Source organism: Malania oleifera, chromosome 2 (genome assembly GCF_029873635.1).
Source record: "Malania oleifera isolate guangnan ecotype guangnan chromosome 2, ASM2987363v1, whole genome shotgun sequence".
Classification (NCBI taxonomy): domain Eukaryota; kingdom Viridiplantae; phylum Streptophyta; class Magnoliopsida; order Santalales; family Ximeniaceae; genus Malania; species Malania oleifera.
This window is the reverse complement of record NC_080418.1, coordinates 100,529,023-100,601,111: the sequence shown is the minus strand read 5'-3', so window position 1 is coordinate 100,601,111 and position 72,089 is coordinate 100,529,023. Positions and strand designations below refer to the sequence as shown.

The 72,089-nt window shown below is 36.5% G+C and overlaps 1 protein-coding gene across 4 annotated transcripts; it reads left to right on the top strand.

Moving 5' to 3' along the window:
- The first annotated feature begins 13,273 nt into the window (after positions 1 to 13,273).
- LOC131149593 (pentatricopeptide repeat-containing protein At5g65560-like) lies at positions 13,274 to 42,999 on the top strand. Of its 4 annotated transcripts, XM_058100178.1 has the most exons (5): positions 13,280 to 15,684; positions 15,771 to 16,540; positions 16,669 to 16,749; positions 42,309 to 42,375; positions 42,582 to 42,999. In XM_058100178.1, the coding sequence occupies exons 1-2, from the start codon at positions 13,501 to 13,503 to the stop codon at positions 15,786 to 15,788; spliced, it is 2,202 nt and encodes a 733-aa protein (XP_057956161.1). In that variant the 5' UTR covers positions 13,280 to 13,500; the 3' UTR covers positions 15,789 to 16,540; positions 16,669 to 16,749; positions 42,309 to 42,375; positions 42,582 to 42,999. The 4 variants fall into 4 exon arrangements, with proteins under 4 accessions (XP_057956158.1, XP_057956161.1, XP_057956160.1 ...); XM_058100175.1 differs by having other exon boundaries at positions 13,274 to 16,540; XM_058100177.1 differs by having other exon boundaries at positions 13,280 to 15,885; positions 16,064 to 16,540; positions 42,309 to 42,999.
- The last annotated feature ends 29,090 nt before the right edge of the window (positions 43,000 to 72,089 follow it).

Sequence of the window (72,089 nt, the reverse complement as noted above, 5' to 3'; positions counted from 1 at the left end):
ATCGTTATTATAGACTGATCATGCTAAGTAACCTTTTGTGCTCCAACCCGACAGGTTGCCGTAAGCGGGGAAATCATTAATTGTCCACAACACTGCAACATGCATCTGAAAGGTTGTCTTGCTTTCCACATCAAATGTCTCCACTCTTTTTTCCCATAGTTCTATCAACTCATAAATTAATGGACGTAGGTACACATTAATATCATTACCAGGTGGCCTCGGCCCGGGAATAAATAGCGACATATAAATGAAGGGCTCTTTCATACATCGTCATGGCGGCATATTGTATGACATCATCATAACTGGTCACATGCTATACGGGTTGTTTATGTTACTAAAAGGATTGAACCCATCTAAAGTGAGGTCAATTCTGATGTTGTGAGGATCACTAGCAAACCACGGATGCATTTTATGAAAATCAGCTCAAGCTTCGGAGTCCGTTGGATGGCTAAGGGTGTTTCCATCTTGAAGACGTTTCTCTTGATGCCATCTTATATCGACAACAGTCTTTCTGCACATGTACAATGTAGTCGCGAGATTAATGGAAAATATCGTAAAACTTTTTGGGGGATCTTTTTACCCTTCTTCTGATTAGTTGTATACCTTGGTTCGCCACATTCTGGGCACTCGTTCACATCTTCATGTTCACCATAAAAGAGTGCACAATCATATTTACACACATGTATTAGAGTGTAACCGAGACCCAATTCACATAGGTATGTCTTCACCTCATAAAAAGACTTTGGAAGTGTTTTACCATCAGGTAGTGTCACCTTAATGAGGCTTAAATGCATGTTGAATGCACTCTGACATAACCCATACATTGTCCTTGCATGAAGCAACTTTATCAGAAACTTTAATTTTGAGAACTTTTTACAATTTGGATATAGGGGCACTCGTGCATTCCTCGTGAGATTAGAAAATGGTTTACTGAGTCGATTCAACGTACTATGAATGCAAGGTATGGTACCTGCTGAAGTAGATTCATCACCAATACGCGACACAAACATCGCCCATGTCCATTGCAATCCCCCTTTGCATGTCACCAAACATTTTGATTAACCCTTCCAAATGTGTATCACCGCCTACTATATTTGCCCTCTCATCTTCACCATCATCATTATCGCTCTAAACTGTGTAATCATCACCGTGGAACACCCATCTTGTGTACCTTTTTTTCATTCCAAAGTCTAATAAATGTGAATGGACCAAATCAGTGTGTTTGAATGTTATGTTTTGGCATTTCTTGCAAGGACACCTTATTCTATTGGCTTTGTCTGCACGACGATGCATAAACTCTATGAAATCATGTATCCCTTTCACGTATTCTGGAAAAAACCTATCCCGAGCATTCATCCAACTCTTATCCATGTTCGTTGATTACCCTATAACATGTTCAAGTAAATGGTGTTGATTACATTCTCGTAATGTTTGTGATGCATGCATCGTGAATCCTATAATTGACAACCTTCCATCTAAAGGGTGTGGATCCTATCCCATTCAGGAATGTTGCATTTACATTGTGATCAATTACTCAAATTCTTTCATCGTAGTCATTATAAATTTTGGCAGCATCTCCCCATGGCTCTCCAAGTATGCGAGATGGGGGAAGTGATTATGTTTCTAGTTTTCCATCACTAATAAATTGTCAAGACACCCCACTATGCACCCAAAGAACACAAGTAGAGACGCGCTCGAAATATATAATGACACTTGACAAAGCGTGAACGATGACAACAACATAAATACAACTTCCTGAACTGTCCATGATGGAAAATCCAAGAATGGTTGAAATACAAACATTACTAATCGTAAGTGAAACATATAATTAACATGTTGAATTGATTATTAGTCAACATAGTATGACTAATAATCAATTGAATTTTAATAATTGTTTTGTCTCACATGTACGATAAGACATGAATATGTAGTAACTATTCTTGAATGGGTCTAAACTTCAATGAACACAAGAAATGACAATAATTAATTTGACAGTTTACTTCATTTGGCATTTAGTTCTTGGCCTTTCACTGTATTTTATACATTATTGTTCCAAAGATTTTCTAACCGTGCACGATCTCAAATGAATGCATAAAAAGGATAAAAAAAAATGAACACTTATCTGCCTACCTTATCTGTGTAAGTAACATCCACATAAATTTCAAAAATAGCTAGAAAAATGTAATGATATTGTGAAACACGAAATACAGGTAGAAACCAAAAGCTCCACATATTTTCATTAATTTCAAAGGCAATACAATGTAGATAGACACATCAAAGCACACGTACAAACATTCAAAAGCATGGTAAAACAGAATACAATAAAAAAGAAATAAAATAAAAGCAAAGGGTGCATGAGCACAGTACATAAGCAAAAGAGAAAGCGCATAAAAAGATCCCAAACATCTAGTCCATCCTAATCAGAGTCAGAATGAGAATCAGAACTGCACGAGCAACAAGATGAGGCTATTGCTCTAGCGGCGTCTCGGTCCCGTGCCATTTCCTCCAAAAGACGACGCAATTTAAGGGTAAGAGGGGAGGGTGGTGGTTCCCTGTATGGGCATGGCCTGAGGGCTTGAGGCAGCAAATGGTCAGTAATGTCTACCGGAGGTGGATTGTTGTAATCATACGACATGGTCGGCCTAATCGTACGAAACATCACCAGATGAGCGAGCATGTCCTTAGTTAGCCCTAGGGTAACATTGGAGGACTGCTCTCTAATGGGTGGCGCATCGGAACGTGCCGGGGGCAACTACACATCCTTAAGAGTCACCCTTGGTGCTCTCGTCTCATCCGAAATCCTTTCGTGCTCACTTAGTACAACTCAATCCCTAGAAGAAGACTCTCCCCTTGGCGGGTCTTGAATCCTCTGCCGCTTTGAGGCTACCCGAGGATTCCTTCACACAGGCATTGGCCAGTAAAAAGGAAACCCTACGATTTATGTTCAAAACAAAATTTTTTCAGAGGGGCATACTTAATATTGGATTCTCTTGATATTTATTTATTTATTTTTATAATCAAAGACAATAGCATAAATATGTGCTCATAGATTAGTAATCATGTATTAGCTTTAAGTAATAATAAAATTTATAAATTTAAAAAATTTTAATTGTTATAGTATATCAAAATTAAAAAATATTTAAGTTTTGACAGCCTGAAGTTTTAATGGATAATGAAAGCATGTGTGAATGTATATCCTTCAATAAAAAATATACACTAAAACACATAATTAATAACATTTTAATTTTACTTATCCTTGGAATTTAGTTTTTCTTAATTTTGAATCATATTAGAACAATTTTTTTATTTCAAATGGTATTCGATATTGAGAGAAAATTAGTGACAAATAAAAATAAAAGACTGTCTAGGATGGAAACGCAATCAATGTTAACCAAGAGACTGCTGCCCCTTTATTCTCATTAATAGTTGGATGATTGATGCAATGTAAAGGGACAAAATTTCAATATGAATTAAATTTTGTAATGGAAATTTTAATACTACATTAAAAAATAAAATTAAAATAAAGAAAATAATAAACTAAAAACCTGCATTGGGTTCAACTAAGTAGACAATTGCACTTTCCACAAACCCCACAATTATTTTCTTTTCCTAAACATTTCCAGCAACCAAATAGGCAACAACACATCAAATGATTGCAGATTTGAAACAAATAGCAGATATTAAACCAACCACTTTAACCTAAAAGCCTGATTGGAAAAGCAGATGGCGGGCAAAAATACTTGGTAAGATACGAAGAAGGGATGATCGATAGCATCCAACAATGAAGTCTTGGAATAAATATCTCCAAAAGTCCACTTTGTTCGGCCGAGGGGCGACAGCGAGGCAAGGGGCTTTGTTCGGCCGAGGGGCGACGACGAGGTGAGGGGCGAGGGTAAAGCGAGGGGTGACAGCTACATGCGACAGGGCTAGATGAGGTGAGGGGCTTTGTTCGGCCGAGGGGCAACGACGAAGTGAGGGACGACGACTACGGACGACGGCAATGGGTTGTGACGACGAGAGGAGGATGGGGAGGGGAGGCAAGAAAAAGAGGAGAGGAGGGAAAATGGGGGAAGCTAGGGGAAACCCGGAGGGGTAAGAAAAGGACTAGTAGTGACGAATCCTCCAAACCGTCACTACTACTCTACTAATAGTGACGAATACCAAAAATCGTCACTACTAGCTTTAAAAAAAATTGTTTATTTTATTAAAAGAAAAAAGTAGTAGTGACGAATCTTTAAATTTGTCACTAATACTCTGAATTAAATTTTTTATTTTTATTTTAAATAAAAAATGTATTAGTGACAGTTCTCAAATCTGTTACTAATAAGGGTCTAATAGTGACGAATCCTTAAATTCGTCACTAATACTCTAAAATAAATTTATTTTATTTTATTTAAATTAAAGAGGTATTAGTGACGGTTCCCAAATCCATCACTAATAATGGCCTAATAGTGACGGATCTTTAAATTTGTCACTAATACTCTGAAATAATTTTTTAAAATAAAATAAGTATTAATGACGGTTCTCAAATCCGTCACTAATAAGGGTCTAATAGTGACGAATACTCTGAAATAAATTTATTTTATTTTATTTTAAATTAAAGAGGTATTAGTGACCGTTCTCAAATCCGTCACTAATAAGAGTCTAATAGTGACAAATTCTTAAATTCGTCACTAATACTCTGAAATAAATTTATTTTATTTTTTAAAAATTAAAGAAGTATTAGTGACAGTTCCCAAATGTGTCACTAATAATGGTCTAATAGTGACGAATCTTTAAATTCGTCACTAATACTCTGAAATAAATTTTTTTTATTTTTTATTTAAATAAAAGAAGTATTAGTGACGGTTCCCAAATCCGTCACTAATAAGTGGCTAATAGTGACGAATCTTCAAATTCGTCACTAATACTTTGAAATAATTTTTTTAAAATAGTAGTAGTGATGATTATTTAATCATCATTAATAAGAGTCTTTTAGTAACAAATTTAATTCATCACTAATATTGCAGAAGTTGTCGCTAATATTTTTTCGAGATAATTTCTGCGCAAAAAATGTTTTCCCACGTTTTTTTCCAGGTGGTGGTGTCCGATCGTCGATTCGGCTGAAGATTTAAGAGAAATTGAGGAGAGAGAGAGAGAGAGAGAGAGAGAGAGAGAGAGAGAGAGAGAGAGAGAGAGTTTACCCTATCCCTAGGAGTGGTGCCTACGATGCCCTAATCACGAATTCACTTTGGTTAAAAAGTTGGTGGCCGAGAATTGAACCTAGTGGTCTTTTCCGTTCTTCAATCGATCGAGAATTGGGTAAGAAATTGAGGAGATAGAGAGAGTGGTTAAGGAAACAGAAAGAGAGAGAGAGAGAGCGTGATGAGAGAGAGAGAGCTGAAATTAGTTCTGTGGGGGGTGCTCCAATTGAAAATTTCAATTAAATCTTCCTGAAGGAAGATTCATATATATATATATATATATATATATATATATATATATAGACGCGCGCACACACACACACACACACACATATATATATATATATGTATATATAGACATATCTATTATATGATTCATTTAATTAATTCAATTTAATAAGAATTAATTAATTAATTTTTTCTAGGATCATTCCACTAATTTTGTATAACTATTTTTTGGGTTATTATAAATGGTGTACAAAAATTGCCAAAAAATCAAAAACGACATCAAAATTGGACCGAAATCACAATCAGTTTATCTTCTTGGTATTCGATTTCGGTTTCGATTTGGGATGAATCTTCCAAACCGTCACTACTACTCTACTAACAGTGACGAATACCAAAAATCGTCACTACTAGCTTTAAAATTTTTTTGTTTATTTTATTAAAAGAAAATAACTAGTAGTGACGAATCTTTAAATTTGTCACTAATACTTTGAAATTAAATTTTTTATTTTTTATTTTAATAAAAGAGGTATTAGTGACGGTTCTCAAATCTATTACTAATAAGGGTCTAATAGTGATGAGTCCTTAAATTCATCATTGATACTTTGAAATAATTTTATTTAAATTAAAGATGTATTAGTGACGGTTCTCAAATCTATTACTAATAATGGTCTAATAGTGACAAATATTTAAATTCGTCACTAATATTCTGAAATATTTTTTAAAAAATTTTTTTAAAATAAAAGAAGTATCAGTGACGGATTTGAGAACAGTCACTAATAAGGGTCTAATAGTGACGAATACTTAAATTTATCACTAATACTCTGAAATAAATTTATTTTATTTTATTTTAAATTAAAGAGATATTAGTACGATTCTCAAATCCTTCACTAATAAGGGTCTAATAGTGACAAATCCTTAAATTCGTCACTAATATTCTGAAATAAAATTATTTTATTTTTTTAAAATTAAAGAAGTATTAGTGACGGTTCCTAAATCCGTCACTAATAATGGTCTAATAATGACGAATCTTCAAATTCGTCACTAGTACTCTGAAATAAATTTTTTTATTTTTTATTTAAATAAAAGAAGTATTAGTGACGGTTCCCAAATCTGTCACTAATACTCTGAAATAAAATTTTTTTAAAATAGTAGTAGGGACGGTTATTTAATCGTTATTAATAAGAGTCTTTTAGTGACAGATTTAATTCGTCACTAATATTGCAGAAGTCATCGCTAATATTTTTCGTGGTTAATTTATGTGCAAAAAATATTTTCCCCACGATTTTTTCCTAGTGGTGGTGTCTGATCGTCGATTCGGTTGAAGATTTGGGAGAAATTGAGGAGAGAGAGAGAGAGAGAGAGTTTACCCTATCCTAGGAGTGGTGCCTACCATGCCCTAATCATGAATTCACTTTGATTAAAATATTGGTGGCTGAGAATGGAACCTAGTGATATTTTTCATTATTCAATCAATCGAGAATTAAGGAAGAAATTGAGGAGATAGAGAGAGTGGTTGAGGAGACAAAAAGAGAAAGAGAGCATGAGGAGAGAGAGAGATAGCTGAAATTGATTCTGTGGGGGGTACTCCAATTAAAAATTTCAAATGAATCTTCTTTCAGGAAGATTCACACACACACACACACACACATATTACTTTTATCCTTATATATATATATAGACATATCTATCATATCATTCATTTAATTAATTATATATAATAAGAATTAATTAATTAATATTTTTTATTTTTTTTAGGATCATTCCACTAATTTTGTATAACTATTTTTGGGGTTGTTACAAATAGTGTACAAAAATTGCTAAAAAATCGAAAACCACATCGAAATCGGACCGAAATCACAATCAGTTTGGCTTTTTGGTATTCGATTTCGGTTTCGATTTGGGACGAATCTTCCAAACCGTCACTACTACTCTACTAATAGTGATGAATACCAAAAATCATCACTACTAGCTTTAAAAAAAATTATTTATTTTATTAAAAGAAAATAACTAGTAGTGACGAATCTTTAAATTTGTAACTAATACTCTAAAATTATTATTTTTATTTATTTTTAAATAAAAGAGGTATTAGTGACGATTCTCAAATATGTTAATAATAAGGGTCTAATAGTGATGAATCATTAAATTTGTCCCTAATACTCTAAAATAATTTTATTTTATTTTATTTAAATTAAAGAGGTATTAGTGACGGTTCCCAAATTCGTCACTAATAATGACCTAATAGTGACGAATCTTTAAATTCGTCATTAATACTCTGAAATAATTTTTTTTTAAATAAAAGAAGTAGTAGTGACGGTTCTCAAATACGTCACTAATAAGGGTCTAATAATGACAAATACTTAAATTCGTCACTAATACTCTGAAATAAATTTATTTTATTTTTTTAAAATTAAAGAGGTATTAATGACGGTTCTCAAATCCATCACTAATAAGGGTCTAATAGTGACAAATCCTTAAATTCGTCACTAATACTCTGAAATAAATTTATTTTATTTATTTAAAATTAAAGAGGTATTAGTGACGTTTCCCAAATCCGTCACTAATAATGGTCTAATAATGACAAATCCTTAATTCATCACTAATACTTTGAAATAAATTTTTTTTTATTTTTTATTTAAATAAAAAAAATATTAGTGACGGTTCCCAAATTCGTCCTTAATAAGTGGCTAATAGTGACAAATCTTCAATTTCGTCACTAGTACTCTGAAATATTTTTTTTTAAATTTTTTAAAAATAGTTGTAGTGATGGTTATTTAATCGTCATTAATAAAAGTCTTTTAATGACACATTTAATTCGTCGCTAATATTGCAGAAGTCGTCACTAATATTTTTCCGGGATAATTTTTGCGCAAAAAATATTTTCCTATGATTTTTTCCTAGTGGTGTCTAATCGTCGATTCGGCTGAAAATTTGAGAAAAATTAAGGGGGGAGAGAGAGAGAGAGAGAGAGAGAGAGAGAGAGAGAGAGAGAGAGAGTTTACTCTATCCTAGGAGTGGTGCCTACCATGCCCTAATCACGAATTCACTTTGGTTAAAAAGTTGGTGGCCGAGAATGAAACCTAGTGGTATTTTCTGTTCTTCAATCGATCAAGAATGGGGGAAGAAATTGAGGAGATAAAGAGAGTGGTTGAGGAAAGAGAGAGAGAGAGAGAGAGAGAGAGAGAGCTGAAATTGGTTCTGTGGGGTGTACTCCAATTGAAAATTTCAATTGAATCTTCCTTCGGGGAGATTCACACACACACATTACTTTTATCCTTATATATAGACATATCTATCATATTATTCATTTAATTAATTCAATTTAATAAAAATTAATTAATTAATTAATAATTTTTTTTTATCATTCCACTAATTTTGTATAACTATTTTTGGGGTTGTTATAAATGGTGTACAAAAATTGCTAAAAAATCGAGAACCACATTGAAATTGGACCAAAATCACAACCAATTTGGCTTTTTGGTATTCGATTTTGGTTTTGATTTGGGATTTCCAAAAATTTCGATTTTACTTTTGGTATTAGTTTTATGGATCTAATCAAATCAAAAACTGAAAAGTCGATTTAAATATTAATTATATATATAAATTAATTAATAATTATATATATATATGTGTGTGTGTGTGTGTGTGTGTGTGTGTGTGAACATGTTATTGGTTCACCATCCCAAGTGTAATAGGGTGTGACACACTGGAATATTAACCCATATTAATTATGGAAAAAAACTAGTTTGTCTTCTATTGTGCAAAGTGCTAAATACCAATACGCAGCAGAAACCACAAATCGAATCGGATTGTTGTAATGCAACAACCAATGATGAATAATACATAAACAAATCAATCACAAAGAGAATAAGAGAAAGCAAATAATCAAAGATACAAAAATTTACATGGTTTGACAATGTGCCTACGTCCACAGGACTAAGCAGCTGATTTTTACTATCAATTGTCAAAAAGCATACATCAAGGGTTACAAATATTGTTTATATGCTAACCCTATGCATACATAAGACTTAAAAACTATCTAAAATACTCATGTAGTAAATCTCAAAGGAAAATCATACAAATCCCCCAATCTACTGATTTTCTCGATTCAAAATATGTGTTTAGCGTCGAACAATACTATCGATGGTTTAATACCAAGGCTAATTCTTGCAGACTGAAACCATTGATGGTTATCTCCCGAGGGTGAGCCATTGATCATACCGTCGACCAAGCAATCGACAATTTCTTGCTGCAACCCATATTCCTTGTTCTTTACTTCACCATGCTTTCCCAGTGCATGCATTCCACTCAATATGAGCCACATATACGACATCTTATTTCTCACTTCTCATTCTCAAATCTCAATTACAATTACATATTTAGCTATTGGCCTTACAAGGTTTAAAATCTTATTTTGATGATAACAAATTCAAGTATGTGAATACAAGGTCAAGTGCTCACAAAGATCATTAAAAACTTATACTCCAAATAAAGATGATCAAATGAAGCTTAAAAAATATTAAGGTATGGATTCAAAGATGATTTAATAAAGCTTGAAGATCATGAGAGCATGAATATTAAAAAAAAATTAATAAAAACTTAAAGTATATTGAAACTTGAATACAAGATGGAGTCAAAGAAATACAAGCATGAAGACTTAAGTGCTTAGAATGTCAAAGTTTTAAGAAGTCTTTATGTAAGTACTTTAAACAATTTTAATATGGATACATGAAACTCTTAAGTTAATTTATTGAACCTAGATACCTTTTAAAAAACTTGGAAAATATTTTTATAAGGTCAAATGTTATTTCAAAAAGATTAAAATTATTTTTGGAATGAAAAGCACTAAAACGGGATCTTTCAAATTTTATTATTTTTTCTATATCCGCATTTATGTACATTTTTAACTATCAAATACTCCTTATCTTAAAAAGTGTTCAACATAAAAGTTGTGGGATTTTCTCTTAGCTTTTTGTTGATACCTAGAACGTCTAATTTGGAATTGTATAAAAGAAGTTATGACCAAAATACTGAAGGGGGGTTGAAGCTATCAAACGACTGAAGTTTAATCTTAGAAGACTGAAAAATTTCCTCAGAATTTTTGGATGAATTTTTGAAGAGGCAGTGTATCCTTAGTAGACTGAACCATGTTAGCCCAGTCGACTAACCCTGTTTCCAGTTAGTTTTTCAGTGTTTTAAAGAACTTCAAAAGACTAAACCTGATACTTCAGTCTACTGAACACTGTTACCGGTTATAATTTTTAAATGTTTTAAAGTTCAAACTTAAGTTTTTTGTGCCTCAAATTTCTATAAACTTGGGAAACACTCCAAGTCACTTGGGGAACACGAAATAGACTTGATTTCTCATCTATAAATAACCCCCCAAGGCTAAGGATTAAATATACTTAGAAAATACAACAATCAAACTTTTTTGCTCTCAAATCTCCCAATTCTCTCAAAGGTCTCTTGTGTAATCAATTTCTAAATTTCACTACTGAGATTTTGCTAATTTAAAGACCACGGTTCTTGTGTTCTTAACTGAGTTTTACAATTAAGAAAGAACCCTGGTGATATCTTCTTGAGCTTCATCTTTCCATATTGTGATTTTGTTTGAAGTGTATAGATTTCAGTTGTACTAATCTACTATTTTGGATAGTGACTTTGTACACCAGTATTTGTTTCTTATTTTGTAGACGGTTCAGGTTCTTGAATCGTTGTGCCAAGCATGGGGTATCGCTTTGAAAGGCGTTGCTTTAGCCTATTGTAGGAGTGACTGAACGTGGGGTATCGCTTGGAGAAGGGACTCCACCCTAATTGAAGGAGGGATTGTAAAGGTTTGCTCCGCCTGGAAAGGAGTGCTATAGTAGAAACCTTGAGTGGTACTGGCCTAAGGCGAGGACGTAGGCTGGGTATAAGCCGAACCTCGTAAAAAATCTCAGTCTCACTCTCTTCTCTACTCTCATTTAATTTCTTGTTTGTATTAACTGCGTGGTTGGATTTTAATTCTTGATCATATATACTACGTGGATTGAAAATTAAATAACCTAAGGTTTAATTTGTTTTTGGGATTGCGGAAATCGAAAGGGAGTGTATTGGTTGATTAATATAAATTGCGAAAACCTCAAAGGGAGTACGTTGATTAGTTAACACCCAAGACAAATTAACAAAAAGTTTATTTAAAGTTTGAGTTGTGGTTTGTATTAAGGAAACACAATCCATTTATACAGGGCTTGAATCAAATTCATATACACAGGGCTACAAACAAACTCTACTTTGAAATCTTGTAAAAGCTGAAAATTGCAAAAGTACTACATATCATATCTTGATTGAGATATTGTGGTTGAATGGTTTAATATTTGTTTAATTGACATTGTTGAGAATTATTGGGTTGTGTTGATATTTAAGTTGTGGTTAATCTAACTAAGCATTAAAAGTTAAAACAAACTTATGTGTTAACTAAATTAACAAAAGGTTGCAAATTTGTAATGAATTAAAAGAAAATTTAATAACCCAATTCACCCCCCTCTTGGGACTACACTTTAACTTTTATTAGCCATTTAGGGTTTCTTCGACATTGCTTCTGCCTGCTCACCCATTGTGGCACCACCTTGCTGTAAGACCTTAAGCCCTAGCCCTACAACCCTCGTCGGCATAGTAGGCTAGCAACCTCAACTGCCTCCTCCCCAACTACACCGAGGAACCGACACACCGTGCCCTATATTGCTAAGCAAAAGACCTAAGGGGGAAGGGGGCTTCGTAAGGTATTACAGTTATTTACACAACGACGCATTCGCCAAACACATCATCATTGATCTCCTCAGCACTTTAACCGTTTGCCTTCTTCTATTGATCTACAAACACTACACTTGACCCGATGTTTTGGGCTAGCTCCATGGGACTTCACTGGTTTGATTCGATGATTTGGGTTTGAAATTTAAATGGTTCGCTCGGAGGTTTCTCAAGCTCTCTTGGCTTTATTGGAGTTATCAAGTTAGTTTGAATGTGAAAATGGATTTGTTTGATTTTTTGGTTGCTAATAAAATGTGGGAGACCAAAACAATCATTAAATATTAAAAAAAAAATCGATTAAAAATCAAAAAACGTAATCGCCCAATTTTTCAGTTCTCCATAGGAATAGCATGTTTGGTTGATTCAGTTTTAGTTCCCTTAAAATAAAAATTGTAGTTTTGGACTCGATTTTTGGTTTTTGCCATAATCGAACTGAAGTGAACCGATTTCACCCCTAGTTAGATAACTAAGAAATAACATGTACAAAAAAGTAAGTGTCGAATGTGAATGCTACGGTGGATGAGCGCTATAACATTAAAAGATCAATTGAGCAACGAACATAAAAATAATAAATTAGACATAACACGGGTCGAAAGTAGATAAGAGAGAAACGAGTTGGATGGTTTAGACATTTGAAACATATACACATTAAATTAGACATAACACGGGTCGAAAGTAGATAAGAGAGAAACGAGTTCGATGGTTTAGACATTTGAAACCCATGCCTAGTAAAATAGTTACAAGAATGAGTGTGTTAGTTTTGGTATTCAAAAATATTAGAGTTGACTTAAATAACTTAGAATGAGGAATGAGGTAGTAAGGAGAGATTTAACAATTCTTAAATTAAAGGAGAAAAATACTCTCTCAAGTGAATGAGCTAGTAAAAGATAATTCATATAACTAAAACCAGGCTAAAAATTATTATTATTATTATAGATTTTGATACACTATAATATCAAATTCAGCTATGAGATATTTAATAGTATCAAGTACCGACTTACGGTCGAGTTGGGGCTCGACTGGAATGGGCGAACGCAGCATGGAACACAAATACGCAATTGCTACCATGACTCGGAGTTTCAAACCTCAAATGAAACGGCTCTTAAGGGGTCGTCAGCTAGACTGTTAGGCCATTGGATCGTTCCCCTACGTTTCTTCTGCTCTCTAAACTGAGCCCGTGGCCTTCCAATGGCCGCGTTCCCCACCAGGGCAAGGCCCCTTGGCCTCAGCCATTGAAGTTTCCCTTTTTCCTTATCCGTGAACCACAGCGTCTTCTCCAACTCATGATCTCTCATCGCTCGAAATGGTAAAGCCCCTCACAAACTTGTCTCTCATTCACCTTCAACAGCACCCTTCTTTACTGGGTTGTCGCCGTTTTCTCAGATTTTCATCAGCATCTAACGCGTCTTTCTATCCTCAATCTTCGCCCCAAAACTTGGTCCTCAAGGTCTGTGACCTCTTGTACAAGCATCAATGGCAACGAAGCCCGGAACTAAACCATTTGAGCCCTCAGCTCAAGCCCCAAGACGTGGCGAAGATTCTTGAAGTCCACAAGGATACGGACTCGGCCTTGCAATTTTTTTACTGGGTTTCTAAGAAACCTTTTTACAAACACAACTTCAATTGTTTTGTCTCGATGTTAAATAGGCTCGTTCATGAAAAAAAATTCGCACCGGCAGATCATGTCAGGATTCTGATGATAAAAGCTTGTCGAAATGAGGGGGATCTTACCCGGGCAGTCAACTACTTGAACGATGTGCGTTTGAAAGGTCTCGAGTTCAGTTTGTATACATTTAACACGCTGTTGATTCAATTAGGTAAGTTTGAGATGCTTGGGGCAGCTCGGACTGCGTATACTCAGATGCTGAATAGTGGCATTAAACCCAGTCTTCTGACATTCAATACTATAATTAATATACTATGTAAAAAGGGGATGGTTCAAGAGGCTGAGATGGTTTTAAGTAGTATTTTACAGTATGATTTGAATCCAGATGTGTTTACATATACGTCATTGATTCTTGGGCATTGTAGGAATAGGAAATTAGATGCGGCATTTGGGGTTTTTGATCAGATGGTGAGGCAGGGCTGTGATCCAAATTCTGTGACATATTCTACTCTTATTAATGGTCTTTGCAATGAAGGTAGGGTGGACGAGGCTTTGGACATGTTTAGCGAAATGATTGATAGAGGAATTGAACCTACAATATACACATACACCATCCCAATTGCTTCACTATGCGGGATTGGCCGCCTGAAAGAGGCAATGGATCTCCTGGGTAATATGAAGAAGAGGGGTTGTTGTCCAAATGTTCAGACATATACAGCTCTCATCAGTGGCTTGTCTCGATCAGATAAATTTGAGGTTGCAATGGGTTTATACCACAAAATGTTGGGGGATGGTTTGGTTCCAAATACAGTAACATACAATGCCTTGATATATGAATTGTGTTTGCGTAGAAGATTCAGCTCTGCTTTTATGATTTTCAATTGGATGGAAAAACATGGTAGTTTTCCGAATACTCAAACCTACAATGAAATCATAAGGGGATTGTGCTTAATGGGTGATATTGAGAAAGCCATGGTTCTTTTCAATAAAATGCTGAGGGTAGGTCCCTGTCCGACTGTTATAACTTATAACACACTCATTTATGGATATCTCAGACTGGGAAATCTGAATAATGCTATGAGATTGTTGGCTTTGATGAAGGATAATGGATCCAAACCAGATGAATGGACTTATGCTGAACTTATTTCTGGGTTTTGCAAGGCAGGAAAGTTGGATTCTGCTTCTACTCTTTTCCATGAAATGTCCGAACAGGGTTTAAGTCCTAATACCGTTAGTTATACTGCTTTGATTGATGGTCATTGTAAGGAGGGGAAGGTAAACATTGGATTGTCATTACTTGAAAGGATGGATAAAAATGGTTGCCATCCAAGTATTGAGGCTTACAATGCCGTTATTAATTGTTTTTCCAAAGCAAATAGGTTTTCTGAAGCTGAAAAACTATGTAATAAGATGGCGGAGCAAGGATTGCTGGCAAATGTCATCACCTACACGACTTTGATTGACGGGCTTTGTAGGAATGGTGGGACTCATCTTGCATTCAAGATATTCCATGAAATGGGAAAAAAAGATTGTCTGCCTAATTTGTTTACTTATAGTTCTCTCATTTATGGTTTATGCCAAGAAGGCAAAGCTGATGAAGCAGAAATATTACTGGGGGAAATGGAGGAGAAAGGTTTGGCTCCTGATGAGGTGACATTTACCTCACTAATTGATGGTTTTGTTATGCTGGGTAGGCTAGACAGTGCATTTTCGCTTCTTCAGCGAATGATTGATGTGGGTTGTAAGCCCAACTACAGAACTTACAGGGTGTTGGTAAAAGGATTGGAAAGAGAGCATCAGGTGCTTGAAGAAAAAGTTGTGGTCCAACATGATGTGGCTTATAGTTGCAGTTCTGATGAAAAGGACATCAGCTTTGAAATGGTATGCAATCTCTTAGTCAGAATGTCTGATACTGGTTGTGAAGCCACTCTTGACACCTATAGCACTCTAATATCTGGTTTGTGCAGAGAAGGCAGGACTTATGAGGCAGATAGGTTGCTTAAAATCATGGAAGAGAAAGGCTTGTGTCCTAATGAAGAGATCTCTTATTGTCTATTAATTGCTTATTGTAAGAATTTGAAGGTAGATACTGCTCTTGAAATTTTCAACTCAGTGGTAAATAGAGGCTTCCAGCCTCGCTTATTTATTTATAGAGCACTTATTTGTGCTCTCAGCAAAACTAATCATGTGGAAGAAGCTCAAGCTTTGTTTGAGTTCCTGCTTGAAAAACAAAACAATGCTGATGAAATTGTTTGGACAGTCCTGGTAGATGGATTGTTGAAGGAGGAGAAATTAGATCTATGCATGAAGCTTCTTCACATTATGGAGTCTAGGAATCGTTCTCTCACCTTCCAGACCTATGTTATCTTGGCCCGGGAGCTATCCAATGTTGGAAAGTATGTTGAAACGTACCCATTGGCTGATAAATTGAGAGCTTTGATGGATGTTTCATGAGTTGAAGAAATCGTTCTCTCACCTTCCAGACCGATGTTATCTTGGCCCGGGAGCTATCCAATGTTGGAAAATATGTTGAAATGTACCCATTGGCTGATAAATTGAGAGCTTTGATGGATGTTTCATGAGTTGAAGTTTTGTCTATTGTATCATAGCACACAGAATGATGTGTTATACCCAGAAAGACAGATCATTGAGTACTGATTGAAACAACAATTTTCCAGCCTGAGGTGCAAATGAATTTTTCCAGCTGTAAGCACCTCAAAACTCCATCAAATAAATGGTAAGCAGGTGTTGCTTTTACATCTTATCTCTACTTCTTATTATCTTTAAATTTATTTCTTTATTACTTTTTAATTTTTATTTTCCACTGAAAAGAAGCTTATCTCTTTTGTGGTATTCTGTCAAAAGGTACACTGACTGTTCCTGAAGCAAAAAATCAGTAAGCAAAGAAACTTTTGGTTTAATAGTGGAAGGAAACGATCTTTTTAGGTATGGATTGAAAGACTCTTATGTATATGAAGCAACAACTGAAGTTAAACTTTTGGTTGGTTTTGTGCTTAAAACTTTAGATGATAAAAAATCTGTTATGTGCAGTTGTTGTTTATTCTGGTAGAACATAGAAATTGAAATACTATTTAAGGAGTTGATGTAGCTGAACCTTCCTATTTTCTTCCTAGCGTCTATGATCTAAATTTTAGGGGTTATATCATTCCTGGGATGATGTCCTTATCTACCTTATTGCTTGATTTTTTCACTTTGCGTTGGTTACATATGTTTTTATTTTTGATTTTGGTAAGGAAAATTGTGAGGTTACGCAGGTAAATTGAGGAGCTTTATAGTCAAAATTATGGGTCCCTTGATATTCTTAACCTAGCCTGTTAACAAACAGATAGCATGCTTTGGCTTTTAGTAAAAATATATGTGGTTTAGGAATCACTGATTGCTGAAAATAATTTGGAAGTCAGTGGTTAGTATTAATATATCAGGAAGGATGCAGAAAAATTGAAGCATGTACAGGAGTGGAAAAGTAACTCATGTTAGGAAAAGGCTAGTGATAAGGTGGGGAATTCATATAATATTCAGCATAATATGATTTTTTTTTTCATGAAATTTGCAAATGATTGTGAATTTAAGGTAGAAGTTTGAGTCAGTTAATAAACACACAAGAACCTAAAAGGCGTAGTAGGGTATCTGAGGCCTAGGTGCAGGGGCCAGCCTAAGGAAGATGAGGAACACATTTGTTAAAAATCTGTATAAAATGCTTATATATTAAATTTTAAATTTGTTTAAAAATGCTTACATAACAATTATTTTGAATTTGTAAACATATCCTTAGTGATATTTAGAGAAAACATACATGTGAAGGCTGCTACTCATAGGTCTAACAGCCTAGGGAAGGTACAATCAATTTAGTCAATACACTATATGTAGTAGTTGATTCATCTGAAAACACGTTCTTCATTTAGAATGTAATTTTATGCTCTTGGCTTGAAATAAATTGATGTATGTTATGGTTTTGAGATGTCTGAAAATTTTTTGGATCAGGTTAGAATAAGCTAGTATATGGTTGACCGTATACAAACTTTGCCAATGTTAGAAACCAGTACATTAAAATTTGACTCAGGCATTTAAAAACCATTTTAAATTTATTTTTCTTCCTAATACTACAATTTCTAATAATTTTAAAGGTAATTTGATTTTCTAAAGACTTAATTTTGGAGTTATCTCCCCAAACCTGAAATTGGAAGGGTTAAAATCTCTAAAAAATTTCCAATTTCATTCTTGAAGAGGAGAATTGATTATTATTCTTTGGGAAATGTATCTTTTACTAATTTTATTAAATTCAACTTTGGGGGTTGGTGGATTGGGGGCATTCCTTTTGGTAGATGGGCTGGCTGCACATAGGGGGAAAAGATCAAGCCCAACCCAACGGCAAGCTCAGACACACTAGTTGATGGAGGGTCTATACGCAATCCTTTCTCTTGTTCTGGGTGAGCTGGAAGTCACCTGACGTCTTACAGAGGAAGACAATCCATGGAAGTGAGGTCGTGTTTCTCCTTGGGTCTCAACTCATTCAGGATTGATGGATGTAATCATGACTCCATTGAGTTAGTTGGCAGAGGTTCTAGCAATCACTGAGGCAGGGTTGATCGCTTCCTTAGTGTCAGCAATTGCCAAGATGAAGACGAGTGTGCTCCTAGAGAAAGGCACTGGTTTGTTTTTGACATTCCACTAATCCAGAAGGAGTTGTGATGGTGCTCATGGAGGAGACCCCAGTTAATATCTAGAGAGGGATGGATTTGGAGGCTGGATTGAGGGCATAGTCAGACATGAAGAAGCATTCCAGTGGAGGTGTTGCGTACTCAGCAGGAGGGTGTTGAAATCAGAAGCAATGTACGAGGAGGAGAATGATCTGATATGTCAAGAGATTCATGAATATGAGAATAAATACTTGCATACGCCTCCTTTGCAGGTTTGGCAGATTCAGAGGTCTTTGCTGATAAAGAGAGCTTTTTGGATGATTTTACTGTGGAGATCTCTGGCTGATAATGGAAATGTGATGCTAAAGCAAGGGGCTTGACAACTGGGTGCAGGTACTCAGTAGCTCTTTTCTACCCAAACACCATAGTACAAAATTTACTAGGGATCTCGACAGATTTAGAAAATCTCGTGGCTGAGGAAACTTTAGCTGGTGGTATACTTTTGGGTAGTTCTTCGAATTACTCTGTGTTATGGTACCTCTGTCGATTGATTGTTGTGCTCCTAACTCTGCACATGTACTTGACAAATGAGATTATTAACTCTGACAAAGGCCTTCTGCTATGCTTGTTGATGTTTTAAATAAAATGGATGAATATTTGCTCCACCAAAGAGTGGAGAGGTCCTTAAGAATGACATTGACCTTAGATTCCCTTGGGGGATGAAAATAGCCGAGGCTCACAGGAAATGCGAGATAAAATGGGGTGTAAATTAGTTAATCCTTTAGGTCAGGATTTGAATGTTGGAGTCACTCCTAGGACCTATGTGCAGAAAAAGAAGAGAGGGAAAGATATTGCAAAAAATGGCTTCTACTATCTATTATTTATTTATTTATATTTTTGGGAGGTGGGAAGGGAAGATTAGGCAACGGTCCTTAAGAATGACATTGACCTTAGATTCCCTTGGGGAATGAAAATAGCTGAGGCTCACAGGAAATGCGAGATAAAATGGGGTGTAAATTAGTTAATCCTTTAGGTCAGGATTTGAATGTTGGAGTCACTCCTAGGACCTATGTGCAGAAAGAGAAGAGAGGGAAAGATATTGCAAAAAATGGCTTCTACTATCTATTATTTATTTATTTATATTTTTGGGAGGTGGGAAGGGAAGATTAGGCAATGGTAAAGTTGTTGCTGTATGACCTGGAACTCATGAGTTTGAGGCGTGGAAATAGCCTCTTGCAATGCATGGTAAGGCTGCGCATTATAGACCCATCGTGGTCCACCCCTTCCTCAGACCACGCATATGCAAGAGCTTTGTGCACCGGGCTGCCCTTATTATTATTATTATTTTTTGTGGGGAAGGGGGGGGGGGGGGAGGGAAGAGAGGTAGAGTTAGTTAGCTGCTAGGATGAAGTTGAATTGGAAATGGAATAATGTTAGGGAATTGCAGAACATGGTTATGCGTTGTAAGATTATAGAAATTGCAAGTAAGAAGTCCCTAGATGTTATGTTACAAGAGCTAAGTTAGAGGTGACGGATGGTTTTTTTTTTTTTTTTGATCGGTAAATTATAAATAATATTGATCAAAATGGATATGTATAGTAACTCTAGGCATACCCAGGAGAAGGGAAGCGAAAGCTCCAATCAAACACAACATAAATAAATACAAAAAAAGCCTGGGCATACCCAGGGGCACCACGGCCAAAGAAGCTAAACAAGCTAGATCAGACCATGTAAAACAATTACAATCGACAAAAACAAGCAAAATTCTGACCCTGTAAAACAATGAACATCAGATCGGGCGACCAAAAGGAACCCAGTCAACCAAACTCAAACACTAAGCGTTCTGGTGAATGACAGTAAATGCAAATCAGGCCTCAAAATGTCTCGGATCCCATTCTATCGAGAACAGGGAGAATCTGTTATAAACTTCTCTATACGTGTGCTTTTGAATCGCTTTGAACATGGCTTGAGGATTGATGATCTTGCTTTCAAACTTTTTCTTGTTTTTGAAATGCCAAATGAAATAAACAGTGGCTGCCAAGGCAATTCTCTTAGCCGCTGCCTGTATTCTAGTTCCTTTTGTCTCTTTGCAAAGCCATTTTACAGCAGCTTTCTATACAAATCAGGCCTCAAAATGTCTCGGATCCCACTCAATCGAGAACAGGGAGAATCTGTTATAAACTTCTCTATACGTGTGCTTTTGAATCACTTTGAACATGGCTTGAGGATTGATGATCTTGTTTTCAAACTTTTTCTTGTTTCTGAAATGCCAAATGAAATAAACAGTGGCTGCCAAGGCAATTCTCTTAGCCACTGCCTGTATTCCAGTTCCTTTTGTCTCTTTGCAAAGCCATTTTACAGCAGCTTTCAAGGTTGACATGTGTCTATTCAAACCAACCCACTTTCAAACCATTCTCCTGACCTCTGTAGTGAATCTGCACTTGAAAAACAAATGCTCCAGAGTCTCAATCTCAGATCTGCACATCACACAGTCATGGTCAACACCATCCCCTTGCAGTTTATCATTTGTAAACAGTTTCCCTTCAATACCCAGCCAGAGGACAAAAGCATGTTTAGGAGTGGCACCACTCTTCCTACCTCCTTATGCCAGGTGACCTTGCGGCCCTTGTTACGCCAAAATCTGTAAATCTGAGAGGAGTTAACCTGATCTTCCTGCATCCATAAACCCAGCAGTTTGTCTGCAGCCATCTGGTCCCCTCTGTCCTGTAGAATCAAGTTCTTGATCTCATAGATCTTCTTCAATAGTGGAGAGTCCTCATGTTTAGGAAAAGCTTCCCAAATGTTGCCTCCTTTCAGGTAGACCTGACGAACCCACTTTGCCCATTGTGTATCCTTTTTACTATGAATATTCCACAGTGCCCTAGTAAGTAGAGCTCTGTTCCAAGCAGAAAGATCAACTGCACCCAGCCCACCTTCATCCTTGGGCATGCAGACCTCTCTTTTCTTGTTAGAAGTAGTTACGGTTTTTGCTCTAAGGATTCGGTTTGGTTAGCATCTACTGTTTTCTTGGGGGCATTTTGATTATTTTGGACACTAGAAATTTGGATGTTTTGATAGGATCCTTTTCACCATCTGTTAATTTAGATACTAAGATTAGGGAGCAGTGGTGGTTTACCTCGATGTATGAACTGAATTGTTCTTGGTTGTGAGGTGTTCTATGGGATGAGTTAGCTGCAGTTTATGGTTTGTGTTTTCCTAATTGGTGTATAGGAAGAGATGTTAATGTTTTTAGATTCACTAATGAGAAATTGGGATGTTTTGATTTGTTTATAAAGGATTGTGATTTGACGGGTGTTCTTCTTTCTAATTTTTGATTTACCTTGTTTGCTTCTGGAAATAGGCCACTAGCTACTTGGATTGATTTGTTTGCTATGCATTTGCAGCTTAACTAAAGAAGCGCTCTTCCTAGAGCAATATTTTATCATTTCCTTTTAATATTTGAACGTAATTAACCTTGTGAAGTGGGGCCCAACTCCATTTAGACTTGAGAATATGTGGTTGACACATTTTTATTTTTGAAGGTTGGTTAGAGATTAGTAGGGTGAGTGTTATGTGGAAGGTTGGGAGGGTTCTTGTTTTATGAGGGGGTTGAAGTTTATGAAAGAAAACCCCAAAATATGGGAATGTGGAGGTTTTTCTTTTCTTTTTCTTTGGGGTGTAGTCAAGAAAAAGAACTCTACAAGAGTTAGGTGTGTGATATATTACTGGAGAGGGTGCCTCTCTTAGAAGAAGTAGCTAGTAGAAGAGTTCGGTTGTCTAATGAGTTTGAGCAAGTTCTTTTGAGAGAAAAGGAGAGTTGGAGGAAGTCTTGGATGAATTGGGTTATGGATGGGGATTGTAATACAAAACTCTTTCATAGGTTGGAGAGTCATAGGATGAGAAGGAATTTTATAAAAGACCTAGAGGACAATTGGTTTGGTTATTAAGGATCTTTGATTGCATTGTAGGTATGATTACGAGTTTTATATGTACCTGTTTTCAAAGGAGGATAAGGTAAGGGCTATGATTGAGAGTTTGGATTAGTGGCCTATTATAGATTGAGTGGAGTAGCTAGAGAGGCTTTTGAAGAAGGGAACTGTTGGGATTTTTTAAAGGATGACATTTTTAGAAAATTTTCATCTTTTCTTAATAATGGATGGTCAGTTTGAGTATTAACCAACTTTCATTATCCTAGTGCCTATTTAGGAGTGTGCTTAATAGGATATATTTAAACTTGCTAAAACTAGAGAAAGGAAGAACAAGGACTTAGGAAATGTAAAATGTATAAAAAGTGAGGATGATATTGTCTTGGTTAAGGATGAAGATATTAAAGAAAGATGGCGAAGTTACTTTAGTAAGTTGTTTAACGAAAACCAAATAGAAGGCTTAAATTTAGAATTGTCAAATGAGGAAAAGACTAAAAATATAAGATTTATTCGAAAAATTAGAGTTAACGAAGTTAAGTTTGCACTAAAAAAGATGAAAAATGGGAAAGCTATGGGACCAGATAACATCCCAATTGAAGTTTGGAAATGCTTGGGTGATAACGGAATTATATGGTTAACTAATTTATTTAATACAATTATAAAAACTAAGAAAATGTCAGATGAATGGAGGAAAAGCACTTTAATACCTATATACAAAAATAAAGGAGATATTCAAAATTGTAATAACTATCGTGGAATTAAACTTATGAGTCATACGATGAAACTATGGGAAAGAGTAGTTGAACAAAGATTAAGGTTAGAAACGAAGATCTCAAAAAATCAATTTGGTTTTATGCCTGGGAGATCTACCACAGACGTTATTTATCTTTTAAGAAGATTAATGGAAAAGTTTAGGGAAAAGAAGAGGGACTTGCATATGATATTTATTGACCTTGAGAAAGCATATGATAGGATACCTAGGGAAGTTCTATGGTGGGTTTTAGTAAAAAAGGGTGTATGTTGTAGGTATACCGATGTCATTAAGGATATGTATGAAGGAGTAATGACTAGTGTAAAGACTATAGATGGAGAACCTAGAGAATTTCCAATTACCATAGGTGTACATCAAGGATCTGCTTTGAGTCTTTATCTTTTTGCTTTAGTGATGGACCAATTGACTAAGAGTATTCAAAAAGAGGTTCTATGGTGTATGTTGTTTGTAGATGATATTGTATTAATTGACGAAACTAGGGATGGAGTAGAGGCTGAGTTAGAATTATGAAGAGAAGTTTTGGAATCTAGAGACTTTAAGATAAGTAGAAATAAAACAGAATATATGAAATGTAATTTTAGTAATGATAGGAGGAATATTGGAGACAAAGTTAAACTTGATGATGAAGAAATAAATAGCACTTGTAGATTTCGATACCTTGGATCTATTATGCAAGTTGAAGGAGAAATTGAAGATGATGTAATGCATAGAGTTAAAGCAGGGTAAAATGGAGAAGTTCTTCAAGTGTTCTATGTGATCGTAGAATACCCTTAAAATTGAAAGGGAAGTTTTATAGGACAGCTATAAGACCAGCTATGCTATATGGATCAGAATGTTGGGCGACGAAGAAACATAATATCCAAAAAGTAAAAGTTGCCGAGATGAGGATGCTTAGATGGATGAGTGGTATAACATTGAAAGATAAATTAAGGAATGAACATATTCGTGGTAAGTTAGGTGTAGCTCCTATAGAAGATAAGATAAGGGAAGGACGACTCAGATGGTATGGACACTTGCAACGTAGGCCTTATAGTGCACCTGTGAGGAAGAGTGACTTAGTTACTGTGGGGGGCAGTAGAAGGGGTAGGGGTAGACCTAAAATAACTTGGGAGGAGATAGTGAGTAAGGATTTAATATCTTTGAATCTATCAAAAGAAATGGTCTATGATCGCATAAATTGGCGGAAAAGGATTCATATAGCTGACCCCACTTAGTGGGACTAAGGCTTGGGTTTGTTTGTTGTTTGTTTTGTTTATTTATTTTTTTTAATTTTTATAACTAATAATTTTTAAAAAATTAACTGAGTTTCCTTGGAATGGGGTGGTGGGGAAGAGTGTTAATTCTACCTTTATTTCTCTTGCTCCTAAGAAAGAGCATTCCAAGAAAAGTAGGCTTTAGGTTGATTAGCTTGGTTCCGTATATTGTTAAGATCCTCCCCCTATCCTCATAAGTGTGCCGCCTTAAGATCTAAGGTTTTTTTTTGGTTTTTTTTGTTTTGCTTTTTAGCTTGGTTGCTAGCCTTTATAAAATTTTGGCTAAGGTTTTGTCCAAGAGGCTGAGAGAGGTGTTAGCGGGTACGGTTACTTTGGAACATTCTGTTTTCATCAGAGGTAGACTTATTTTAAATGCTGTTTGGTTGAAGAAGTGGTGCAGGACGTGAGGAGGGGGGAAGGGAGGGAGGGGTGTTTTATTTAATGTGAATTTTGAAGAAGCCCATGATTTGTTGTTTTGGAATTTTTGGACCATGTGATGGCTAGGAAGGGGTTTGAAGGGGTATGGAGGAGATGGATTTAAGGGTGTTACACTCGATGACTATATCAGTCGTTGTGAATGGTCAACTGAGGGGTGGTTTAAGGCTTTACAAGGATTGAGACAAGGGGATCCCTTATCCCCTTTTCTTTTCACTCTAGCTGTTGATGTGTTAGAGTCATATGTTAAGAAATGCTCAAAGCCTTGATATGATTCAAAACCTTAAGGTTGGCAAAGAGGAGGTTGTGGTTTCCCACCTTATGATACCTTTCTCTTTCTTAAGGACAATGTTGTGAAATTTTGGAAGCTTTTAATCCTACTTAGTTGATAACATTTCTGGATTAAATATCAACATGTCTAAGAGTGGGGTTGAAGGTTTGAACATCAGAAAAAGGGGTGAACTTGAGGTCCTACTCTAAATTGGCCTCTTACTTATTTAGGTCTCCGTTTTGGTGGTAATCCTAATTTTTCTACTTTTTGGGATCTAGTCAGGGAGGGGAAGTTTGGAAGAGGGTGTACTTATTTTTAGGGGGTTGCTTTTCTAATATTTCCATTTATTTTCTTTTTCTTTTTAGAATTCCACTGGGGGTGGCTGCTGCCTTGGAGAGGATTATGAGAGATATTTTGTGGTCGGGGTATAGGGGAAGAGAGGAGGATCATCTTCTTAGTTATGAGAAGGTTAGAACACCTAAGCATGAAGAAGGTTTGGGCCAAGGGAATTTGATGTTGCTAGTTGGAAAATGGTTATGGTGGTTCCCCTTGGAGGTTGATTCCTCATGGCACATGGTCATTAAAATCAAGTACGAAATACATCGGTATGGTTGGGATACTAGAGGAAGTGGCAATGTTTCTCACACTAGCCCTTGGAAGTTTATTTCTTAGGTTGCTCGCTTCTTTTATCATCTTACCCTTTTTCATGTTGAGAATGGGAATTGTGGAATGACGGCCAGCAACGTGAACGAAGGCCATGGTTGGTGAATGACGGCCACCTACCATGGTAGGTGAGCCACTGCCACCTACCATGGTGGATGAGCCACCACCACCTACCATGAGATCTTGCCACAAGCCAGAGGCTATAAATTGAGACCCCCCACCGAAGCTAAACTACACATCTCAACTGCAAGTTGTGTCCTCTTTTGTTTTCTCATATTTTATTTTCTGTGTACATGTTAAATAGGGACCTGAGTATGTAAAGAATACACAATTGAATATACAATTGATTCATTCTCTACATGGTATCAGAGCTTGGGTTACTCTAAAACCCTAAGCAATCCATGGCTGCCCCAAAAAGGAGACAGCCATGAGTCTAGCTAGTTGGCAACCCAGGAAGGAGAGTCAGAGATAACCTCCTCCATGGGCTCGGCTGGCGTATTCGAGAATTCCCCACTCCATCTTACTGTTGAAAAATTCAATGGTAAGAATTACAGAGAATGGACATAGTCAATCAAGCTCGTTATCGACGGTAAGGGAAAACTCGACTTTCTTACTGGCTAGACTCGGCGACCACCTTCTACCAATGCAGTGGCATCCTAGAAATGGCGGTCCGAGAACTCCTAGATAACATCATGCTTGATAAACTCTATGAAGCCAGCCATTGGCAAAACGTACCTATTTCTCCTGACGGCAAAGGACGTGTGGGATGCAGTGCGTGAGACATACTCTGATGCTGAAAATGGTTCCCATATTTTCGAGTTGAAGACACGACTATGGCAGACGAAGCAAAGGGATCGGGAAGTCACGGAATACTACACTGAGATGCTTGAACTTTGGCAAGAACTCGATCTTAGCTGCGAAGAGGAATGGGAATGCACGGGTGGCGGTGCACATTTCAAGAAGAAGATGGAGAACGAGAGAGGATTCGAGTTTCTGGCAAGGCTGAACGGAGAGCTTGACGATGTGAGGAGCAGGATTCTAGGTTGCCGGCAGCTGCCCTCCATTCGAGAAGTCTTCTCTGAGGTTCAGCATGAGGAAAGTATGGGGAACATGATGTTGAAGGAGCAAAACAAGTCTGGGCCCGAGGCATCGGCTTTTATAACTCGTGGGCCTCATACTGGATCTAGCCCAAAACAGTCTAATGAGGGAAGAAGGACCATCCTGATTGTGCACGTCGATTACATAATTCTCACTGGAGATGACACAGAAGAGGTGGAGAGATTGAAGAAGATCTTAGCCACAGAGTTTGAGGTTAAAGACCTGGGTCAAATGCGACATTTTGTGGGAATGGAGGTCGCCAGATTAAAGGAATTAGTGTCTCCCAGAGAAAGTATGTACTTGACCTTTTGATCGAGACTGACGTGCTTGGTTGTAAACCTAGCGATAGTCCTATTGAGGCAGGAAAAAGAACGGAAGACGTAGGAAAGCCTGTGGATAGAGAGAGATATCAGAGACTAGTAGGTAGATTGATCTACCTCTCTCACACTAGACCTGACATTGCTTTCGTTGTAAGTGTGGTTAGTCAACACATGCACTCACCAAATGAGAGTCACCTAGAAGCAGTATATAAGATTCTCAGATATCTGAAAGGCTATCTAGGGCGAGGACTATTCTTCAGGAAAGGTGACAGTAAGAAGGTAGAGATCTACACAGATGCGGATTGGGCAGGATCTACAGAAGACAAAAGGTCTACTACTAGCTACTGTTCCTATGTTTGGGGAAATCTAGTAACATGGAGGAGTAAGAAGTAGAGTATGGTAGCTTGAACCAATGCCGAGGCTGAATTCAGAGCTGTTGCACAAGGGATGTGTGAAGGGCTATGGTTACAAAAATTTTTGGAAGAACTACACATCACAGTAAAGCTCCCCATCAAACTCTATTGCGACAACAAAACCGCCATTAGTATTTCTCATAATCTTGTTCAGCACGACAGGACTAAACATATAGAAGTGGACAAACATTTTATAAAGGAGAAAATTGAGAAGGGGACAATTTGCATGACCTATATCCCTACAAGAGAACAATTAGCAGTTATTTTCACTAAGGGATTACAGAGATCTAGCTTTGAAGAGTTCATTTGCAAAGTTGGACATGATCAATATCTATGATCCAACTTGGGGGGGAGTGTGGAATGATGGTCAACAGTGTGAACGACGGCCATGGTTGGTGAATGACGGCCACCTACCATGGTAGGTGAGCCACCACCACCTACTTGGTGGGTAAGCCACCACCACCTACCATGAGATCTTGCCACAAGCCAGAGGCTATAAATTGAGACCCCCCACCGAAGCTAAACTACACATCTCAACTGCAGGTTGTGTCCTCTTCTGTTTTTCCATATTTTATTCTATGTGTACATGTTAAATAGGAACCCGAGTATGTAAAGAAATACAATTGAATATACAATTGATTCATTCTCATTCTCTATAGGAATCTTATTTGGTTTTGGTAGGATGTCTAGGTGGGTGAGGTTTCATTGGAGTCTTTGGTCCCTCGTCTTTTATAATGTTTTACATGCATAATGCATCAATTAATGCTTTTTGTTCTTTTGACAGGGGTTCTTTCTCTTGGGGATTTAATTTTTAGAAATCTCAAATGAGAGAGAGGTTGACGATTTAACCTTTTTGTTGAGAGTGCTAGAATGCTCAAATGTGGAGTGATTTGAGGATTTGTTTTGGTGATTCTTCTGGCTTGTTCTCCAGAAAATCCTTTCTCTCCCGTTTGATGGAAATTCCAAGCCTTCTTATTTTCCCCTGAACCATTTTATTTGGAAGGCCAAGGCTTCTCTCAAAATTAGGTCTTTATGGGGATCGTGGCTCTTAAATGGCTTGATGCTGATGATTTGTTGCAAGTGAGGAGGCCTTTCAAGGCTATGGGTCTTGATATTTGTATTATGTGTTTGGAGGCAAATGAAACTAGCGGCCACTTGTTTCTTCAGTGATAGGTGGCTAAGCAGCTTTGGTTCGACACAAATTTTAGGAGGAGAGTAAGAAAGGATACTGATGTAGGACAAGAAGCAAGACCTTGGGAAGATCTTTGCTGGAGAATAATTAAGAAGAGCAGGATTAAGGAATTGTTGGGTTCAGTTAGTAGTTTATTATGTGTGTTTAATATTAATTAGTATAGGATTATGTGTATTTGGGGATTGTTTGTAATATTTGTATAAAGTAGGGGTATGTTTGTAATGTTATGTAGTTTTAGGGGTTTGTATGTAATTTCATGTAAAGAGGCTTTCTTATAAATAGTGTGTGAAAGCCATGTTGTAGGCAGTTGTTGATGAATTTGAATTGAACGTGAGTTTTCCCCCCTAGTATCTCCCCTCTCCTCCCTGCCCCTTCCTCTCTTCTAATTTCTCCATTGCTGCAGAACCTTGATGCTGCCCCTGCATCATTTGGTATCAGAGCCCAACTACAATCTCCATTCTTCCATTCCAATCCACCCATTCTCCCTCACTCTTCTCATCTTCTCTTCTTCTTAACTTGTCTTCTTCTTCTTCTTCTTCTTCTTCATTCTTTTCTATGTTCAGATCTCCTGTTTTGTGCATAATCCCCTGCTGCCCAGCAGCATTCCGCCCTCTTCCTCTTCTCTGTTTCTCTTCTTCTTCTCTTCTGCTTCTTCTCTTAATTCTCTCCCATAATTCTCCCAACTCTGATTTCTGAATTCTGTTGCTGTCCCCTTTACTTGCAGCAGTCTCTGTCCAGCAATTCCTCTAATTTTCCGTCTTCTTCTTCATTCTTCCTTCTTGTTTTCTTCTCTCTATTTCCCTCCCATCATTCTCTCTCTGATTTTTCTCTGTTCCAAAATTTCAGTTGAAAAAAAAAAAAAAAAAAAACCAAAAAGCAGTTCTGCTGCAGTTTCTAACAAATTCCAAAATTCCAGTCATGTCTCATTTTTCTAAACCCTGATTTCTTTCCTAGATTTTACAACACCACCCACACCAACAAAAACAGAACCCTCCGAAAACCTACCCTGAAGTTTCTTCACCATCCCACCATCTTAAGACTCCCACACGCTGGTAAAATGTTTCCCTGTCATCAGTCCTTCAAAACTCTTAACTTCCTGTTCTTTCTCATCACACGACAACCATCACTGCGATCCTCACTCCCTGATCTACCCTCGCCTGGACTTTCATTGCCAGAGGTGCCTCACCAGCAGTGCATGCACCTCATATGCCGGCGACCTCTGACTTGGAAACTTCCACAGTTTTCTGCAATTTCCAGTCTAGTGAAAAATTGCTTCAGCCACGAGATTTTGGATCTTCTCCATGATACTTTGGCCTGCAAGGATTGCTGTGGACACAATATATTGCAGGCAAGCACAATAATTTGGCATGAAACCCTAGAAGTTGTTACCGCCAGCATAAAAAAATCAGATTTATTGCTGCAATTTGAGAAATTTGAGAGTTTTGTGAGTGAATTTGTTTGATTTCAGTGAGACACTCAAGATCTAAGGTGAATTGAAGATATTTCTTGAAAATTGGGACTCAAGTTTATGATTTTGCATGGTTAGATTGAGAATTGTGGGCAAGTGTGTTAAAAACTTTTGGTGATATATACTTGCAGTGTATATAAGTCCAAAAATATGGTGACAAATTATTGGACGAAGGAATGCCATTTATCATACCTTGGGCACAATTTCAAGCTCTTCAACACCTGTCTCAAATGTGGAGAAAAGGTTTACAAAATCATCATTGATGGAAAAGGCCAAACGAATGTAGTTTCCGTAAATGGGGTCACTTGAATGCAACTTCATCCAAAACCTCATCCAGAGCCTTCTGAGATGTCTTCGATTGATAACACTACCTTACGTGTTTATGAAAGATGTTTGGTTCCTATTTAAATGGGTGCTACTTTAATAATGTTTGGTGTGATATTATACCTATGAAGATTGGTCATGTACTCCTTGGTTAGATGATTTGGGTGTGACTCAAGGACATAAGAACACATTTCTTCCACTATAATGGAAAGAAAATCATTTTGAAGCCTGTTCTACCAACCAAGACAAAGAATCTGAGTTTATTGATCATGTCAAAGTTATTCAACTTAAAGATACTACAAGTAACACAATGAATGTGTTTGAAGACATTCAAAGTCTTTCAAACATTCCTATCTACAGTTTGTCATCCTTGATGAGCTAATTGATGCAAATTTTCTAGTCAAGTCTATGGTGCTGCTAATGGAACATGGTTTCGTGTCTCATTCAAGCGCTAGCTTTCAAAAAGTTCAAGTTTTCTTCTCCCTTTTGATCCTCCAACATTTCAAAATTCGAGGCTGAATGTTTTCTAACTGGGGGAGAGTTGATGTAGGAAGAAGTAAGACCTTTGGAAGATCCTCACTGGAGAATAATTAAGAAGAGTAGGGGTAAGGAATTGTTGGGTTTAGTTAGTAGTGTATTATGCGTGTTTAGTATTATTAGTATAGGATTATGTGTTTGTAATATTTGTGTAAAGTAGGGGTATGTTTGTAATGTGATGCAGTTTTAGGGGTTTATGTGTAATTTCATGTAAAGAGGCTTTCTTATAAATAGTGTGAGAAAGCCATGTTTTAGGCAGTTGTTGATGAATTTGAATTGAACTGAGCGTGAGTTTGCCCCCTAGTATCTCCTCTCTCCTCCCTATCCCTTCCTTCCTCTCTTACTAATTTCTCCATCTGCAGAACCTTGATGCTGTTGCTGCCTCTGCATCAGATAGTCCTTTGGAGATGTGTGCCTTTTTCTATGCTTTGGACCATATGGATTGAAAGGAATGCAAATATTTTGGATGATAAGACAAATCCCTTGTTATTTGGGATCAAGTTATTTTTTCGGCCTTTGTTATTTTTTAAGGAATTTTGTTAGATATTTAGCAGGATTGGAAAGGGGCTCTCATGTAATTGTTTTTTTTTTATTTGTTTTGTTTTGTTTTTTTTTTTGTTTTTGTTTTTTTTTTTTTGGTTTTTTTTTTGGATTTTTTTTTCCCTCCTAATGAATTTATTTTCTATCAAGAATAAAAAAAGGACTGTGCTACTAGAGTCAAGGATTTTAGACCAATTAATTTGGTTACAAGTGTTTATAAGATTTTGACTGAAGTTCTATCCAAGAGATTGGCAATAGTCTTGTTGGATACCATTTCTTATGATCATATTGCTTTCATTGGTGACAGAGATTTCTATGTAGCATTGTTAGAAAACGGAGAAGGTTGAGGATGTGGTTAGAAGAAAAAAAGCAAGGTCTTGTTTTGAAATTGGATTTTGAAAAAGCTTATGATCAGGTTAGTTGGGATTTCTTGGATAGAGTTATGGACATAAAAGGTTTTGGTGTGAGATGGGGGAATGGATTTGTGGATGTCTCTCATCTATAATCTTTTTAGTCTTAGTGAACGGGGATGCTAAGTGTTGGTTATGAGCTTCTAGAGTTTGTAGATAGGGCAATCCTTTGTCCCCTTTCCTTTTTACCATTGTGGCAAAGGCATTGGGTAGGATGATTGGTAGAGGTGTTGATAGAGGCTTGGTGGAAGGAATTAAGGTGGGAAACGAGAATGTCCATATCATACCTTTAGTTTGCAATGATTCCATTCTCTTTCTTCTTAAAGATGTGGGTAGTTTCTTTAATATGCTACTAGGTTTTGGTGTTCTGAATTGGCCTATTACCTATTTAGGTGTTCCGTCACGCTGCATATTCGTTTTAGGACCTGGTCCTTGAAAGAGTTGCCACTTGCCAGGAGGTTGAATGGGTGGAAAGGAGCTTTAGGGGTTGTATTACTCTCACCCATGCTTGTATTTTATTACCATGTATTATTTGTCGCTTTTTTAGAATTCCATGGTGTGTGGCTTGGAGATTAAAGAAGGTAATGAGAGATTTTTGTGGTCGAAAGTAGGTGAGTGATATAGAGACCATCTTGTCGGGTGGGCGACTATAACTTGTGTGTGGATCTAAAAAGAAGGAAGGAATGGATCTAAGTAATTTTATGCCTTAAAATATTTCCTCGGTTTTAAGTGGTTATGGCATTTTCCTTTAGAACCTATTTCTCTTTGGCATTAGGTAATTTTAGTAAATTTGTGCTTCTAATGGTAACTTTGTAGTTAACATTACTTTAAGTCAGTTGGAAATTTGTGTTTTAGATTTATTATACTTTCTTTCGTACTAGTTGGTATAAAGTGGGTAAAGGGGAGAAAATCTGTTTTTGGGACAATATAAGGAGGTGCCTTTTGCTTGTGTGCCCTTGTTTCTTTGAGTTATATGCCCTACATGAAACTCTTATTTTTTGCTTTCTTCCTTTTGTGAGAGGGTGGCGATCCTTGTTAATTTCATTATGTGAGGAACCTTAGCATTGGAGAGACTAATGAGCTTGCCCGTTTGATTAATGTGCTTGATTTTACTTTCGTGTACAATTGGGGATTGATGAAAGAGTGTGGAGCTTAGATTCTTTTGGGAAATATTGTTGCAAATATTTATGATATGGAACCCCAAGAATGAACATCCACAGACCCCAAATCAGATTTATCAAAACCCCAAACCCAAAATAAGATTCGACATGGTAGTGGATCCTTGACCTATTGCTTGACGTGAAGCACAAACCAAGAATATCAAATTAATGGATGAACGCCACAAAGGTAGCACCTTTGATAAGTTTGGTGAAAGTTCAATGAAAAACTTGAAGAGAAATAAACCTCACTTAGAATTGTATTCAACCAAAAATATCCCTTTTTCAATACAACAGAGAGTTGACTACTTATAGAAAATAAAAGAAACCTATGACATCAGCCCGGCCAATAAAAATAGGCTATGACATCAATCTGGCCAATAAAATAGCCCCACATAACCTTAAGCATGCCGTGTTATTTAATGAAACATGTGCAAGTCACCTGCCATGCTTAATTGACACAATTGGCCCACTATTTAGTCCATACTTCAATTAAAACAATAAAAATTCACCAAACAACCCCTATTGGCTTAAGGTTCCAGTTTCACACGTCTTTAGACAATTTACCATTTTAGGCTCTTCAAGAAAGTCCTTTTCTTTAGTGTCCATGACCCTCATTGACTCTTGCTCAAGCAAGTTCTCAATTAGTCCTTGCGTAGCCTCCTTGGCCTTCTTGGCCCTAGCTCTTGTGATGGGTCCGCTTGGCATGTGCAGATCATCCTGTGCAATCGGAACTTGTTGGTTCATATCAATTTATTTTCTCATTTGATTCATGATCCTATTTTTTTAGTCCTTTTGCCCTTTATTCTTTAATTTGGAAAGCTAAAGTTCCCTCAAAGATTAAGGCTTTTGCTTGGATTGTGATTCTTGAGAAAAATCAATAGTGATGACTTGCTTCAGAATTGAGACCTAGGGTGGCCCTGTCTCCCTATGTTTGTACCCTTGGCTTTATGAGTGGGGAATATTGCTCATGTTTATTTTACATTGTCCCGTCAATTAGGTTCTTTAAAATAATTTGTTTGCTATTTTTGGCGAAAATTGGGCAAGCGCTTCTTCTTTGGGGGATTTATGCACTTTTATGTTGAGGGGGCTTGCTAAGGGGAAAGGGAGGAAAGCTTTGTGGCGGTGCACTGTGCTGGCTATCATTTGGTGTATTTGTGGTTGCATAGATGCTAGAATTTTTAATGGTTTAGCCAGTTCTATTGACTTCCTTTGGAGCACATGGTAGTGTTTCTTCCGTTGCTTTGGCACTTTGCAAATGGCTTCTTCCGACACAGATTTCTGAAAGACTTATAGAGGGATTGATTGGCTTACTTTATTGGAGTTGTCTTGTAATTATTTTCTTTCTTCTCTTGCTTTTTTCCTTTTGTTACAGGCGGATATCTTGTTCTTCTATTTTTTTTTTTGTCCTGTTCGTTTTTGTACTCTTTCTTGCTTTCTCTAATACAAATCTTTGGATGTTTTGTTACTGGTTGTCTCTTTTTATTTTCTTTTTTCTTGCCAAGTGTCTCCTTTTCTTTATGTTCTGGTGACGGGCACTTGTTAGAATTGTTTTCTGAGCTCCAAGGTCTATGTCTCAAATTCATCATGTTTGGAATTTTGGGACAACCTTACAATTTTATTTTTTTCAAGGATTTTTCCTATTTTCAATAATTTGTAATGGCCTGGCTTAGAAGCAATCAAATGGGCAGCTATTAACATTAAAAGCATTTTTATAATGGTATTTTATTAAATAAAAATCCAGTAGATGCTAGGGTTTATTTATTAGGAAAGAATTATCCTAGTAGTATTTAGGTTTCCTTGTTTTATATTCTCGACTCCCAAGCGTATTAGGCCTGAAATATATGATTGTAAGAAATTTTATTGAGATGTGGAACATTATAGATTGAATGTGAGTTATTAGGGTTTATCTCTTTAAGGGGATATGCTTCTCAGATATTAAAAGTGGGATTGGCTTGCTCTGTTGACTTCTTAGGATGTGTTGATTTCTTGGGATGTTTTCTACCTCTTTTGGTTTTCTTTTTTTGTTTTCCTTGGGGTTTCCCAGACTTTGTTAAGGAGGTGTCTCTTCTCCTGATTGCACATCCTTTTTCTATCTAATGAATTTCTTTTGCTAAAAAAAAATTAGGGTTTATCCCTCATGTGAGGAGATAAATTCCTGCATCAATTGGTATCAAAGCCTAGCTGCTGCTTATCCACCATTCACCATTGCCTCATCCATTGCCACTGAGTTGTAATCCCCCACATGTCAGCTTCCATCGAAACTTGTCAGCCCACTTGAAGCATTCTAGAGAAAGCAATCAACTTCTTTTTGCCATCACCAACCTGGTGCAAGCTTTGCTTGCCACATACCCCCTTCCCTCACAACTGCGGTGATGGATTGATCGTCACTATTCATTAGAGATGAGAGGGCATTGGGTCTCCTCAACTTTTTTCATCTTCCTGTTTTTGTCCAATCAATAATAATCCCATGGTCATTTTTCCATAGCCGTTACTTTTTTTCTCAGCTGAACTGCTGCCCCACTTTTCTTCCTTGTCAGAGAATGAGTCTTTCTAGGCATCTCCTTTTGCACCCTTTCCAAAGTCACATGCTCAACCGAGGGAGTCGCTATGGAGGTCCTTTTGAAAGACTATGGAAATTAGTAGTAAAGCATGGAATTATTTCATGAAACTTTAGAAATGGTTAATAGACATAATAATGTAAGTTCTAGGACATCATGGTGGCCATAATAATTTAAGTTTTTTTAATATACATAATAATGTAAAGCATGGAATTCTTTCACAATAATGTAAGTTCTAGAGAGCTCAACAGTCCCTAACCTACTCTTACCTGATCTGCTTTTCTTTATCTTATCCAACCTGGATAACATCCTAGATAGCCTGGTCCAGCACCCAGCATCTATAACCTGGACGCAATCTTCCACTTTAGTTCTAGGTCAGTTCTGTTTCTTTTGCTCAAGCCCAATTGTAAGCCTGATCCATGTTTTTATACACACCTAACCAAGACCAGCTCAACTTCCACTCCTTCATGTCTTGATTTAGGTCGGGGCAAAAAAAGAAAAAATGTTATTGCCATAACCCCCAGCTGCTGCTAGATAAGAGAACTTTGAGAGCAGCTCATGAACGTTGGGAATTGCCTCCAGTTTCCTTCATCTTCAATTGATGATCTTTTTCTCTTGTTAGGTCAAGTTGTTTTATTTATTTATTTACTATTTTAAAAAAAAAAAACACAAATAGAGCAGTTCTCACAAATCACTAAAGGATGTACTCTCCTTTAATTCAGGCATTAGTCAATGTTGACCTTCTAAGGCACTTGGATCCTAATGTTAAGGTTGTTGTTGCTGCTGCCTTAGTGAAGTATTGAGAATCACAATTCTAGATATATTCTTTATCTTGGTGCTAAAATGAAAGAAGTGTTCATTTTGATCATGTCAAATTTTGAATAGTTTCATTATGGTCGAGTGGCTAATACGTTAAGTAGATCTACACCCCTGCAGATATGGCCTAGGTTAAGTCTTCTCTTGTTGTTCTTATCCTTGAAGGTTATGCATTGATCCTTGATATGTTCCACTATTTTCATGTGCCATTAGAGAATATCATTCAGAGCATGTGTTTTCTACCATGGCAAAAATCATGATTCTTGTCTCAGAGGAGACAAATGACATGTTAGTATAATTACTATATCTTCCTATTGCTCAAAAATTAGGTGAGAAAGTATTTAATGCATGTGCTTGTAAGCCACAACCATATCTAGCCAAGGCATCTTTTTAAGAGTTCATTGAACAAAAAGATGGTCATATGACGATAGTGATCCAATGGAGATCATGAAACTCCAAGCCTTGGAAATTATTTTGGGAGGTCCCATATGTTGAGTTTATTTTTCTAGCATTCATTATACTACAACAACAACAATAATTAGCCTTCCCTATGTTGGATTGGCTATATGAATCCTTTTCCGCCAATTCATCCAATCGAGGGAATTTTCTTCGACTAACTTAAAAGCTATTAAATTCTTCCTCAATACCTCATTCCAAGTTATTTTAGGTTTATCCTTCCTCTTCTAGCACCATTTACAATGACTAGCTTGCTCCTCATTGGTGCATTGCTTGGCCTAAGCCACCCCTTCCTTGTGTTATCTTCTACTAGTGCTATGCCAAACTTATTGTGAATATGTTCATTACTTAATTTATCTTTTAATATTAGACCACTCAACCACTTTTGCATGTGCATTTCAGCCGCTTCTATTTTTTGAATGTGTTGTTTCTTACTTGCCTAGCATTCTAATCTAGACAGCAATGGCTGGTCTTACAGCCGTCATATAGAACTTTCCTTTAACTCCATGTACTACATCCTCTTCACTTTCTCCCTCTGCTTGCATAATATATCCACGATATTGAAATCTATTTGTGCTGTTGATTTCTTGATTATCAAGTTTAATATTGTCTTCAACATTCCTCCTTACATGGCTCAAATTACATTCCATATATTATGTCTTATTTCTAATTATCCTAAAACCTCTTGACTCTAAAGTTCTAACTTTGATTATACCCCATTCTTACTTTCATAAATTAAATAGTATCATTTTCTTAAAGCATACACCATGGGATCTTGTTTTGGATATTCCTCGTTCATCAATCACTAAAGCAAATAGATAGGGGCTCAAAGTTGAACCTTGATGTACACTTATTGTGATTGGAAATCTTCTAGACTATCCTCCTACAATATTAATGTCAGTCGTTACTCTATCATACATATCTTTAATGACATCAGCATATCTGCTGCATACTCCTTTCTTTTCTAGAACCCACCATAGCACTTCCCTAGGTACTTTATCATATGTTTTCTCTAAGCCAAGGAAAACCATTTGCAAGTCCCTCTTCTTTTCTTTGAACTTTTTCATTGATCTTTGTAGTAGGTAAATAGCTTTTGTTGTCGATTTCCTAAGCATAAAACCAAATTGATTCTCTGAGACCTTCGTTTTTATTCTTATTTTTTGTTCAATTACTATTTCCCACAATTTCATTGTCCAGCTCCAAAGTTTAGTTCAACTATTGTTATTACAATTTTGAATATTACCCTTTTTTTTAATAAATAGGTATTAACGTGACATTTATTTGGTTTTTATAATAGTGTTGAATAAATTATTTATCCATATACTTCTTTATCCCATAGACATTTCTAAACTTCAATTGGGATGTTATCTGGTCCTATAGATTTCCCTTTTTTTTAATTTTTAATTTTTATTTTTATCATTTTTAAAGCCATCTTAACTTCAGTGACTAGTTTTGCAGATACATCTCATTTTTTTAGTTTTTTTTTTCCCTCATTTGTCTTTTCTAGGTTTAAGCTTTCAATTTGGTTTTCATTAAACAATTTATTAAAGTATCTTTGCAGCCTCTCTTTTATGTCGTCTTCTTCTATCAACACATTATCGTTTTCATCTTTTATACATTTTACATTCCTTAAATCTTTGCACTTTCTTTTTTAGCTTTACCCAGTTTATATATGTCCCTTTCCCTTTCATTTGTATCTAGCGTAGCATATAAATTATCATAAGCTCTATGTTTAGCTTCACTAATGACCTTATTTGCCTCTGTATAAAGTTTTCTATATTTCTACACTTTTGCCATGTTTTATACCAAATTCTTGTTGTCTTTACTGTTTTTGGACATCTTGATCCTACTACAAACTTTCTTTGTTGTTTGAGACTACCTTAAATAAAATCTTTTTTGCTACCTTTTAAATAGAGTTAGCCATCCTATTCCACAAAATGTTCACATATACTTTATCCTCTCATAACCTTTATTATACTTTCCAATGTCCATTTAAATTAGCTCCTATGAATGTTTTTTCAAACCACAATATCCCTTTTATAATACTATCCATAACCTCCCAAAAGTTATGTATTCATTATAACAAGATTGTTGGACATGAAAAAATTTAAAATCATATCTGTGGGCTCATTTTTATCTCCACATCCATAGTCTCCATGTATCCTCTCATAACCTTATTATACTTTCCCATGTGTCCATTCAAATTAGCTCCTATGAATGTTTTTTCAAACCCAAGTATCTTTTTTATCATACTATCCATAACCTTCCAAAAAATTATCTTTTTTAAGTTTTTTGTTAATCCTAGTTGGGGAGCATATACACTAATGACATTTATTTTCTTTGGGCTTATAATTATCTTGATTTTTATGATCCTATCCCTTTTTTTTAAAACATCTATCACATTATTTTTAGGTCTTTGTCTATAATGATTCCCACCCCATTTTTGTGTTTTGCTTTTCAAGCGTGCCAACGTTTAAATCCTAATTTTATGATTTCTATAGCTTTCTCCCCTACCCATTTAGTCTCTTGGGAGCATATTATGTTAATTTTTCTTCTAATCATCGTATCAATCAACTCCAAGCCTCTCCTGTAAATGTCCTTATGTTCCAAGTTGCTAATCTTACCCTAGTTTCTTGTGACCCTTCCATCTAGAATGGTGTGGCCTAGCCCACTTCTGTTCATTTTCCATTAGACTCAGGTGGTATAAGTGCGCCGCATAACTCGTACGGGCCGCCTTAGTTGACTTTTGGTAAGGTTTCATATCATATAGATCTGATGAGTTTTATGTTGGCTATCAGCTATCTAACGCAACCATCCTTTATCCGGGCTTGGGAACAGCTTGCATAGAGATATTTAGGGCATTTAGTGCCTACACAAGCGGAGTATAAGTATCTACTAACTGGAGAAATATACAGTTTAGGAAGTAAATGTTGTAGCCATGTACTGAAAATTAGACACTTATGCAGCATAAATTTGCATGTGCACATAGGCATATGAAACTATCAAAGTATCAGATAAAAATATGTTTACCTTATTATGGGTATGCGGTAGAATTGGAGAATTTGTATTAGGAGAAAGCCCATTGGGGGCAAGCCCCATTCCCATAAGAAGCAAGCAGCTATGGTTTACTAAGTTTTGATTTTCTTTGTTGGCAGCCGTAGCGGACCCCACAAAGGAGTATATAACTGTCAGCCACTCTGAGAATGGGCTTGTCAAACTTGTTATGGACAGATACCTTCTGCATGAATGGCCAAGAAAAAATGGAAGCTAGGAGCATTGGGCAATAAGTAAAACAATATAAGTTGTATAAATTTATTGAAAAATATGAGAAATAAAAATTCAGTACTACAGCCTTGAAAACCAAGTTGTGATAACAGGAAGTAAATAAATATGACATTTATGAACAGAAGGAAAAGCAGGATGTACATAAAAGGGACTATTATATAATTTCGCGTGTTCCCTGATAGGGCAATGCTCTGAAACTAGACCTAAAGGGAAAATCTAGTGATCATAGTGAAGTGAGTTTTTTTCATCCATGACACCATGAAATAGCATCTCCTAGAAACTCACAGTGAACTGAGTTTTGTGCGATTTGAAGAAAGCATCTTGTGGGAAATGTTTCTCGTTTACTTGCATTATAGAATTCAAGAGACTGCATTACCCTTTTTCCTTGAGGAGTATATGGCTGTTCCATGTATACAGACTTATGAATGTGTGTGTGTGTGTGGGTGTACGTGGAAAGTACTCTTGTATGTTTCTACTGTAGCTTAAAGAAATTAAATAAATTATCATTTAAAGAGAGCAGGAGAAGAATATGGGCCTGTCTCAGTAGTGAGAGAGCTTTGATGATAGGAGAAAGAAACAAGGTGAGAAGACCTGTATGCATGCATTCATCTTTGAGAGAGGTGTGCAGTGTTGTGTGTGTGCATCTCTTAAGAGTGCATGGAGGATTTGGAAGAAAGCTCTATATTTAGAATTTTTAAAATTATTTTAGGAAACTCTGTTGTAGAATATTTCATGGACAGCATAGAACTTGATTAAGAATTTAGAATTTTAGAAAGATAGGTGTAGGGTTTTGTGTGTGTGTATTTTTTCTAAAAGAAAATATTATAATTTTATACTAGGAATAGTTAGTTGAACTTTCTGGATGTTTTCTTTAAAGAATATGAAAATGTTTCCTTTTCTTTTGGAAAAACAGATATTTCCAAATCAAAATAATGATAGAAATACGAAGGCCTCTTGTATCAGAATAAAACCCTTTATAAAATTCAAAGTGGAACATCTGATTGATCCATGCAAGTTACATTGGAACATAAGTTACTTCGCAGAAAGGACGTGCTATGCTGATTGCTGATTTGAAACCAACAATTACTTTTTTAGAAGAGGCACGCCTGAATAATAAGGATTGCAAAAATGTTGCATGCATCATCTGATAGTGGCAAATGGCTTCAATGAAATTGTGTGAGTAATTTCTTAGTTGGTGGCCCTTGCTCAAGGCCATAGCTCCCTTGCTCAAGGCCATAGCTCCAGGGAATGTTAATGGTGAACATATCTGAGTTAGATTTCAGAATGTGCGTGTGAATTTTTGAAAATGTAAAAACAAACAAAGCAGCGTAGACTTAATGTATGTAGTTTTGTGACTGCAGACATTCTTCTTTTAAATCATTTTATGGAACATATTCCTTTGCCAAACGCATGAAATTGTTCTAATGTTTATTATTTCCCAGAAATTTATTTATTTATTTATTTTTTTAAGTTGTCTTCATTTTTATTACGTTTCAACTTTGAAACAATTTCAGTGATGGTTTTAAGTTATTGGTCACAATTTCACATTAACAATGTGTGTTCAAATAGGATAGCCAAGTATAGTACATTTGTTTCAGAACCTTGCTCTTCAATATAATGTTCTGGGAATAACCTTGTCTCTGGTGTCTTCCCCCCCAAGCCATTGAAATTGCTGCACAGCCCATGGGAAGAAAGTGAAAAAACAAAAACAAAATAAAATCCATCTATCTTGAACTGTTGTCGCCAATCAAATTCCATGTTTGCTATAGAAAAATATCTTACAGTTAATACTTTTCTGCTCTTCCATGTGCATCTATTAGTTTTAAGTGGCTCAATCAGGTGATGATGCCTTTTCTGTTCATGTAACACTGATTCATTTGCCTATGATTTTCTTATCCTGGCTAGTGAAGTGTAAATGATGGAACTTTCTTCTTTCTGCTGTTTCTGTAGTACCAGGTATACCACCTTGCAGTGCCGATGCATGGCTTTCAGATCCTGAGCATGACAAGGTTTGAAGGTACACTTCATACGATGCTAAAGCAGATTTTTTTTTTTTTTTTTTGTATTTTATGTTATTAAATGTTCATTCATTTAATTAAATATTCATCAATAAAAATAGTTACTGTACACATTCTTTTCAATTCATAATTTCATTGTTGATTTTTTTTTTTTTTTTTTCAATTTGATTTATGATTACATAACTGTTATTTTGTAACTTAACAGAAACTTCCAGTTTCCAGGGAGAGCCAAGTGATTGGAAATATGGGGCTTGGAATACTGTAGTAACTATGTATAGTTGCATCGAGTTCCTGCAGCTGCCTCCTTAAATTTTCTGTAAGTGATGGGGGCATATTTATAAATAAACCAATTTTGAGGTGTCTTATCATGGTCATCTGATTGAATGAGTTCTGATCTTATAAATAGTTGATTTCAATTCAACATTCCAATTATTTTGGAAGTATTGAATAAGCACCAATCTTACATGTGTTGATATTATTTGGAAGATAATGGTGCCAGTCCTAAGGCGGTCCAGTAGGGGCAATAGTTCCCATTTTGTCCCATGTGTATATTTTTAATGTATTACTCTTTTTTTTCCCCTTGTAATATGTATATAAAATTAACCTTTAACATTATATTGAAATTCTACCTCTTCCCCATCACTCGAGATGATTTATCCATCAGGTAGTGTGGAATTTCTTTAATTTGTTTTCAACCGTTGAATTTGAGAAGCAATGCTATTGGATTGCATTCTGAAGCAGTCTCGAGAATCGCCATTGAAAGACTTGTAAGGGTCCCTGGAGATTAATACTTGAAGAAAATGGGAGTAATATGATGAATAATTGGTCTGAACTTGTGTAGCAGATGTTTTTGGGGAGGACTTGAATTTACTTTTATAGTTTTTAGCTTGCGCTTTTTGTTGTTGGTTCTGGTCTAGTGGCTTCAGTTGCTGTTGGGTAAAGACCGCTGGCTGTTGCTTTGATGACTTGGAAACTGCATCACATTGTTAGCAAATGCCCATTTTTCTGTACCAACATGATTGTCTGATTGAGACTGTATCATATGTTCTTCATTGCCCCAATGATCTAAAATGTAAATTGTCACCCTTTGACGAAGCAGTTGGTTTTGTTCCTTCTTCGTTTTGTCTCTTTCCTTTGGACAAACATGGACAGAAACATTTCAAATAGAACGGCTGAACGTAACAGATAGTGGTATTGCTGAATATGCAGTGAATGGTTCATGTCAAATTATGGCAGTTTCTTCATTGTGGTGCTTCTATTGGTAGGCTATGGTTTCTGTGGCAATTGGTTCTTTCTTGGATATGACATTCAATTTTAACACACAAGCTCTCCCCAGGAAGGCCACACACAAGCCCTCTTGAATGGCATTCTAGTTTTTGTGGAAAACTAGCATGTTTTAATGATATTAGGTTGTGTTTGGGGGCATAAATTTTAGGTTTTGGATTTGATTTTGCATAAATTTGAATAAGATATAAGTGGGCAGCATTTAGGATCTTGAATTTTGAGACGAGTTGGAAAAAATTAATACCTTTTTTAAAATTTATTTATTTATTTATATTATGTCTTGTTCAAATCCACATTCATATTAGAGAGTTTGAATTTCATGCTCCTAGCATAGGTAGTGTTTGAGAGTGAATTTTAAGTCTTAGATTTAAATTTGTGGGAATTTAAACGAAAATTCGTTACAAATTTGTATTGTATTTTATAAGTTGACATTGACATTGCACTTTTTTCTCTCTTTTCATGCATTAAATGAAGACTTTATCTCCTATTCTCTTAATGAAATTAAAAATATGCTTGTCTTTATCTTTTCTTTTCACTTTCAAAATGAAAATTAATGAGTAAATTGGTCATTTAATACTTGAAAAATAAATTGTGAAGTGTCAATGATTTTTTGGAGTGCCAATAGCGCCTCCTAAGAGGGAAAAAAGTCATCTTTGAATTCTTTCTCTTAAATTAAAGAAACTGTCAAAAAGTTACAGAAGAAACATATACATAATAAACGAGGCATAGCATTGGTAAAGACAAGATAAAGAAGGGGTGGAAAGGCATCAGTACGTAAGGAGTATCGGGAGTTCAATTTCAGGTAAATATATTTATGGAGCCAGCGGTACCTGTGGATGGTGAGAATTTATTCTGTGAGCTAGCGGAGATCATGAATGGCGAGAGTTTGCTCTGTGAGCCAGCGGGGACCGTGGATGGTTAGAGTTTGCTCTGTGAACCAACAGAGACCGTGGATGGTGAGAGTTCTCTGTGAGTCAACGGAGATCGTGGAAAGTAATGAAGATGTGTCACGGGGGTCGGGTTGGCCGAACGTCAAATTGATGCACAGAAGCCGTGTCCGTATTTCAGACTTTATCTGATCAGCGAGACCTAAGGGGAGGACGCTGATCCGTAGATGTGGTGTCGCATTAGGGGGTCTGAAGGACTTATTGGTGGCTGGAGTTTCAATGTAATAAAAAAAAAAAGATAAAGAAAAGATGATGTAAATGAATTGGGTATTTAAAATGTATGTCTATGCACCTAAGAAGAATGAATCATTGTTTTTTATTTTAAAAGATATAAAGATAGATATAAAATAACTTGGAATGAGTCAAGGATGAAAGATTTAATAGCTCTCAAGTTAGAGGAGAAAAGTACTCTTGAATTGGTTAAAAAGAATTTTTGTACCCAACTCCAATTTAGTGGAACTTTTAAGGCTGATTTTGAAAGGAGAGTTTCATTTCATTTCACTTCCCAAAAATAAAAATAAAATTTTCGTACACCTTTTCTCATTTTTTTCTTAGTTCTTTTCTTCTTGGTGTTAAAATTGCACAAGGGAACTACCAAAACCAGACAATGCTCTTCTCAAAGCATTGTTACCACATTCTAGTAGTCGTTTTATACTTGTCTTGATTCCTTTCTTTAATTTTATTATGTGAACCAAATTGGAGGTTAAATGTTGTTTAATATCATTTTTGATTTTTTTTATTTGTTACTTTTGTAATATAATAAAAAAAATAGGCGGCGACGAAAATTGAACGTCAAATTTAAAATTTTCAATTGTTGTGGTAATTTGCAATCATAATTCTAAAATTTATGGATTAAATCATTTTTGAGAAAACTTTTACAATTAAAATTGTCGTGTGCATTTGAAATAAATAAAAATAAAAATGTTATAAAAATTTTAAAGTTTTGAAGAAATTAATAAAAGTCATTTAAAGAGCATTCTAATTGGTTCAACTTTAGCAAGATTGCAAATTCTTAGAGCACTAAAGCTAGAGTTTAAAAATATGAATACACAAAGAATGGTTATAAATATTTTGTTATAAATATTTTATTATAATGTTTTATAATTTATATATATTTTTATTTTCATTATTCTAATCAAATTCTTCTAAATATTAGTAAGCATTCTATGCGGATTTTTTGCGATTGCATGTGGATAATCCAGTGTAAAATATTTTTATAGTTCATAATAAAGACTTTCTAAAAAAGTTAATAGTAAAATTTCAGTATTAGTTTAACAAATTATTTATGAATATTGAAATGTATTTTAAAAATTATTTTTTAAAATTATAAATACAAATGTAGACATTAGATACTGTTATGGTGCCATGTAAATAGAGGATATGATTTGATAGTAATACTTGAACTAGAATTTGTGAAATATTAAAATTTATTATTTAAGGCAAAAGACACTGACTTTTCTTGAGATTTGGGAAAATAGCATAAATCTTCCGATGTATTTTGCCAAAAAAGATAAATTTTTTTAAATATTTTCAGTTGTTATTTTTTTGTTTATCTACCCATCAACAAATGAGTTTTTTTTTTTTTTATAAAAATTTTAATGTCAGTAATTTTATCTCTAAAATTTATCTTTAGAACTAGTTTATTATTTATCTAAGCAATGTTAGTCCTTTCAAATGAATTTATCTATTTAAAATTACCTTTAATTGATTGATTATAGATTTTTATGTTCAAACACTAGCCTTTTCAAAATAAACTTCCTAAATGTAAATTTATCTAATTTTTATTGAATTTATTTTATTTTAAAAAATATGTATATTTTATTTATTTTTCTCTCCTTGTTAAATTCAACTACTATAATCCTTTGTATAACTCCATTAATTTGTCAACATATAATCCATTAAAAATTATCCTTTTTATTTATTTTTTTCGGTTTTTCGACTTTGAAATTGAAGAAAACTTGTGATTGCTTTTGTTTTTGGGCTTATTGAAGACCCACACTGGACTTGTTGCATATGTTTTTTATGATCATTGGGTTTTTTACATGTTAAAGAGGTTTGCCTGCTGTCGGCAATCCCTAGCTGCTTAGTCTGCACCACATGTCTAACGGATAGTGACATCAATTTATCTTTTTTTTTTTTGTTTTTTATTTTTGCCAGATATAAATAGGCTAAGTTGGAGTTTTTTTTTCTTCTCATTTTAATACTATTTTATAATAAAATATTAAATAATACTTTGTTTGGGAAAAATTTTCCTGTTTTGGGGCTTACATAATCTCGTTATTTGATCCAGCGAGATTTAAATCGATTTTTTAAAAAATCGCTACTTCATGTAGCGAGATTTGTATGGGAGCATCCCGTAGAAGCCTCTATTTTGTCGTCGTCGGAGACCTAAGTAATTAGAGTTTTTTCTATATTTAATATTATTTTATAATAAAATATTAAATAATACTTTATTTGGAATTTTTTTTTTTCGTTTTGATGCTTACGTATTCTCGCTGGACGGCTGAGCGAGATTTAAAGGGTTAGACAAATCGAGTGTTGACGTGTGACAAACAAATCTCGCTGGACAATCCAGTGAGATTTGCTTGAGAAATGCATCGACGTCTGACGCGTGGATCTGACGAGTTTTGCTTTCCCTCCCTAGTGAAACCACTGACATGCATTACATGATTTGGGGCTGTTAGGTACATCTCACAGGCTTGGAGCAGCGGCAGTTGCGCCCCCAAGATTTCCTGTTCTATTGTCGGTTTCCCATTCGCAATGATCCCATCCTCATTTCTTTCCTTTTGCCTTTTCGTGGGGTTCACATGCTCAGTAAGCTACTCTAGCAAAACTCCATCATCGGCAGTTGCTTGAGAAATGTATCGGTGTCTGATGCGTGGATCCGACGAGTTTTGCTTTCCCTCCTTGGCGAAACCACTGACATGCATTAAATGATTTGGGGCTGTCAGATACATCTCGCAGGCTTGGAGCAGTGGCAGTTGCGCCCCCAAGATTTCCTGCTCTATTGTTGGGTTCCCATTCCCAATGATCCCATCCTCATTTCTTTCCTTTTGCCTTTTCCTGGGGTTCACAAGCTCAGTAAGCTACTCTAACAGAACTCCATCATCACGTCCTCTCTCTCTCTCTCTCTCTCTCCATCATCACTTCACTCTCTCCCCATCTCTTATCTTTAACTATAATAAAGATTTATGAAAATCTAAAAATATTTGAAATAACATAAAAAATAAAATGTTTCTAAAAATATAGAAAAGTTAAACAAATAAAAATTATTTTGGATTCTTTCACGTGCAAAATAAGAGTTGAAAATCCAAAAAATAATTAAAAAATATTTTAAATTTTTTCAAATATACATTTAAAATATTAAAAAAATAATTATTTGAAAAAATTTTAAAATAAAATAAAATTTCATAAGTAGATAAATAGTGCCAAAATTATTCATTATTATTTATTTATTTAATACAAAACACTTTAAAAATGAAAAAAATAACTAACTTTTTCATAATTGTTGAAAAATTGAAATGGAAAAAAATGAAAAACTTTTTTTCTCTCAAAAAGTTAGTTAAAATTTTTAAAATAATTAAAAAATACTACCTTATTTTTTTAAAAAATTTATCCTTCAGATCGAATGCTTATCAACTCACTACAATTTTTTTTTTAAAAATTTCATTTTCAAATTTATATATATATATTTATATATATATAGAGTGTAAATTATTTTATAAGGAAAAATAATTTATTTTAAATATCTGAAAGAAAATTTATATTTTGGTATAGTTTTTAGAATATCTAAATTACCTCTACAACTTTTTCATAGCAACTATCCTTATCAAACAAAAAGACTACTCCAATGTCTGCCCATTTTTGAGAGACTACACTTAGTGTAACAACTCGAATATTTATAACCTGATACAACCATAAATACGCTCTGATACCAACATTATACACACACACACACACACACACACACACACACACATTGCAACCCGACCTAACTAGGGAAACTCGGGTGCATTTGACATTACTCGAATTAAAACCCATACAGCAGAAAATTTCTAAAACATCCAAACACTTTACCAGAGTTCTAACTGTTCCCAAATACATATATATAACTATCTGTCTATTTAATACAACCCAACCGAATGACAAAATAAAACTATCGGTGACTCACCAAGTCTATCTAGCACCCCAAAATGTCTAATCCTTGCCCTGTGGTATGCTAGGCACGATCCCTTGAAGGTCTTGAAAATGATTTGTATAATGGGGTGTGACACTTTTCAGTAAAACGAATTATATTATTATCAGTGTGTAGTTAGTATGAGTTTTCGTGTAAATAATATTTTCCATAAGTTAACTGTATATGAAAATGACATTAAACTGTACTAATAAGTATGTCTGAAAATACATAATGTTTGAATAATAAACTGTCGGTTCAATATAGTCCATTTATAGTAAATTTGTCAATATCTGCATAAAAGGCACAACCTGGACTGTTGAAATAACATCGTCACTATAACGATCTGCCTATTTTACCATAATTAATTTTTTTTAATAATAATAACATTTAATATAATAATCCTAATATCCTGTTAAGTTGATAAAACATGATCAACCTAGACCCATGGGTACTAGGGATATACTTGAAATACAATTCTGATGCCTAAAATCATATACATATTAAGTCATCCAACCAACACAATACTAGAGTTTTATCAGACCTATCATATACATATACACATCCCAAAAAGACCAAAAAGTGTCCTAGGGTCATAACCCAAAAATCCATCAGACCCTAGCATAACGACTTACCCTTCTAACAGGCTATCACAGTTGACCTCTAACGCTGCGGAGCTCTATTCGCTCTTCTATCTGGGTTTCCTGAAATGTTTATATAATTGGGGTGAGATACCTCTCAGTAAGGGAAATAAACTAACATCAGTGTGTGGCAACATGAGTATTTTCGTGTTATACATGTAACAGTTCATAAATCATATTTGGTAAAAATGTCTGTATCATATCTAGATAAAATATAATTTAACATAACATGGTATAACATACTGAGTTTCTATACATTAAAATCATCTAATATAACTGTACATGAAATAAAACCCTATATGGATAGCTGGCTCGTGTCATGTCTTACCCCCACATGACTAGGTTGTGCAGCCCGAAGGCGGGACCTAGCAATGGCTGGCCAACCATGCTAGATCAACATAAGTCTGTAAGTACGATGGGTCTGCCCCTCGTGGTCTGGACTGCCAGAGGGACGCCTGCACTACTATGAAACCACATCGACTGTCGTTTTCCCACAATCCCATACGACATGTGGTAGCACTAACATATACATGATCGTGAACATATAGCTACGGTAGCGTGCTTCGTGAAAGCCTAAACCAAGCCATCCGGGTTTTGATAACATATAGTAAGTTTCATATAATGATACATACGTGTTTCATAATAATATTTGTCATAATAATATTTTCATGAACTTTTGCAAATCATATCATGTAAACCACAGTCCTTGCGCCGGCATATTATGTAGAGACCCAAACCCGTATAAGCTGGGTTCGTTGACGAAGAAGTCATGTTCGTCAATGAAGTCCTTCAGAGCCTCGTCAACGAAATTCAGAGCCTCATCAATCAGCAAATACCGAGCAGGTCATAGAAATATCTGGAACTTGTGCTCGGCGATGAAGGGATGGCTTCGTCGACGAGTTGTATGGCGGATTCGTAGACGAAGATGCCGCCTCGTCGACGAGTTGGACTTGGTAAAAGGCCCTATAAATATCCATTTTGGTTGCTTAGAAGTTAAGTTTCTTCCTAAAGCTCTCTCTCTCTAAACTAGCAGAAACTCTCTCTATCTCTCTCTTTAAGATTCTTCATCGTTTGACGCCCGTTTCTAAAAACGGAAGTTCCTACGGGTATTAGAGGAGGAAGTTCTACAACTTTAGCGGATCGGATCATTATTTTGAGGATTTTTGGGTTTTCCCAAAAATCTAGGTAAGGATTTGATCTCAATTTCGATTGAATATTTGGATAGTAGTCAAAATTATAGTAAGATTATATTATGTGTTTTTTAGGTTTTGAGGGTCCTGGGTTGTCGATTTGGACCGTGTTCGTACGAAGTTTCATTTCGAGTTTAAGGTAAGGGGAAATTGATTACAACAACATTTGTTTGAAAACTAAACCGCAAAAATGCTAGTTTATATTTATATGTATGATTTAACTGCTTATTTGCTAAATTCTACCGAGTAGAAATATCGGTTTTACGATTTTTTTGATTTTTGGTAAAAACAAGGATTTTGGCGTATGATCTCCAAATCTTACGAAAATCACTTATTTGTATTTATATTATAATAGGAAATGGTTGAATCATTTACTTTTCCTTTCAAATGATGTTTACTGGTTTTATATCATTTAGCGAATTTTTGGACTAAACTTGTGTGATATATGTTGAAATGAAAATGTACGAATTTTCTATACTATTGATATAGATTATGGGAACGAAGTTCCAATTTGTTATACTAAGTATATGGAAAATAGAGGCCAGTGATACACCGAGCTGTATCAGTAAACAAAAAGGGGTAAACTGAGTGGAAAGACACCGGTTTGAACCCAATGTGATTATCTGAAATTATGAAAATACTGGAATTACACAGGTTACTATATTTTGCTATAAATTGTATATATGGTATTGGAACCACAACTTGTGACCAAAATAAGTTGAAAGAAACTTCAGTAAAAGGGGTTGAAAGATACTCCAGTTCGGGGGTTAATAAACTCCTAGGGCTAGGTACCGATGCTGGTAGTACAGTGCAACCATACATGAGAAATCAGTATGGGTACATTAGATGGTCGACCTGCGAGGAGTTAGTAAGCTGCTGGTAAAAATAAACCAGAGGGCGGTCGGATCATAAAAGATGCTCGGCTTTGTCTGCACGAACAGGACACTGTCAGAGGCAATTAGTGCACAACCCATGCCATGGGGTAAATAGGCAAATTGTCATATCAAACTGGTGGTGTTCTAATAATCATATGCATGATTTAAATATTTGATGTGCAGATAAATGTTATATGTTACAGTATTATGAACAAGTGTTTCAAACATATGAGTTTGTATGAAAATGTGCATATATGCAGTCACACACTGTTGTAACACTTTCTTCCTTACTGAGAGGTGTCTCACCCTATTATAAAATCTTTATTTTTAGGTCCATCAGTACGTCGGTCCTAGTAGCTAAAGGGACTGGGGAGATTGTATTTTGGTTTAGCTTACGTAAGCATTCAAATCATGTATTAAACTTAGATGAAAGTTCTTTCTGGAGGATTGTAATAACAAGATCTATTCTATGTCTGGATTTATGTACTTGTGGATGTATTAGTAAGCTCTGGTATAAGTCTAGTAGAAATTCCAATGGATGTTTATGTTTTTCTACAACGTTTACATTATAATTATGTATGGTTTACACCCGTAGGTCCTTGTTTAGGGCGGGTTGTCTATGTATCTTGAACAGGTACAGGTATATTGTATTTGGGTTAACGGTGTTGGTCCGTATAAATGGCCGGGTCGTTACATATTATATCTTGTAAATCACGGCCCTTATACCGGCATAGTATAACATGTAAAACCACAGCCCTTGCGCCAACATAGTATATCATGTAAAACCACGACCCTTACGCTGACATAATATATCATGTAAAACCACGTCCCTTAGACCAACATATTTTAACATACATAGTTTTGAAATCCCTATACTGTTTCAATACCATACCTTAAACATAGTTCCTGTATTATTTTCATGGTTTTCCTGAAAATTAAGAAAAACATGCTTATTGTGGGAAATTCACAATATTATGATATAATATAGTTTCATGAAAATTATACTCATGCCACACAAATATGAATAATGTTTTAAGCATAAAACCTGATATGAAATCATATTTCCTGATAAATAACATTAAATCCATTTTCTTGTTCAACTGCAGTATTCCCAAACATTGTACTAATACATAAATTATTTCTAAAAATAAATGTTGTAATATGATAAATAATTTCATGAAAAATACTGACTTAATTTATCCCCTTACCTAGCTTTCTGAGAAGCCCACAAAACAACTAGCCCTACACTTGCAATGTTCCTAGCACAACACCCTGAAATTACATTTCCCCCCAACAAAACTTCAATATAAACCCATCTAGTACCTTCCCTCAGCCCAGAAATACCAAATACCTTAATAAATATTAAAATAATCAACTTACCCAAATTTTAGGATGGTGCCCAAGTTGGCCAAACCAATGATCTACTCCTGCAGATATGAAGAGAAACTTCCCAAGAGTAGCGTGGCGGCTTCAGATCGTCTAATCGACGTAAAATGAGGCCAAATTTCTAGAGAGAAGGTAAAAGGGACAAAGCAAGAGAGAGAGAGAGAGAGAGAGAGAGAGAGAGAGAGAGAGAGAGTGAGTGAGAAATCCTGCATGTTTCTCGCAGGAAAAATGAATTCTTGGCATTATATAGAATGCTTGTCCACGTGGCCTTGTCGACGAGCCACATCTCCTCGTTGACGAGTCGAAGAAGGAGTCTCGTCGACGAACACCTTCTCCTTGTCGATGAGTTTCAGGCTATAGAAATAGTCCTCTCTGTAATTTCTCATCGACGAGACATGCGTCCCCGTCGATGAGCCCAAGAGCCTTGTTCATCGACGAGCACTTCTACACTTGTCGACGAGACCCTGCTGAAAACTCTTTTTTAAAATTCATTTTATTTCCTTTCTTTTATTATTTAATTGCTATAATTTTTCGGGTCTCTACATTCTCCACTCCTTATAAAAATTTCATACTCGAAATTTATTATCTGTATTGACACAATCCTTTAAAGAAAATTGACTACTTATTTTATTACTTACTCTCATTTGTGGTAGAGGAAGATCGTGGTTACATTCAGGGTTATGGGAGATTACAAATATAAAAAATAAAATTCTCCCAAAACCAAAATACTACCTATTATCACAAAGATTATTACATATGTTGACTAACTTGCATAAAATAAACTTAATATACTTACCTGTATCTTTCTCAATTACTGTTGGTCCCCACCGAAGAGGTGCAGGTATTTCTATTGGATTTCTTCTTCAAGCTCCCAAGAAACTTCTTCCACCGCGTGATTCCTCCACAAGGATTTTTACTAATGGCATTTTGTAATTACCTGAAAAATAATGGTAATTAAATATTAAGAGAGAGGAAAATGGAAAATTTAAAAGGGGGACAACAGGCTATTGTGTATAGGGCTTGTCGACGAGAAAATACCAAGAGGCCAATTTGTACAGCTCTAAATTTCTTTGACGAAGGGGAGTAGTCATCGACGAAGTTCCTTCTTGACCTCGTCGACGAGGTGACATGGCTCGTCAACGAAGACTAGTGTACAAATGGGTAAAAACCTCATTTTTTGTCGAATTCTTGCGCAAACACTTCTCTCTCTCTCTCTCTCTCTCTCTCTCTCTCTCTCTCTCTCTCTCTCTCTCTCTCTCTCTCTCTTTCTCTCTATCTCTATCTCCTCTACGTCTCTTCTACATTCTCTTTATGATCTCGGGTTGAATTTACACCGGTTCGACGATCTGAAGCCACCACGATGCTCTTGGAAAAGTTCTTTACATATCTGTCGAAGCGGATCATTGGCGGGTTTGAGTTGAAGTTCATCCCTGGTTTAAGGTAAGACATTTTATTCAGAAATTGGGTTTTCTATAGTTATAGGAACACGGAAAAATAACGAAATTTTGTTCTGGGAATTGTTGGTTTCAGGGTGTTACTCGGGGAATCCTATGAGTGTAGGACCGGTATTTTAAGGGGTTTCTTTTCAGTGTCAAGTGAGGGAATAAACTAAAACAGTTATTTTCCATGCAAATTATTATTATTTATTAACAAATTAATTTTTAGAAAAGCATGTATTATACTTGATTATTATTGAGAAAATGTATATTTAGCAAAATACTGCTGTTATATAGGAAATACGATTTTAGAATGAAATGTATGATTTTACTCAGCATTGTGTGGCATGAATAATATTTTACATGATAAGTATTATGATATGAGAAATTTATGAATAAAGTATGTTTTGCAGAAGTTATGAAATAATGCAGCATATTATGGTTTTCAAAATACATGATAAATGAATTATTTATTCAAAACGATATTTATGAAATGTTCGGTGCAAGGCCGTGATTGATAGCCGGCGCAAGGCCATGTATGATATATGATTTCGGTGCAAGGTCGTATGTATGATTTTGGCGCAAGGCCATAGATATGAAAGTAAATGGCATAAAGCCGTAAGTTTTTACGTTATTACAGAACATGCCATCAATCTATTTACGTTATACTGTCTATTATTATGTATTACGTATTATCAGAACCTAGATGATAGTTCAGTTCAGTTACAGGAGCACGATACCGTTACTATATAGATAAGATATTATGTTTAGACTTGTGCTAACCACCCCACAAGGGGGTGGGAGATGGATAGTCAATGTGGCTTTTAGTGTAGAGTTGTAGACGTCCACCTGACAGTCCAGACGAGGGTGTGGCGGGCCCATCATACTTACAGACATTTTTGACTCTGTAGTGGTCGACCAGCCATTGTTGGGTCCCGCCTTCGGGCTGCACAACCTGTCATGGGAGGTAATACATGACATCAACTTGCTATACATCCTGAGTGAAATTCAGTAATATTAGTTTTATCAGATGATTCATGAACAATATGATTTATTAGAAAATATGAAAGAATATGATTATTCACTATGTTATAATGTATGTTTTCAGGTATATGAAATGTATTATATATGTGTAATTGCATAAAATATTCATGTTGCCACACGATTGTATTTAGTTTATTTTCCTTTACTGACAAGTGTCTCACCCCCGAACTTAAATAATTTTCAAGAAACTCAGAGAGACCGGCGGATTGAGGCCACCATTGAGTCAGTTGAGTTACCTCGCTAGGAGGGTAAGTTTGGACTAGGATTAGAAATTTTTGGATGTGGGGTCCTAGAGATATTTTTGTATTATTTTTGGGAGATGTACATAACACAATGTTTTGGGATTATAGTTGACTCTGGTATTGTGTATTATGCATTTTATGGTTTGAGAATGTGATTTGAATTTCTGCTAATTAGGTTTCTGCTGTGAATGTCAGATATGTCCTCGTTACCCTCGGGTTCTGGTTGACTATTTTATTTACTATGTTTTATTTTATGGTAAGATAAGCAGGTCGTTACACATTTGCTTACTGCGTAGTTCCCGTTCCTTCTTATCCAAAATCTGCACTGGAGTTTCCTCATAAGCCAAGGTATCACTGAGTTCTAATTCTACATAACTAATGACATGGGAGGGATCTGGGATGTATTTCTTTAATATAGAAACATGAAATACGTCATGTATTCTGAATAAAGCTGGTGGTAAAGCTAACCTATAGGCAACTAGACCCACTATCTCAAGTATTTCGAATGAGCCAATAAACCTAGGGCTCTGCTTACTCTTCCTCCCAAATCTCATAACTCCTTTTAGTGGCGCTATTTTCAAAAATACATGATCTCCCACTTCAAATTCCAATTCTTGGCGGTGATTATCTGCATAGCTTTTCTGCCAACTCTAAGCCGCACTAATTCTTTTTCTAACAAGCCAGACTTTATCATATGCTTGCTGTACTATTTCTGGTCCCAAAACTCACCTCTCTCCAACCTCATCCCAGTATAGAGGAGAACGAAACCTCCTACCATAGAGTGCCTCATAAGGTGTCATGCCGATGCTGGCCTGATAGCTGTTATTGTATGCAAAGTCTACCAGAAGCATATACTGGGTCCAACTACCCCCAAAATCTAGCACGCACACTCGCAGCATATCTTCTAATATCTGAATCATCCTCTCAGTCTGGTCATCCGTATGAGGATGAAACGCCATGTTGAAAGATAGCTGAGATCTTAGAGCCTCCTACATGCTCCTCCAAAACTGTGACGTGAGAGGTGGGTCTCGGTTTGATACTATAGACACTGGCACACAATGTAATCGTTCTATCTCTTGAATCTATAATTCCACTAGTCTATCCATGGAGTAGTTAACTTTAATAGGAATGTAGTGAGCGGTCTTCGTCAATTTATCAACAACCACACAAATAGCATTCTAACCATGCTGTGCCTGTGGTAAACCTATTACGAAGTCCATAGATACATGATCCTACTTCCACTTTGGGATGTAAAGCGTTTGCAACTGGCCCACTGCCTCTAGTGCTCAGCCTTTACCTGCTAGCACGTCAGACACTACTGCACAAACTCGACAATTTCCCTCTTCATACCTCTCCACCAATAAGACTTTCGCAGATCCCTATACATTTTAGTACTACCTGAATGAACTGTATACAAGGACTTGTGAGCCTCTTCTAAGATCATTCTCTTGATGTCCATATTTGCAGGCACGCATAACTTGGAATGAAACCTCAAGGCCCCATCATAAAAATTACTGAATTCCTCTCTCTGTCCGTCCTGCACCTTAGCGATCAGTTGTGCTAATTCTGCGTCATCTCTCTGAGCGGTCTTAATCCTTTCTTGTAGGGTAGGCTGCACCACTAGGTTAGAAATAAATGCCTGTTGATCACTCTTTACTAACTCCATGCTGAGTTTCACTGAATCCATTGAGATCGGGTACTGAATTACTGCTGCTAACTGAGCTGCATCCCCTGATTTCTGACTTAATGCATCGACCACCACATTAGCCTTACCTAGGTGGTAGCTGATGGAGCAGTCATAGTCCTTGATAAGCTCTAATCATCTTCTTTGCTACATATTCAATTCCTTCTGCGTAAATAAGTACTTTAAACTTTTGTTATCGGATAATATCTCACATCTCTCACCATACAAGTAATGCCTCCAAATTTTTAACGTGTGTTCCACTGCAGCCAATTCCAGATCATGGGTAAGGTAGTTCTTTTCATACTCTTTCAACTGTCGAGAGGCATAAGCCACAACCCTACCAAGCTGCATTAATACACATCCGAGCCCCTTCAAGGATGCGTCACTGTAAATAACATAACCATCACCCCTGGCAGAATGATCTACACTAGTGTAGTGACAAGCCTCTGCTTCAATTCCTAGAAGCTCCACTTGCATTCATCATCCAAGAAAAATCTGGCATTCTTCCTGGTCAGTCACGTTAAAGGCCCTGATAGTCCAGAGAATTCCTCTACAAACTGATGATAATATCCTGTCAGTCCCAAGAAACTCCCGATCTCCTATACATTCCTCAGCCTTTCCCAATTTATCACTGCCTTTATCTTACTAGGATCCACTGAAATTCCATCCCTTGGTATAACATGCCCCAGAAATTTCATTTCCTTTAGCCAGAATTCACATTTGCTAAACTTGGCATACAACTTCTTTTCCCTGAGCATCTAAACTACCAGCCGTAGATACATCTTATGCTCATCAAAGCTCCTTGAGTAAACTAGTATGTCATCAATGAAAACTATAATGAATTGGTCTAAATACTGATGAAAGATTCTATTCATCAAATCCATGAATACAACAGGAGCATTCGTTAGACTAAATGGCATAACTAGAAATTCATACTACCGATACCTGGTCCTGAAAGCTGTCTTCGAGGTATCTTCTGCTTTTACTTTCAACTGATGATAGACTGACCCGAGATTCGATCTTGGAATAGACTTATGTGCCCTGAAGCTGATCAAATAAGTCATCTATGTGGGGTAGAGGATACTTGTTCTTAATGGTTACCTTGTTTATCTCCCTATAATCAATACACATCCTCATAGACCGGTCTTTCTTATTTACGAATAATATTGGAGCTCACCAAGGCGATACACTGGGGCGAATAAAACCCTTATCCAGCAAGTCTTGCAACTGATCCTTTAGCTCTCCCAACTCTGCTAGAGCCATTCGATAAGGGGCTTTAGAGATTGGTGCCATCCTAGGAAGTAGATCAATAGCGAAATCTACCTCGCGGTCGGGAGGCAACCAAGGTAGATCTTGTAGAAAAACATCCGGAAACTCCTTAACCACTGGTGTATTGCCCAGGTTCAATTCACTTTCTGACACCTCCTTTACAAAAGCCATAAACCCTTGACAACTGTGTGGAAGTAATCTTCTTGCCTGTATGGTTGACACTAACTGTGGCGAGGAACTCACCTGCGATCCCACAAATCTGAATTCTTGCTTTCCCGGTGGTCTAAATATCACCTCTCTCAGATGAAAGTAAATATTAGCATAGTTTGCTGCCAGCCAATCTATACCCAGTATTACATTAAATCCATGCATATTAAGCACAATAAGGTCAATTGGTAGTACACTTCCCTGAATTTCTATAGGATAATCCCTGAGCACCCTACGACATTGCACCACTGACCCTATCGGAGTAGCAACCAACAACTCTACATCTAATAATCGGGTCTCGTTTCCAAACAATTTAATATAGGTTGCAAACACAAAGGAGTGGGTGGCACTTGAATCAAATAAAACAATTACTTGATATGATAAAACATTAAAGGTACCTGTCACGATGTTGCTTACGATCTCGGCATATCCAGGCATCAAAGCATAGACCCTCGCTGGAGCTACTTCCTCTGCTAGCCTCCACGGGACGCCTGATAGCCTCCTCGGTAAGGTCTGGGAGCAGGGGCGGTACCAGGTGGTGTAAGGTAATCTCACACCAGATGTCCTTGCCTACCGCAATGATAGCAGATGACTCTCCCCACTCGACACTCTCCCAAGTGTCTCTTTCCACAAGTCTGACAGATAGGGAAATTCCGCACCGCCTGAAACTCACGACCTCCAGTCTCTTGCCTCTATCCTCTACTAAAGTTTCCTCTCCTCCACTGATCTTATCTAAATCCCTGTTGGAAGCCTCAAGGAGTAGATCTCTTCTTCTATCCCTGCTCTTTTGCATCCATCTGCTCACTAGCCTTAGCCAATGCTGCTCTGTCGACCAACTCAGTAAAATCCTATATCTTTAATGCTACTACATATATTACACACCTCAATCCTCTTTCAAACTATCTCGTATTCTTTATTTCATTAGGAACAACATACGGGGTGAAGTGGGACAACATTATGAGCCTTACCACATACTGCTGGATTGAATGCTTTCCCTGCCTTAGATTCAAAAACTCTTCCACTTTGACCTCTCTAATAGTGGCTGTAAAATATCTATCAAAGAATAATTCTTCAAATTGGTCCCATGTCATAGCTATCGGCGTGGTTCTCTACTGCTCTAGGAGTTTCATAGCAGTCCATCACCTCTCGATCTCCCTGGTTAGTTTATAGATGGCGAAGAGGACCCTCTACTCCTCTATACACTGCAATACTGCCAACACCTTTTCAATCTTCTGCATCCAAATTTTGGTGACTGCAGGATCAACACCTCCTGAAAATGCTAAAGGATTTACCTTGGTGAATTTCTCTATCGTGCACCCATGACATGTAGACGGGCCTCCCTACTCTCTAGAGCTCCTAGTGATCTCAGCCATAACCTACTGAACTACATTATGTAGTACAACATCTGAATTAGCCCTGTTTGCACTCGAAGGCCCTGCACTGTCACTACCACTCGCATGGGCACTACCTCCTCCAGGGTCCATCTTGAAAAAAAAATAAACATGACTCAGGGTGTAATAACCCAGAGAATTAAACAAGGTCTCGTCGATGAACACATGGGATTCGTCGATGAGAATACATGAGGGTCTCATCGACGAGGTCACATCTCGTCGATGAGAAGATATCGAGAGGGGGTCTCGTAGACGAGAAGATACCAAAAGGGAGTTTTGGCAGTCTAAAATTCGTCGATGAGGGGTACGAGTTCATCGACAAACTTTCTTTAGGGACTCGTTGACGAGATGACATGTCTCGTCGACAAATCTGGGGCTATAAATAGCTAAAACCCGGGTTTTCCAGCAGATGTTGGCACATGAATTCTTCTTTTCTCTCTCTAAAAGTCTCTTTCCCATTCTCTCTTCGATTTTGGCCCAGTTTCTCATCGGATTGACGATCTGAGGCCACCATGACGCTTCTGGGAAAGTTCTCTACAAATCTACCAGAGTGGATCGTTGGCGAACGTGATTTGAATTTCATCCCAATTTCAAGGTAAAACATTTTATTTAGTATTTGCCTTTCTCCTAGTTATAAAAAATGTAGTACATGGAGAAATATTGATGTTTCGTTCTAGGAGATGTGGTTCTCAGGGTGTTGATTGGGGAACCTTGCGGGTGTGGGATCAGATATAGAAAAATGGACTTTTGAGAAACTAGGTAAGGGAAATATGCCATGCTAGGAGTTTTAACAATGTTATCAGAGATTTTATATATATATTCGAGTTCATTATCAAATTTTTACAAAATAAGAGTTTTTAATGTTTGTGTGGCCTGAGTAGATATTTATCTGATATAGAACTTATATAGCTTTCTCCAGCATATCATGTTATACAATATATACAGATATAGCCTGATATACACAGATATTTACCAGATCAGTATATTACAGTTTTTATTCAGAACAGTATATTACAATTTTTATTTAGATTAGTATAATATAGTATTTATAGAATGCCATGTTTCCTAATACCATAAGACTCAGATTATACAGACAGATTATACAGTCAGATACACAGATATAGCATCTAGATGCTACAGTTATATTATTAATCTATTACAATATTTCTTGTACAGAATTATAGTGTTATGGTTATTTTGGAAACATGATGAAAATAGTAGAAAAATTATAGTATTATATATATATATATATATATATATATGATATCAGATCCTTGTGAAAATATTAGAAACAGATACAGATAACAGAGTACGATACTGTTGCTATTTCGGATAGAGTGCAACCACATATCTTAGATAGTGTGTGGGTACCGTCAACCGCGCTCAGAGTGGATACAGCTCCCCAGTTCGCTAGGTTGAGGGGGTCGGTTTGACAAGGTAGTTTTCTAGTTCTGTGCCTAGGAGTAGATGCAGTTTGGCTGGACTGAGGTAGAGTAGAGTACAGTGACTTACCTGGTAGGCCAACCAGAGTTAAGTCCTGCCTACGGGCCGCATAACCCTGTCATGAGGGGTTAAATCATGATATATAGATTTCTAGGGAAAAAGCACAGTTATTTATATGTATACAATTTTACAGTATTTGATAAATATAGTATGATATTAGAAGTATGAAAAGTAGAAAATCAGATGATACATTTATATTTTAAGCTACCATGATGTATGATATACTTTATATAGATTTACCATTTTATACAGTTTCATATGTTATTGTAATAATTATGTAACTTAGTCACCACACACTAGTAATAACATATTTCCACTTACTGAGCATCATCTCACCCCATTACTTTAACATTTTTCAGGTGAGCCAGCTAGGCGAGCAGATCAGACTCGCAGATAGAGTGACCCCTTGATTGCCCTGTCTATAGGGTAAGTTTGTTCAGAGTGTTGTATTTTGGGATAGATGGTACTGGTCAGAGATGTAAAAATGTAGTTATGGTTTGGAAACACTGGATTCTGGTATTGTATGTATTTAAATGATTGTATGATTTATGTTTTCCGCTACATAGGTGTGTTTATTATGTACAGGATTACCTCAGTGCCCATATGAGGCCTAAGATGCTATAGCAGGGGTATCAGAGTAATTTATAAAAAAAATGGTGTAATATTGAGGTTGTTACAGTTTGGTATCAGTGCTTAGGTTGCTAGGTTTTGTAGACTTTAGAGTACAACGGAAAACAATACTAGAATTTAGGAATGAAATCTTAAGAAGAGTTGAAACAGGGTATTGGTGAAGTTGGTATTAGGAAATTAGGATGAGAATTTAGGGTTTTGTTTTGCGGTTTGGAAGTAGAGTTTCAGGGTGGCTTTTGTGATTTTCTTGGGGTGACGATTCCAGGAAAACTATAGTAAACTATCGACGATTTCTATTTTCATATGGTAGAACTTGACCTTAAATTAGTAATGAGAGGGTAGGGGTATTTTAGTTAGTATAGTAATGTAGGATTCAAATACTTAAAAATAATTTGGTAATATTGCAAGATGGACCCAAGAGGTAGTAGCGCTCACGCTAGTGGGGATGATGGAGCTGGTCCTTCTGGTGTAGGAGGCGGGGATTCAGATACTGTGCTACGTAGTGTGGCTCATCAAGTTATGACTAAGATTGCTCAAAGCTCCAGGGAGTAAGGAGGTCCATATCCAGCTCAGGGGTGTACAATAGAGAAATTTTTGAAAATGAACCCACCTGCCTTTTTAGGAGCAGTTGATCCTGTAGTTGCGAAAAATTGGGTACAAAAGGTAAAGAAAATTTTGACGCTGCTTCACCGTACCGATGAGCAGAGGGTCCTCTATGCTAGATACAAACTGACAGGGGATACTGAGAGATGGTGGACAACCACTAGATTGGAGGAGTAGAGGGCTATTCCAATACCGATGACCTGGGCCCGATTCAGGAATGTATTCTTTGATAGATACTATCGTGCCTCAGTCAGAGAGGCTCGAGTACAGGAGTTTCTGAGTTTGTCCTAGGGATCGTTGACAGTCCAACAGTACTCGAAAAAATTTATCGAACTATTGCGTTTCTGCCCCTATATTGTTCCAGATGAAATTAAGAAGGTTAGGATGTTTGAGAGGAATCTAAGGCAAGATATTTATAGGCAAGTGGCAGTATTGAGGATACAAGATTTCTCAGAATTAGTTGATAGGGCTATTATAGCAGAGGAGAGTCTGCCGAGAGAGACTGAGACATCGATCCAGGAGAAGAGGGCCACACCCTTAAGTTTTTAGGTGGGGTCCATCCGAGGCCCTTGGAGATGAGGTAGATCCGGAGGGGGCCAGATACAGATGGTAGAACACTGTGGATTTCAAGGTGGATTGCCTCCCACCACTTATCCCAGATGTGGACGGAGACATCCAAGTGAGTGCTGGCTGGGGGAGAATGTTTGTTATCGCTGTGGGAGGCTCGACCATATGGCTCGATTATGTCAGATGTCGTCGGGTTATGCACCGGCTCCCAAACCTTTTTGAGGTGGATACTAGGAACGCTACAGAGGTCAGCAGAGGAACACTGCACTGGCAAGGGTCTTTACATTGACGCTAGGTGATGCTAAGACGACCGGAGACGTAGTCACAAGTACCCTTATTACTTTACCATATAAAGTTGTTGTTTTGTTTGATACAGGTGCCATCCATTCCTTTATATTGGTGGGGTATGTCAAAGTGGGGTAGAGACACAACTATTAGATGTAGAGTTGTCTGTGGGTACGCTGACGGGATCTGTGGTAAGATGCAGGAAGGTGCTTCAGAATTTTCCAGTTAATATTCAGGAGAAAATATTACCAGCTGATCTCGTGGTCCTAGATATGTAGGCGTTTGATGTAACACTGGGTATGGATTGGCTAGCAGTTAATCATGCTAGTATTGATTGCCATAAAAAAGAAGTGATTTTTAGACCCCCAGGTGAGCAAGAATACAGATTTGTAGGTTCACGCGTGCATACCTCACCACAACTTGTGTCAGCTATTCAGGTGAGAAGATTGTTACAGGGTGGTTGTTAGGGGTATGTTGCATAGATTAAGGAATCACCAAAAGAAGAACTAAAACAAGCTGATATATCAGTAGTGCGTGAATTTTCAGATGTTTTTTCAGATGAATTGCTTGGCTTACCACCAAACCGAGAGATTGAATTTACTATAGATCTGTTGTCAAAGTCCGCACCGCTATCTAAAGCACCATATCGTATGACCCCGGTTGAACTGAAAGAATTGAAAGATCAGTTATAGGAGTTGGTGGATAAAGGATTTATCAGGCCCAATGTATCGCCCTGGGGAGCACCAGTTCTGTTCGTGAGGAAGAAAGACGGGACCATGAGATTGTGTATCGATTATAGGGAGATAAACAAATTGACGGTCAAGAATAAATATCCTCTCCCTAGGATTGATGATTTGTTTGATCAGTTCCAGAGGACCTAGGTTTACTCTAAAATTGACTTGCGGTCAGGTTATCATCAGGTGAAAGTTTGAGTAGAAGACATTTCAAAAACAGCATTTCGAATGAGATATGGGCTTTACAAGTTCCTAGTGATGCCATTTGGGTTCACTAATGCACCAGAAGTATCTATGGACTTAATGAACCGGATGTTCCATCAGTATTTGGACTAGATTGTGGTTGTATTCATTGATGATATACTAGTCTACTCGAGGAGTTTTGAGAAGCACGAGCATCATTTGAGGCCAGTGTTGCAGATATTGAGAGAAAGAAAATTGTTCGCAAAATTCAAGAAATGTGAGTTCTGGTTAAGACAGATTTCTTTTCTTGGTCATATGATCTTTGAGGCAAGTGTGTCAGTTGATTCGAGTAAGATAGAGGCGGTGGTGAGTTGGGAAAGGCCAGGAAATGTCTAGGAGGTCAGGAGTTTTTTGAGATTGGTAGGCTATTACTGACGCTTTGTAGATGGTTTCTTCAGTTTGTTAGGTCCATTAACACGACTTACGAGGAAGAATGTGAAGTTTGATTGGACTGATGATTGTGAGCAGAGTTTTCAGGAGTTAAAGCGGCAGTTGGTTTCAGCTCCAGTACAAGCTATTTCATTAGGAGAGAACAGGTTTGTGATATATTGTGATGCATCATTGAAGGGTCTTGGATGTGTATTGATGCAGCACGATAGGGTTATCGCGTATGCTTCTAGACAGCTTAAGGAATATGAGAAAACTTACCATGTGCATGATTTGGAGCTAGCTGCAGTGGTGTACGCCCTCAAGAACTGGAGGCATTATCTATATAGTGGGAAGTGCAAAATCTTCACGGATCATAAAAGTTTGAAATATTTCTTTACCCAGAAAGAGCTAAATATGAGGCAAAGAAGGTGGCTAGAGCTTATTAAAGATTATGACTACACTATTAGCTACCACTCAGGGAAAGAAAATGTTATAACAGATGCTCTGAGTAGGAAATCAGTGGGACCAGTACTGGTAGCTATGGAGATTCAGCACACGATTTTGATGGATCTGGAAAGACTTGGTGTGGAGTTGATAGAGGATGATCCACAAGCATTTATTGTGAGCCTGGTTGTACTGCCTACGTTATATAAGAAGATTAAGGCGGCTCAGGGTGATGGTGCAGAATTAGTAAAGGTAATTGCCAGAGTATGGGATGGTTAAGGAAAGGAGTTTAACATCTCTGATAACGAAGCTCTGAGGTTTCGCACCAAGTTGTGTGTCCCTACAGATGGTGATATTAGAAGGAAGATTTTAGAAGAGGCTCATAGATCACTATACATAGTCCATCATGGAAGTACTAAAATGTATAGGGATCTGCAAGAGTATTTTTGGTGGAGTGGAATGAAAAGGGAAATTTCCAAATTTGTACAACAATATTTGACGTGCCAGCAGGTTAAGGCTGAGCACCAAAGACCAAAAAAGTAGTTACAACCACTCTTTATTCCAAAGTGGAAGTGGGATCACGTCTCTATGGATTTTATTACTAGGTTACCACCAGTACGATAGAGATTGAATGCTATTTGGGTGATCATTGATCGTCTGACGAAGACTGCTCATTTCATCTCGATTAAAGTCGGCTATTTTATGGATAGATTGATAGAAATATACGTTCAGGAAATAGTTTATGTCCATGGTGTACTAGTATCCATAGTTTCAGACCGAGATCCTTGGTTTACTTCACGATTTTGGAAAAGTTTTCTGGAGGCTATGGGTGCATAGCTAGCATTTAGCACTACTTTCCACCCCTAGACAGATGGTTAGACTGAGAGGGCAATTTAGACATTGGAGGATATGCTTCAGGACTGCGTGTTGGATTTTGGGGGTAGCTGGACCCAATTTATGCCGCTAGTTGAGTTTGCTTACAATAACAACTATCAGCCTAGCATTGACATGACACCTTATGAGGTACTGTATGGTAGGAGATATCGTTCTCCTCTCTTATGGGATGAAGTAGGCGAGAGGTGAGTTTTGGGTCCAGAGATAGTACAGCAGGCTTATGATAAATTTCAACTAATTAAAGAAAGAATCAGTACTACACAAAGTCGGTAGAAAAGCTGCGCAAATACTCGCCGCCAGGAGTTAGATTTTTGACGTGGGGGATAGAGTATTCTTGAAGATAGCTCCCCCGAAAAGGGTTATGAGGTTTGGAAATAAGGGCAAGTTGAGCCCTAGGTATATTGGACATTTTGAGATACTAGAGAGAGTAGGGTCAGTTGCTTATAGGCTAACTTTGCCACCAGCTCTGTCTAGAATATTTGACGTGTTTCATGTTGTTATGTTAAGAAAATACATCCCAGACTCATCCCACATAATCAGTTATGTGGAAATAGAACTTAAAAATTTATTAGCTTATGAAGAAGTACCAGTACAGATCTTGGATAGGAAGACACAAGAATTGCGCACTAAAGAAATTCAACTAGTAAAAGTTTGTGGAAAAACCATGTTGTAGAGGAAGCTTCGTGGGAGCTTGAAGAAGAAATTAAGAAAAAATACCCACACTTGTTTAATGAATTATAGTGCTGGTCAGTGTGCTTAGATAAAGATAGAATTTTTTTAGTATAGAGTGGTACTTATGTTGTACTTTAGGTTATAGGATGGGTAGTATTTTGGTTTTGGGGGAATTTTTCTTTTTTTGAATATACCTGTAATCTCCTAGAATTTTGAATATAACCACGGTATTCCTCCGCCATAAGTGAGGGTAAGTAATAAAATAAGTAGACCGTTTACTTCTAAGGGATGGTAAATTGTATGGTTGGTGTTCGACACAGATAGTAAATTTCAAGGACAAAATTTTATAAAGAGGGGAGAATGTAATAACCCAGATAATTAAACAAGGCCTCACCGACGAACACAAGAGATTCGTCGATGAGAATACATGAGGGTCTCGTCGACGAGGTCACGTCTCGTTGACGAGAAGATATTGAGAGGGGGTTTTGGTAGCCTAAAATTCGTCGACGAGGGGTACGGGTTCCTCGACGAACTTTCTTTGGGACTCGTCGACGAGATGATGTGTCTCGTTGACGAATCTGGGGCTATAATTAGCTAAAACCTAGGTTTTCCAGCAGATGTTGGCACATGAATTCTTATTTTCTCTCTCTAAAAGTCCCTCTCCCCTTCTCTCTTGGATTTTGGCCCCATTTCTCACCGGATTGACGATTTGAGGCCACCATGACGCTCCTGGGAAAGTTCTCTACAAATTTACTGGAGTGGATTGTTAGGGACGTGATTTGAATTTCATCCTAATCTCAAGGTAAGGCATTTTATTTAGTATTTGCCTTTCTTATAGTTATAACAAATGTAGTATATGGAAAAATACTGAAGTTTTGTTCTGGGAGATGTGGTTTTCAGGGTGTTGAGTGGGAAACCCTACGGGTGTGGGACCAGATACAGAAAAAAGGGCTTTTCAGAAACTAGGTAAGGGAAATATGCTATGCTAGGAGTTTTAACAATGTTATCGGAGATTATATATATATATATTAATATATTCCAGTTCATTATCCAATTTTTACAAAATAAGAGTTTTTAATGTTTGTGTGGCCTGAGTAGATATTTATCTGATATAGAACTTATACAACTTTCTCTAGCATATAATGTTATACAGTATATACAGATATAGATTGATATACACAAATATTTACCAGATCAATATATTACAGTTTTTATTTAGAATAGTATATTACAGTATTTACAGAATGTCATGTTTCCTAATACCATAATACTCAGATTATACAGACATATTATATTGTCAGATACACAGATATAGTATCCAGATGTTGTAGTTATATTATTAAGCTATTACAATATTTCCAGTACAGAATTATAGTGTTATGGTTATTTTGGAAACATGATGAAAACAGTAGAAAGATATAGTATTATATGGTATTAGATCCCTGTGAAAATATTACAGACAGATACAGATAACAGAGCACGGTACCATTGCTATTACAGATAGAGTGCAACCACATATCTCAGATAATGTGTGGGTACCGTCAACCGCGCTCAAAGTGGATGCAGCTCCCTAGTTCGTTGGGTTGGATGCAGTTTGGCCGGATTGAGGTAAAGTAGAGTACAATGACTTACCTGGTAGGCCAACTAGAGTTAAGTCCTGCCTATGGGTAGCACAACCCTGTCATGAGGGGTTAAATCATGACAGATAGATTTCTAGGGAAAAAACACAGTTATGTATATGTATACAATTTTACAGTATTTGATAAATATTGTATGATATTAGAAGTATGAAAAGTAGAAAATTAGATGATACAGTTATATTTTAAGCTACCATGAATGTATGATATACTTTATACAGATTTACCATTTTATACAGTTTCAGATGTTATTGTAATAATTATGCAACTTAGTCACCACATACTAGTAATAACATATTTCCACTTACTAAACGTCGTCTCACCCCATTACTTTAACATTTTTCAGGTGAGCCAACTAGGCGAGTAGATCAGGCTTGCAGATTGAGTGACCCCTTGATTGCCCTGCCTATAGGGTATGTTTGTTCAGAGTGTTGTATTTTGGGATAGATGGTACTGGTGAGAGATGTAAAAATGTAGTTATGGTTTGGAAACACCGAATTTTGGTATTGTATGTATTTAAATGGTTGTATGATTTATGTTTTCTGCTGCATAGGTGCATCTATTATGTACAGGATTACCTCAGTGCCCATCTGAGGCCTGAGATGCTATAGTAGGGGTATCAGAGTAATTTATATTAAAAATGGTGTAATATTGAGGTCGTTACACAGGGACCCTATTCTTATAATTTAAACATCTAACCAAAATCCCTTATCTTAACATCTTCTTTTCTTATTTAAAGATTCAGTAATACACTTTAGAAACACAACCCAACAATAGTTTACTATGACTTTCTTGAAATCGTCACTCCAGGTAAAACATAGAAACCACCACGGAAGTCTTTCCTCCAACTACAGAACAAAACCTCAAATTCTTTTCTTATACTCTGGTATTGTTTCCGCTACATTCTAAAATCTATAGAACGTAGCAACCTAGGCTCTAATACCAAACTATAACGACCTGCCTATTTTACCATAATTATTTTTTTTAATAATAATAACATTTAATATAATAATCTTGATATCCTGTTAAGCTGATATAACATGATTAAACTGGACCCATAGGTACTTGGGATATACCTGAAATACAACTCTAATACCTAATCAGCGGAAAACATAAAATCATATACATATCAAGTCATCCAACCAACACAATACCAGAGTTCTATCAGACCTGTCATATACATATACACATCCCTAAAAGACCAAAAAGTGTCATAGGGTCAGAACCCAAAAATCCGTTAGACCCTACCACAACGACTTACCCTTCTAACAAGGTATGACAGTTGACCTCTAACACTGCGGAGCTCTATCCGCTCTTCTATCTGGGTTTCCTGAAATATTTATATAGTTGGAGTGAAACACCTCTCAGTAAGGGAAATAAACTAACATCAGTATGTGACAACATGAGTATTTTCATGTTATACATGTAACAGTTCATAAATCATATTTGATAAAACTATCTGTATCATATCTGGATAAAACATAATTTATCATAACATGGTATAACATACTGACTTTCTATACATGAAAATCATCTTAGATAACTATACATGAAATAACACCTTGGATGGATACTTGGCTGGTGTCATGTCTTACCCCCACATGACTAGGTTGTGCGGCCTGAAGGAGGGACCTAGCAATGGCTGGCCGACCACACTAGATCAACATATGTCTGTAAGTACGATGGGTCTGCCCCTCCTGGGCCGCACTGCCAAAGGGACTCCTGCACTACCATAAAACCACATCGACTGTCATTCTCCCACAGTCCCATATGATATGTGGTAGCACTAACATATATATGATCGTGAACATATACCTATAGTACCATGCTTCGTGAAAGCCAAAACCAAGCCATTCGGGTTCTGATAACATATAGTAAGTTTCATATAATGATACGTACATGTTTCATAATAATATATGTCAGAATAATATTTTCATGAACTTTTTCAAATCATATCATGTAAACCACGGCCCTTGCACCAGCATATTATATCTTGTAAAACCACAGCTTTATGCCGGCATAATATAACATGTAAAACCACAGCCTTTGCGCTGGCATAGTATATCATGTAAAACCACGACCCTTATGCCGACATAATATATCATGTAAACCCACGACCCTTACGCCGGCATATTTTAACATACATAGTTTTGAAATCCCTGTATTGTTTCAATACCATACTTTAAACATAGTTCCTGTACTGTTTTCATGGTTTTCCTGAAAAGTAAAAAAAAAAAACATGCTTATTCTAGGAAATTCACAATATTTTGATATAATATAGTTTCATGAAAATTATAATCATGCCATACAAATATATATATTGTTTTAAGCATAAAACCTGATTTGAAATCATATTTCCTGATAAATAACATTAAATCCATTTTCCTGTTCAAATGCAGTATTCCCAAACATTGTGCTAATACATACATTATTTCTGAAAATAAATGTTGTAATATGGCAAATAATATCATGAAAAATATTGACTTGGTTTATCCCCTTGACTTTTTGAGAAGCCCACAAAACAACCAACCTTACACCTGCAGTGTTCCCAGCACAACACCCTGAAATTACATTTCTCCCCCAACAAAACTTCAGTATAAACCCATCTAATACCTTCCCTCAGCCCAAAAATACCAAATACCTTACTAAATATTAAAATAATTAACTTACCCAAATTTTGGGATGGTTCCCAAGTTGGCCTAACCAACAATCTACACCTGTAGATATGAAGAGAAACTTCCCAAGAGTAGCGTGGCGGCTTCGGATCGTCGAACCGATATGAAATGAGGCTAGATTTCTAGAGAAAAGGTGAAGGGGACAAAGCTATAGAGAGAGAGAGAGAGAGAGAGAGGGAAATCTTGCATGTTTCTCATAGGAAAAATGAATTCTTGGCCTTATATAGAATGCTTGTCCACATGGCCTCGTTGACGAGTCACATCTCCTCGTTGACGAGTCCAAGAAGGAGTCTCGTTGACTAACAACTTCTCCTTAATGACGAGTTTTAGGCTTTGGAAATAGTCCTCTCGGTAATTTTTCATTGACGAAACACGCGTCCCCATCGACGAGCCCAAGAACCTTATTCGTCGAAAAGCACTTCTACACTTGTCGACGAGACCCTGTTGAAAACCCTTTTTTAAAATTCCTTTTTCTCTCCTTTCTTTAATTATTTAATTACTATAATTCTTAGGGTCTCTACAGTCACACTATCACATACTCATACGACATGCTTCCCCCCCATGGCAGGTTGTGCGACTCAAAGGCTGGACTCAACTTGCAGCCGGCGGTTTCACAGCTAAGTCAAAACTAACACTGTAAGTACGATTGTGCCTACCTATGGTCACCCGGTATACCACGGATGGGCC

What these genes read in the sequence shown, in the direction of transcription:
- LOC131149593 (XM_058100175.1), top strand. Translation starts at nt 13,501, where the DNA reads ATGGTAAAGCCCCTCACAAACTTGTCTCTCATTCACCTTCAACAGCAC.